This window comes from Pristiophorus japonicus, chromosome 1 (genome assembly GCF_044704955.1).
Source record: "Pristiophorus japonicus isolate sPriJap1 chromosome 1, sPriJap1.hap1, whole genome shotgun sequence".
NCBI classification, from domain to species: domain Eukaryota; kingdom Metazoa; phylum Chordata; class Chondrichthyes; family Pristiophoridae; genus Pristiophorus; species Pristiophorus japonicus.
In genome coordinates this window covers 247,262,555-247,334,643 of record NC_091977.1, presented here as the reverse complement: position 1 = coordinate 247,334,643, position 72,089 = coordinate 247,262,555, and positions in this window count along the sequence as shown.

The window sequence follows — 72,089 nt, the reverse complement described above, 5'->3', positions numbered from 1 at the left end:
TCTTTCCCCCTCCCAAGGCCTCCATCGCAGCGCAAACTACCACGCACTAAAGTTGCAGAAACTTGTGTTTTGCGCTGCAAATAATCGTGCAACGCCTTCTATACTGAGACATAAAGGCCAAAAGTTCGGCCTAAAAACGGTAGCGCAACTTAAACGTTAATTTTCACATATCGCTACCGTTTTTGCCGAAAAACACCGAAAACCAAAACTCTGGCCCATTAAGAGCAAGAGGATAACTTAAGGGCTGGATTTTCCGGTCCTTTGCGCTCCGGATTTCGCTCCATTCAGGTCTCTTGCGCCCCTTCGCGATCCTCCAGTCCGTTTTTGTGCCGGCGCTCAGCAGCACTGCCAGGAAAAGCTGCGCCGGGCGTGTAACATCTCTCGTTGCGACACCGGCAGGAATTTAGAGTTTTCCCTGAACCGCCCGCCCGGAAGTACACCCGCAATGATTGCCTGGGAAATCAGAGCGGTCCAACCATGCCGGCGGCGGTGAGGAAGGTAAAATACTCCAAAGATAAGTGCAAGTGTATGTTCTTTAAATTTTTTAGCGATTTGTGTTGTGGTGGCGTGGGCAATGTTTTGGGAAAGTCTTAGTGTTTTTTTTAAGGTTCCCCCCACCAGACCTCTCTTGGAATGCACACGGCCCGGCAGTTTAGTTCGTGAGTTTCCCATTTTTGTACCACGAAAAGTGTACAATGCCTCCCTTCGCGTTGCGCCTCCTGACATAGGGCCCAGATGCCAAAACTTACTGACCAAATCACAGACTATTCCCAGCAAGCCACTTTCTCTCCTCGCCTCCGTTTTCACACTGAAAGCATAAAAGCCTAAAATCCAGCCCAAAGAAAGAGTGGGGCCTATTAGAGACAATAAAGGTAATCTGTGTGTGGACACAAAAGATGTGGGTATGGCACTTAATGAAAACCTTGCGTCTGTTTTCACAAAAGAGAGGGGCAGAGATATTGCAATCAGGGAGGTGGAATGTGAAATATTAAATGAAATAAACATAGTGAGAGAGGAAGTATTAAGGGTTTTAGCATCTTTGAAATTGGATAAATCCCCAGGCCTGGATGAAATGTATCCCAGGCTATTAAGAGAATCAAAAGAGGAAATAGCAGAGGCTCTGACCATCATTTTCCAATCCTCTCTGGCTTCAGGTGTGGTGCCAGAGGACTGGAGGACTGCGAATGTTGTACCTTTGTTTAAAAAGAGAAAAAGGGATAGACCAAGTAATTACAGGCCAGTCAGCCTAATCTCAGTGGTGGGGAAATTATTGGAAAAAATTTTGAGGGACTGGATAAATCTTCATTTGGAAAGACAGTCAGGGACAGTGAGCATGGGTTTCTTAAGGGAAGGTCGTGTCTGACGAACTTGATTGAATTTTTAGTGGACGTAACAAGGAGAGTTGATGAAGGTAGTGCATTTGGTGGTCTTTAGCAAGGCTTTTTATAAGGTCCCACGTGGCAGACTGGTTACGAAAGTAAAAGCCCATGGGATCCAAGGCAAAGTGGCAAGTTGGATCCAAAATTGCCTCAGAGGCAGGAAGCAAAAGGTAATGATCGATGGGTATTTTTGTGACTGTAAGGATGTTTCCAGTGGGGTTCTGCAGAGCTCAGTACCAGGTCCCTTGTTTTTTGTGGTATATATTAATGATATAGGGCTAGATTTTCTATTATTTTTGCATGCGTAATGTAAGGGGTGGTTTTCAGGGGGGTCAGCTTTCCCTTCTGACCTTATATGAGTGGTTCCGAATTAATCCCACACCCTTGGTTCTAGACACTGGAATTATGAAGGGATTGTGACGGACTTGGACAGACAATCGGTTTCAAGGTAGGAAGCAGGTATGGCTTTATTGTGTCTAAAAAGAAGTAAAAGGCACACCTTTAATAACACACACAGAATATTAATACCAATACACACTGAGGAGTACAGCACATTGAATAAAATGTCAAATTACAGCCTGTGGGGAAAAGAATACAGCTTAAACTCTAAATGGGGTAAAGAGGAGAATGCAGATACATTGACACAAGTTATCCCAGCCTCCCCCCTCCCAATTCCCCTAACTAGCTAAGTTATAGTTCTGGGGGTTCAGGGGCCATGCTCACCAATCCCCTTTTGACAGTTCCAACTCCGGGGTTCGCCTTAGTTGTCCACATTTTGTAGTCTGTACCCCTTGGAAGCGTAGGACCAACTTGTAGAGTGGAAAATCTTCGGTTTTTCTTCGGTTTTGTCGGATTGGTCCCGGTTGACTGTTTGGTTGGTCGCGATGGTCTGCAACTTTCCGATGGTCGATTTGACAGCCTGTTTGCTGCCATGGTGCTGTCCTTCTGGGTTTTATAGATCCCTTTCGCCGATGTTTCGGGGTCCCACTTTTCGAGGCTGGTGTAGAACTTATGCAACGAGACTGCGAACTTAATAATGTTTCTAGGAGCACACCTAACTGCCAGAACAGGCCTTCAATTATACTAAAACAGGCTTCCTTATTTTTGCGCCAAATCAGTTCTTGGACTTTGTTTAAACTGTTCTGTCCATTGATTTTCAAATGTCTCCTTTGTCAGTGTTTTTGGTGGGCTAGTCAGCAGTAACTCGATTAGGGTGTGAAAATGTGCTATCACTGGTTTTGCATTGTTTTAGGATTGTCCAGTTTCCTGACCATCTAGTTGGGCCCATGATTTCCATTGTGCTTGATTGGGTAATTTGATTATCTCTTCGGGGGTGAATTGGTGTTGCATAGTTTCCTCAGACAGTTTGGGATCCTTAATACACAAATTTGCTTCACAGAGGTTAGCCCCACCTCCTGTATTCGGTAACTCTTTTTCACAGCCAAAATGTTGTAGAATCTTAAAATTGATATGCTCCTTCCCATAGTTGTTTTGGGGATCTCAGGCTTCTGTAATTAAGGTCCATTTTGAATTCTCTTTTCAAAGAGTCCAAACCCTGGGGGGGGTGGGGCGGGGGGGTGTCTCCATGAATGCATCCCATTTTATCCCCTGCAGGCGTCGTCTCCCCCTTTAAAACTCATTTGAGTCCCGAAGTTTTTTTCTTCCATTTTAAAAGTCCAGAAAGGAATTCTTCTCCTCTGCAGGGGAAAGGTACCAGGAATCTTTGCGAAATATTTGTACATTCTACATTCCCCGCTGTGATACCATATCACTTATGGTATCATCTTTAGGTGAGCAAAGTTCCTGACTCCCAAGAGATAACCTTCCCTGTAAATTAACTGAACTAATACCCAAAATATGCATTACACTTCTGCACCATCACCATAGATACTCACTTTTCCCTTTTCAGGTACAAACTTTTTACATTTACACCCTCCCAGCTTGGAGGGGGTTCAATCACTACAATTGCATTTCAGCACAGTTACATTTCATTTCAATTACATTATATTCACCAGCATGTAGGCAACGTACAACCACATTACAGAAGGAAGAACATCGATTAAAATTAAACAACATCGATTGGTCTCCTGAGGTTTATCCCTCACCCGCTAATGTCTGGATCCTGCCCTTGAGAACTGCTCTCAGGCTGCCTGACACACAAGACAAACTCAAAACAATCACCTAAACATTACTGCAACATTAACCTTAATTCCAAACTAAACTTAAAATGTAAGATGATGCAGTCAGCTGCCTTGAACTAAAAATTTGAGCTATGTACAACCGCCACCCGTCTCCGGGTGGCCAGGTTAATCCCTGTCAGGCCCATGCCTTGTGCGGCCTGATAGCCGCCTGGATGCTAGGGTTTCCCCGCAGCCGGTGAGCTGGAGACCCTTGTCTCTGGGACAGCTCGTTGCTACTGCTCCTGTGAGACCCTTACCGCTGGAGCCGGCTGGCTAGGAGTCCCTACTCTGAGCGGCCTCTGTACTTCTGACCTTTGGCCTTCCCTGTCGGGCTGCCCTTCTCCTCGGGTAGAATCGCTGAGGCTCTGATGCCGGTGACCACAGTATCTTTGGCCATGGTGTATGGAGGGTCCTTCGCAGGGCTTGGGTTACTGGGGGTGCATCCGAATCCCAAACGATGGGTAGGATAGCCCCTCCAGTAATGCAATTCACCACCCCTATAGGCACGGTTTCTGAGCCTGCCGCATTCCCTGTGGGACCTCCACCATCGGGGGCGGCCAACGGAGGGTCCCTGTCCTGAGGACAGTTCACCCCTCCCGGCTGCCCTCTGTGCTTGGCTGACCCTGGGTTGTACAGCTTGCACTGGTTAATGTGGAACAACTTAGTATGGCGGGGCTGCTTTATGGCATAGATCATCGGGCTTGCCTTGTCAACAATGCTGTATTGCCCCATATATGCTTCATAAACCCCGACCCGAGCATAGCTCCTCACCATGACCTGGTCCCCTTTCTCCCATTCGTGGTGTTTGCTGGGTTCCAGCAGCAATCGGTTACTCCGATGCTGTCTGCCCATGTTACTAACAGCCTGCCAGTGAATCTGTCTGCGGTCTTCAAACAGGTTCCTGACAAACCGGTCCCGGTTCACCTCTCTGAGCTGACCTTCTGTGAGCACCGGGGCTAGGACATGGGTGGGGGTCCGCATGATCCGGCCAGTCATGAGCTCGTATGGGGAATACCCGGTGCTCTTTGACTGGCTGGCTCGGATCCCCATTAGGACCAACGGTAAGACCTCCACCCACTTTTGGGGTGAGTCTCCCATTTCCTTCCGCAGCCTTTCTTTAATGGTGCGGTTTAAACACTCCACAATACCCGATGACTGTGGGTTGTGGGCAACATGCCATTTCCCCTCAATGCCAAGCACCTTAAGGATTGCCTGCATTACCTGCCCGGTGAAATGGCTTCCCTGGTCCGACTCCACATACTGTGGGAGTCCCCACCGGGAGAACACTTCCCTTACTAGAATATTAGCTGTCCCAAGTGCAGTGGCTGTTCGGCAGGGGAAGGCTTCAACCCATTTTGAGAATACATCCACCAGGATTAGGCAGTATTTGTAGCCTCCCTGGGCGGTGGGTAGGGGCCCGACGTAGTCAATTTAGATTGACTGCCATGGTCCCTCTACCCTCCTAACGTGTCCTAGGGACACCTTCCTTTTCTGGGGGTCAGGGTTGTTTGCAGCACACACCAGGCAGTTCGCACAGAACTCACGGACGTCCTCCCTGAGTCCCGGCCACCATCCTGCCACTTCCACCCGTTGCCAGGTGGTCTCAGGCCCGGGGTGTCCCGCTCCTGGACCCTCATGGGCCAGTTTTAGGAATTCCCTCTGGTGCTGCTGTGGCACGACCCATTGTCCCTCTTTAAACAGCATGCCTTCCTTAACGGTAATGGCTGCTGTGCCGAACGGACCTTCTACTCTCTCTCCTCTAGCTAGCGCATTCAGGACAGCTTTCAGGACCGGGTCCTGTACCTGAACTGTTTTTAAGTCCGGGCCAAAGCTATCCCTGTACTCTCTGCTGCCCTGTTCTTATTCTTGACCGCTGCTATGCGGCCGGTGTCATCGGGGTCCCAGAACTTTCCCGTGCGGGCAATTTCTTTGGCCAGTTTGTCAGCCTGTTGGTTTCCCTCTGCACGGGTTTCGGTTTTTGAATGGGCCTTCACCTTATGTATGTAGACCTTTCCCTCTTCCCCCACCGCTGTCATGATTTTCTCCAGCAGGGGCTTGATTGCCAGGGGTCTCCCATCAGCGGACGTGTATCCGCGACGGGACCAGATAGCCAGGTACTTCGTACATGAATTGCAGGTGAACATACTGTCCGAGCAAATCGTGTACGGGGTAGGGAATTCCTTGGGTGGGTCAGTTCAGCATGCTGGGCGCTCATGGTGCTGGGGAGCTTGATTGCCAGGGCAATGCCTGCTCTTGGGTCATAGACTCCGCACCCGGTGAGTCGTTGGCCAGCAGATACCGTGCTGGACCCGTCCACGTAGATGTCCCGGCCTGTAGGGTATAACCCCGCCCGAAGGCCAATGTTCACCTCCCATGCCCCTTCTATGGAGCACCTGTGGGCTTTCCCTGGGTAGATTAGGTTGGCTGCGAGCCTTGGCTCGCGGGGGCCTTCTACTCTGAGGACCATCTGGGAGAGGAGCAGGGTCCGGCGAGCAATGTGGGCACTGCTCACCATCCCGTCCTTAATCCTCCCATCTAGGAGCATCTGAGTAGGTGTGTGGTGGGTTAGGAGTGTTAGAGGAGACCCTCCCGTGAAGATCAAGGATCTTTTCACTGCCCAATGTGTGGCTAGGAGGTGTCTCTCACAGTTGGAGTACCCCTTCTCCACATCTATGAGGATCCTGGAGGAGTAAACCACCAGTCTCAGCTGGCCGTGCCGCTCTTGAAGCAGCACTGAGCTCAAATTGTCCCCGCTGGCTGCCACCTCCAGGAAAAACTCCTTTCCTACATCTATCGCTCCTAAGGCTGGCGCGGTCTGCAAGTCCTTCTTGAGCTGATTAAATGCTGCCTCGCAACCCTTATCCCAGTCCCACTCTATACCCTTTTGTAGGAGCCTGAGCAGAGGGGCTGCGGTGGCTGCATAATCCTCAATAAAATCTCGGTAGTACCCGGTGAGCCCTAGAAAGGATCTTACCCCTGTCATTGTGTTGGGGGCTGGTAACTCCTGTACTGCCTCCCTTCTAGCCTTGTCTATGGCCCTTTCCCCAGCGCGCACAGTCAGCCCCAGGAATTTGACTTCCTTCTGGCCGATCTGTGCCTTCTTCGGGTTTACTTTAAACCCTTCTTCTTTTAGCAGCTCCAGCAGTTCGGCCAACAGTGGGCCATGTTTCTCCCCCTGATTAGTAAACAGGAGCAGGTCATCCACATACTGCACCAACTGCTGGGGTCTGCTGAAGCCCTTTAAACAGTTCGTCATGCATTGGTGAAAAATGCTGGGGTTGTTGTGGAACCCCTGGGGCTACCACAACATAGTAGTTCCACGTGTATTGTTGGCCCTTGAAGGTAAAGGCGAACTTGTACTGGTCCTCCCATTTTAAAGGAATGTACCAGAGCCCATTTGAAATGTCCAGCACTGTGAAAGTGGTCGCGGATGCTGGAATACTCCCTATGAGGTCCGCTACGGCTGCTACAGTGGGTGCACAAGCAGGGATATTCTTATTTAGTACTCGATAGTCCACGGTGGCCCTCCATGAGTTGTCCGGTTTCTTGACCGGCCACAGTGGAGAGTTCACATGGGTAGCTATCGGTCTTAACATCCCTTGCTCTACCAGTGATCCCAGCGCCGTTGTCAGGTCTGCCTCTGCCTCCCTGGGGAAGTTATATTGCTTTTGTGGTCGGGTCATGGGGTCCCCTTCTGTACTAACTCTACCACAGTCATGTGGGTGGCGAATGCTGCAAGGTGTGCCCGTACATATGCCTGATACTCCATTGGGGTGTTAATCACCAGTAATTCCAAGTCGTAACCCTCCTTTGGTTCACGGTACACAACATTCCCTTGGCCCCTTTTTCTGGGATCACTGCCACCTCACCTTCCCTGTCTGTCTCTATGGCTCCCCATAGACAGTGGTTCCTGAGGTCCACTAGGATCTGATGGCTAATGATAAAATCAGCCCCCAGGATTTCTTTTCACTTCTGCTCCCATTTCATCAGGACACACTTCCATTTGGTTTTGAGTGTCCCTAACTGAATGGTGAGCGGGATGGAAAACGAACCAGTTTGCTCATTGTCTGTGAACCACACTAGACTGTACGGGACCCCGTTCGATAGAGGTGAGGTCGCTGGGTTATCTGCATATACAAGGGTGCTGGAAGCACCAGTATCTAGCAGGTGGTCCTTTTCACTTTCTCCACCTTCAGCGTAACACACGGTCTCTTCCAGGCATCGTACTCTAGGGAACACAGGTACACAGGCTGAGCTGGCTCTAGTCATGCATCTGGGTGGGTTGGAGCAGAGGGTTTTACCGTACCGGCTACTGCACCGGTTGTGATAGCTACTGCTCCCTGTCCGTTTATGAGTGTCTGTAGGGCGGCTACGAGTGTCTCATATGAGGCGGGTGTTCCTGCCCCGGCTTTATGGGCTGGGGCTGGAGCGGCCTTTCCCTTAGTCTCTTTCCAGGGGTTCCTCCAGTCCTTCCTCCAGTGCCCACTTTTCCCACACCCAAAACACTCGCCCCCTTTTTGGGGAGGGTTCCCACCTTACTGATGCCACTCTTTCTTGCCTTGGATGTGTTTAATCTCATGGACCCTCCCTTTAGAGGAGGGCTCATCTGTCCCTCGACCGTTCCGGTAAGCCAGGGTCAACTGTCTGACCACTGTCTCCTCGGTGGTTCTGAGATCTCTTGGATCGAACCAGACCTCGGCTTTTGCCTTTACTCCAGGTAAGCTGTTTGCCAAGAGGCTGCGGAGCCAGTGAGCCAGCTCATTAGGCTTCAGGTGGGCCCGGTCAAGAACCCCACTACAGGCCCTTTCGTAGACCGGCCACAACCTGTCGGTGAAAGCCTGTGGAGTCTCCCCATAGAGTTGCACTGTTTTCTCCACTCGGGAGAAAGGACTCCCGTCGTTCATACCCATGGCCTCTAGAACCTCCTCCTTAACCGTAGCGTACGTGTTTCGCCCCTTTCTGCTGTCTGCAGAGAGGGAATGGCACAGCTTGGTGTCTAGTGAGAAGAGCAACAGCTTAGCCTGCTCCGAATCATTGCACCCGTTAATATCCCCTATGTGTTCCACTTCCAGGAAGTGTACCGAGGGATCCCCCTGTTGGGTGAGTTTGCTTAGGTGGCCTATCATAGCCCTCAGGTTCTGAGTGTCGTGGGGGACTACGAAGTTGCTTTCTAGGGGTCCTGCTGCCCCATTGGCGCCAGGCGGGCCAAACTTCTGCTGCCGGACCGGGTGCATTGGCCCTGGTTCCGGCCCTCCTTTTATTGGCTCGCACGCTTCCTCCTGCTCCCAAACCGAGTTAAAACTCAGGGCTGCCGGTGTTGGTAATTCGCAATCCTTGCCTGCCCCGCACTCTGGCTGACACCCCTGCTGCTCCAGGCTGTTTCCGGGAGCTGCAGGCGGTGACTGAGGGGTTTCTCCTTGCTCTACCAGGTGTTCCTGGGCTAAACCCGGGTTTATCAGGCACACCATGCCTTTAGCCCGGGAAAGAGCAAGGTTCAAGGTTTGGATCTGCTGCTGGCAGGGGCCGTGGTCTCCTGCCTCAAATTCCCTGGTACTGGCTACCTTATAGGCTACCTGAATGTCTCTCACCCTCTCCCCGTACTCTTTAACTTGCTTGGCAAGGCAGGAATTCTCTTCCCGCAATGCCAGTTCGCTATTCTTGGCTTCAATAATCTGACACTGTAAAAGGTCCTGTTGGGTTTTGTGCCTTTCTTTAATGAGCTCTCTACTTTCCTTTAACTGTCCCACCTCTGTCCACAGCCTTGCCCCGATTGTGGCCCTTGCGCTGGACCTCTCTTCTGCCTGCCTCAATACTCTCTTTAATTTCTCATTCTTCTCAACTAGAAGCCGGATCTGTCGCTGAAGGCAAATTAGCCAAATGGCCTTCTCTATCGACTTTTTATAGTCCTTGCTCTCGGTCCATTGAGCTGCAGCATCTTCTGGACGCTCAGCATACAATAGTTCCTCTTAAACACATACGAGGAAATCCCTCTTCCATTTTGCTTCTTTTCCTGAAACCAGTCTCTCTCTTATCACGCTCCTTGTACCAGTGTCCCATCTGGGTCGCCATTATGTAAGGGGTGGTTTTCAGGGGTCAGCTTTCCCTTCTGACTTATATGAGCAGTTCCAAATCGCTCCCACACCCTTGGTTCTAGACACTGGAATTATGAAGGGACTGTGACAGACTTGGACAGACAATCGGTTTCAAGGTAGGAAGCAGGTATGGCTTTATTGTGTCTAAAAAGAAGTAAAAGGCACACCTTTCATAACACACACAGAAAATTAATACCAATACACACTGAGGGGTACAACACATTAAATAAAATGTCAAATTACAGCCTGTGGGGAAAAGAATACAGCTTAAACTCTAAATGGGGTAAAGAGGAGAATGCAGATACATTTACACAAGTTATCCCAGCCTCCCCCCTCCCAATTCCCCTAACTAGCTAAGTTATAGCTCTGGGGGTTCAGGGGCCATGCTCACCAATCCCCTTTTGACAGTTCCAACTCCGGGGTTCGCCTTAGTTGTCCACGTTCTGTAGTCTGTACCCCTTGGTAGCATAGGACCATCTTGTAGAGTGGAAAAATCTTCCGTTTTTCTTTGGTTTTGTCGGGTTGGTTCCAGTTGACTGTTTGGTTGGTCGCGATGGTCTGCAACTTTCCGATGGTCGATTTGACAGCCTGTTTGCTGTCGTGGTGCTGTCCTTCTAGGTTTTAGAGATCCCTTTCGCTGATGTTTCGGGGTCCCACTTTTCGAGGCTGATGTAGAATTTACGCAACGAGACTGCTAACTTAATAGTGTCTCTAGAAGCACACCTAACTGCCAGAACAGGCCTTCAATTATACTAAAACAGGCTTCCTGATCTTTGCGCCAAATCAGTTCTTGGGCTTTGTTTAAACTGTTCTGTCCATTGATTTTCAAATGTCTTCTTTGTCAATGTTTTTGGTGGGCTAGTCAGCAGTAACTCGATTAGGGTGTGATAATGTGCTATCACTGGTTTTGCATTGTTTTAGGATTGTCCAGTTTCCTGACCATCTAGTTGGGCCCATGATTTCCATTGTGCTTGATTGGGTAATTGGATTATCTCTTAGGGGGTGAATTGGTGTTGCATAGTTCCCCCCAGACAGTCTGGGATCCTTAATAGATGAATTTGCTTCACAGAGGTTAGCCCCACCTCCTGTATTCGGGAAAATTTTTGTTGTAAAATTAAACAAAATGTTGTAGAATCTTAAAATTGATATGCTCCTTCCCATAGATGTTTAGGGGATCTCAGGCTTCTGTAATTTAGGTCCATTTTTAATTCTCTTTTCAAAAAGTCCAAACACTGGTGGGGGTGGGGGTCGTCTCCATGAATGCATCCCATTTTATCCCCTGCAGGCTTTGTCTCCCCCTTTAAAACTCATTTGTGTCCCAAAGTTTTTTTCTTCCATTTTAAAAGTCCAGGAAGGGATTCTTCTCCTCGGCAGGGGAAAGGTACCAGGAATCTTTGCGAAATATTTGTATATTCTACATTCCCTGCTGTGATACCATATCACTTATGGTATCATCTTCTAGATGAGCAAAGTTCCTGACTCCCAAGAGATAACCTTCCCCGTAAATTAACAAAACTAATACCCAAATTATGCATTACACTTCTGCACCATCACCATAGATACACACTTTTCCCTTTGCAGGTACAAACTTTTAACATTTACACCCTCCCAGCTTGGACGGGGTTCAATCACTACAATTGCATTTCAGCACAGTTACATTTCATTTCAATTACATTATATTCACCAGCATGTAGGCAACGTACAACCACATTACAGAAGGAAGAACATCGATTAAAATTAAACAACATCAATTGATCTCCTGAGGTTTATCCATCACCCGCTAATGTCTGGATCCTGCCCTTGAGAACTGCTCTCAGGCTGCCTGACAGACAAGACAAACTCAAAACAATCACCTAAACATTACTGCAACATTAACCTTAATTCCAAACTAAACTTAAAATGTAAAATAGTGCAGTCAACTGCCTTAAACTAAAAATTTGAGCTATGTACAACTGGCACCCGTCTCCGGGTGGCCAGGTTAATCCCTGTCAGTTCCATACCTTGTGCGGCCTGATAGCCGCCTGGATGCTAGGGTTTCCCTGCAGCCGGTGAGCTGGAGACCCTTGTCTCTGGGACAGCTCGTTGCTACTGCTCCTGTGAGTCCCTCACCGCTGGAAGTGGCTGGCTGAGGGTCCCTACTCTGAGCGACCTCTGTACTTCTGACCTTCGGCCTTTCCTGTCGGGCTGCCCTTCTCCTCAGGTAGAATCGCTGAGGCTCAGATGACGGTGACCACGGTATCTTTGGCCGTGGTGTACGGAGGGTCCTTGTCAGGGCTTGGGTTACTGGGGGTGCGTCCGAATCCCAAACGATGGGTGGGATAGCCCCTCCAGTAGTGCAATTCACCACCTCTATCGGCATGGTTTCTGAGCCTGCCACATTCCTTGTGGGTCCTCCACCGTTGGGGGTGGCCAACGGAGGGTCCCCGTCCTGAGGATGGTTCACCCCTCCCGGCTGTCCTCTGTGCTTGGCTGACCCTGGGTTGTACAACTTGCACTGGTTAATGTGGAACCACTTAGTACGGCGGGGCAGCTTTATGGCATAGACCATCGGGCTTGCCTTGTCCACAATGCTGTATGGCCCCATATATAATGCTTCAAAAACCCCGACCCGAGCATAGTTCCTCACCATGACCTGGTCCCCTATCTCCCATTTGTGGTGTTTGCTGGGTTCTAGCAGCAATCGGTTCCCCTGATGCTGTCTGCCCATGTTACTAGCAGCCTGCCAGTGAATCTGTCTGAGGTTTTCAAACAAGTTCCTGACAAACCGGTCCCGGTTCACCTCTCTGAGCTGACTTTCTGTGAGCACCGGGGCTAAGACATGGGTGGGGCTCCGCATGATCCGGCCAGTCATGAGCTCGTATGGGGAATACCCCGTGCTCTTTGACTGGCAGGCTCGGATCCCCATTAGGACCAACGGTAAGACCTCCACCCACTTTTGGGGTGAGTCTCCCATTTCCTTCCACAGCCTTTCTTTAATGGTGCAGTTTAAATGCTCCACAATACCAGATGACTGTGGGCTGTGGGCAACGTGCTATTTCCTCTCAATGCCAAGCACCTTAAGGGTTGCCTGCATTACCTGCCCGGTGAAATGGCTTCCCTGGTCCGACTCCACATACTGTGGGAGTCCCCACCGGGAGAACACTTCCCTTACTAGAATCTTAGCTGTCCCTAGTGCGGTGGCTGTTCGGCAGGGGAAGGCTTCAACCCATTTTGAGAACACGTCCACCAGGACTAGGCAGTATTTGTAGCCTCCCTGGGCGGTGGGTAGGGGCATGATGTAGTCAATTTGGATTGACTGCCATGGTCCCTCTACCCTCCTGACGTGTCTTAGGGACACCTTCCTTTTCTGTGGGTCAGGCTTGTTCACAGCACACACCAGGCAGTTCGGACAGAACTCGGGCACGTCTTCCCTGAGTCCCAGCCACCATCCTGCCACTTCCACCCGTTGCCAGGTGGTCTCAGGCCCGGGGTGTCCCGCTCCTGGACCCTCATGGGCCAGTTTTAGGAATTCCCTCTGGTGCTGCTGTGGCACGACCCATTGTCCCTCTTTAAACAGCATGCCTTCCTTAACGGTAATGGCTGCTGTGCCATACGGACCTTCTACTCTCTCTCCTCTAGCTAGCGCATTCAGGACAGCTTTCAGGACCGGGTCCTGTGCCTGAACTGTTTTTAAGTCCGGGGCCAAAGCTATCCCTGTACTCTCTGATGCCCTGTTCTTATTCTTGACCGCTGCTATGCGGCCAGTGTCATAGGGGTCCCAGAACTTTCCCGTGCGGGCACCTTCTTTGGCCAGTTTGTCAGCCTGTTGGTCTCCCTCTGCACGGGGTTCGGTTTTGAATGGGCCTTCACCTTATGTATGTAGACCTTTCCCTCTTCCCCCACCGCTGTCATGATTTTCTCCAGCAGGGGCTGATTGCCAGGGGTCTCCCGTCAGCAGACGTGTATCCGCGACGGGACCAGATAGCCAGGTACTTCGTACATGAATTGCAGGTGAACATACTGTCCGAGCAAATCGTGTACAGGGTAGGGAATTTCTCGGGGTGGGTCACCACGTACATTACGGCGGACAGTTCAGCATGCTGGGCACTCATGGTGCTAGGGAGCTTGATTGCCAGGGCAATACCTGCTCTTGGGTCATAGACTCCGCACCCAGTGAGTCGCTCGCCAGCAGATACTGTGCTGGACCCGTCCACGTAGATGTCCCGGCCTGTAGGGTATAACCCCGCCCGAAGGCCAATGTTCACCTCCCATGCCCCTTCTATAGAGCACCTGTGGGCTTTCCCTGGGTAGATTAGGTTGGCTGCGAGCCTTAGCTCGCGGGGGCCTTCTACTCTGAGGACCATCTGGGGGAGGAGCAGGGTCCAGCGAGCAATGCGGGCACTGCTCACCATCCCGTCCTTAATCCTCCCATCTAGGAGCATCTGAGTAGGTGTGTGGTCGGTTAGGAGTGTTAGAGGAGACACTCCCGTGAAGATCAAGGATCTTTTCACTGCCCAATGTGTGGCTAGGAGGTGTCTCTCACAGTTGGAGTACCCCTTCTCCACATCTGTGAGGATCTTGGAGGAGTAAACCACCGGTCTCAGCTGGCTGTGCCGCTCTTGAAGCAGCACTGAGCTCAAATTGTCCCCGCTGGCTGCCACCTCCAGGAAAAACTCCTTTCCTACATCTATCGCTCCTAAGGCTGGCGCGATCTGGCGAGTTTTTCCTGGAGGTGGCAGCCAGTGGGGACAGTTTGAGCTCAGTGCTGCTTCAAGAGCACACGTACACCAGGACTAGGCAGTATTTGTAGCCTCCCTGGGCCGTGGGTAGGGGCCCGATGTAGTCAATTTGGATTGACTGCCATGGTCCCTCTACCCTCCTGACGTGTCCTCGGGACACCTTTCTGTTCTTGGACTGGAATATATATGAATGTAATGAGCCAACGGCACCATCTCTATGTGCGGGGGGGTGGGCGGGGGAGGCGAGAGAATGGAGTGGTCATGGACACACAAACAGAAACCACCAGCACTCTACTGCCAACGAAACACCACCCACTTCCCCAAATTGGAAATGACCCGCCAAGGGTCAACCAGATAGAGCTAAGCCCAGAGCACAGTCAATGCAGAGGCAATTTGCACTAAAGTCTTGTGGGAGAGTGATGTCATGTATTCTACAAGGTTATTGATTGTACTATTACAAGGTGTGCCACCAGAAGGCACCACAGTGGGAGACTTGTAGGTTACCTGTACAGGTGTGCCAGGCCTAGTATAAAAGGCAGGCCACCAGGTGTGATCCTCATTCTGGAGTTATCAATAAAGGGCTAAGGTCGCTACATTTCAAGTGCAACACATTGCCTCGTGGAGTCATTATCAGAGCATTTAAACACATATCAGTAGTGATCCCTTTGCGATTGATTACCTTACCTTCAGTGGCCTTGTGCGCCCTTAGGAACCATTTTAAAAATGTGTGTTCCTCACTGTCGACCCTTTCCAGGCCACTGCATGATCCCACTCTGATGTTCCAGGTCTCCATCAGAGCAGGCGCCACTGATTCACCCTGACGGACACAGACCTCCTACCCTAAGTCGGCATCGGCACAAAGAAACAAGAGTGGGCCATTCAGTCCCTTGAGCCTGTCCCGGCCATTCATTGAGATCATGGCTGACTTAAGCTAATGGAGTGGGACTCCGGGAATTTCAGGAACTGCACAATTTTAAAATCATAATGCACATGGGCCCCAGATGGAAAATGTTGTCACGCTGCAGAATAAAACAACAAAACAAAAAAAAAACTCTATACTGTGACTGCAGTGACACCGTGTAACTCGAGTCACTTAGGGAAAAAGATAATTTTTCAGCTTCATTTCTTCGTCCAGGCAAGTGCATCAAAACAGTTTGTTTTATTCTAGCTCGGGTAATGACTGCAAAGTAAAGTACCTAAGGCAGACATGAATCTTTAACAAATTGGATTATCCCTGTCAATGATAAAACCTGGAGCAAAATATGTCTGCTAATAAGTTATATCTGATTTTGTTTTCACCTCACAACGTAAAAAACCACTGACAGATTAAAACAGCTGCATCTGCCTGAAGGAAAACCAAATCAATATTTTCTCTTGACAATAAACAAAGTTGACTTGTTCACATAATTGATTATACTTTGAATTGCCTTTTAGTGAAACAATACAAGACCTGAAACTGTTATATAGTTAGCTCTTCCTGACTGCACCTCAAGCAGCTTGTGTGCTGTTGCATCCGACTGCATGTAACACAATTTAATCATAGAATCACAGAAAGTTACAGCACAGAAGGAGGCCATTCTCCCCTAAACCTTCTCTGCTCTAAGAAGAACAATCCCAACTTCATGACTCTCTCCACATAACTGGAGTCTTTCATCCCAGGTACCGTTCTTGTATACCTTTGAAAGAGCAATCTAATTTGCCCTACACCCCTGCTCGTTTACACTCAGCCCCACAATTTTCTCCCCTTCAAGTATTTATTTAATTCTCTTTTTTAAATTTACTATTGAATCTGCTTTCAGGCAGAGCATTCCAGAACATAAAAACCTGCTGTGTAAAAAATTGTTTCCTCATGTCACCTCTGGTTCCTTTGACAATCATCTTAAATCTGTATCCTCTGGTTACCGACTCATCTGCCAGTGGAAACAACTTCTCCTTTTTCACACTATAAAAACCCTTCATAATTTTGAACACCTCTATTAAATCTCCCCTTAAATCTCTGCTCTAGAGAAGGAGCACAATCCCAACTTCACGAGACTCTCCACATAACTGGAGTCCCGCATCCCGGGTCCCATTCTAGTAAATCTTTGCATCCTCTCCAAGGCCTTGACATCCTTCCGAAAGTGTGGTGCCCAGAATTGGGCACAATACTCCAGCTGTAAGCAACATTTTATAAAGGTTTAGCATAACTTCCTTGCATCTATTTATAAAGCTAAGAATCCCATATTATTCTTTAACAGCCTTATCTACCTGTCCTGCCACCTTCAAAGATTTCTGTATGTAAAGTCTCTCTGTTCCTGCTCCCCCTTTTAAACTGTACCATGTAATTGTAATTCACAATTATTTTTAGAAGCTTAAGGCAGTTTGAGTATTAGTATGCAACTGTAACATGTAAAGGAAAATGGCTATGTATATTTACCTTAAAAAGTCTAGTTTAGAGCTAAATTAAAGAATACTACTGTAATTAGAATCCGTAAAACTTTAGATATTGATTCTAGTCCTTCAGCCTTGTCTAATCTCTACCCATATACATCCAGGACTCTTCTGATACTCTCTGCCACTTTGATGATGCCAGGTTCTCTGGCCTGTCATTTCCTTTTCAACAGGGATGTACAGACTCTTGGCTGGATTTTCAGTTAATTTGTGCCTCGTTTAGTGCCCCAGCGGGGTATTAAATGTTGTTTCTGGGCGTGATGCCAAGTGCCAGGATTTAGCGCCCGGCCGGAAGATTCGGCTATTGGTTTATGACGCTGCAGAAATGTACCGCCCCACCCTCCGTTTTCAGCGTGATTATGACGTCAATCATCGTGCAAGGCTGCGCTAGCGGCCCAGGTGGAACTTTCGGCCCTAACGCCTCATTTAACGACCACCTCAGAAACACCTGAAAAAATCAGACAGTCCCAGGGTGCTGCAGGTGCTACTGACGGCATATTTAAAGAGAGGCTGGAGAATCTTATATCGCAGTTGTCAGTGACTACTACGGTTGCGCACAGAATGCTGCGTGAGGCTACAAGTTGCAAACGGCACTTTTATGTGCCATGACACTTTGTTTACAAGATCAGTGAGAGATTTCAATGGGGGCAGTACTAGTGCACCAGCTTATCATGCTGGCTGCAATTGGCAGGTGGCTTCAAGCTGGAAGAATGACTTTTGGCCATGTTGGACGACAGATTCGAAGAGGTTGCAGATGTTTGGGGAGGAGGCTTTAGCCCCCACGGGTTTACAAGGAACATCGCTCATACCTCCACATCTCTGAGGCGCAGTGCGTTCGAAGGCTGAGTTTCTGCAAAGAAGTGCTGACAGAGATATGCCAGCTCCGAAAGGCAGACCTACAGCCGACCAGCGCCAACAGGACTGTGTTGCTCATCGAGGTGAAGGTGACTATGGCGCTGGCCTTCTATGCCTCCGGCTCCTTCCAGGCAGCAGCAGGAGACATATGCTGCATCTCACAGCCACTGCACATTGCTGCATTCACCAGGTTACAAGGCCACTGCAGGCACACAGAATGGACTTCATTAAGTTCCCATGAGCAGGGACAGCCAGAATGAGAGGGCTCCAGGGTTTGGATGATTTGCGGGCTTCCCCAAGATTCAAGGTGCCATTGACTGCACATTCGTCACCCTGCGAGCAACACTACACAATGCGGAGGTCTTCAGAAACCAAAAGGGATATCACTCCCTAAGCTGGTCTGCGACCACACGCAGTGCATCTTCACAGTGAATGCCCGCTATCCAGGGAGCACACATGATGCTTTTCTCTTGCATGAGAGCAGTGGCTCATGAATGTTTCAGCAACAAAGACAAGGCCAGGGCTGGCTGATTGGGGCCAAAAGATATGGCCTGGCCACCCGGCTCATGATCCCCCCTCCTGTAAGGTTCTGCAAAACCAACCACGGAGACATGTGGCAGGGAGAATGGGAAGATGCCATGTTTAAAATGACCAACTGCAGCCAACAGCCTGTAAACCGCGGAGGATGATGGGACTCTGGCCACCCTGTACAGTAACAGTCAGTGTTGCAGGGGCACAGAACCGTAAGGGGGAAGAGTGTACATTCGGTTCTTCCAGGAAAATGGATACAAGGCAACTTTATATTTTAAAAGGACATTTCTCCAGCTTTTTATGTAAAACCCTCACAGAAGAGGCAATATGTCCAGGCAAAATCTCCCCAGTAATACACAAGGCAACACAAAGGGTGTCAGTTTGAAAAATTAAACAAAGGCCCACAGGTCTGATACAATCATATTGGCCAGCCCAGAGTGGCACCTCTGTCGAGATAGTGAACAATCATCTTCATTCACCCCATCGGCGAGCGACAGGATACAGGAGGTGTGGCTAATTTCCCATTCCAGACAGATCGATACACATCGAACTGCCATTCACACCCCATTTTATTCAAGGAAGACCCAAGACAATGGCATGCAGTTTTGGCACGAAGATGAACGGACTATAAGAAAAAACCTGCAAAAACACACAAGGAGGTTGGGGGTTGGAGGTTGGAGGTTGGAGTCAGCTTTTGCATTGTGTTGTAGAGTTGAGTTAAGAAGGAGCCAACCGAGAGGTAAATAGAAGAAACTGACTCAACATCGAGGAGGAAAACCGAACCGACCAACAACGTAAAACCCACCCCAGAGGGACCCTGAGTTGAAATTAGTGTCCCCAGAACCCCGGAGTTGATAGGATTGTGAGTATAGAACAAACCCCCTCAAAGACTCAATTTAGGATAGGAATTGGTAAGAAGGGTGGAAGTGAGAGGTGGGGTTGTGTGTGAGTGGAATGTTTCAACCTCTTATCTTCCCCTTCCCTGTTGCGAGAATTTCTCGTGTTGTTGAGTGAGATTGTGCCATTACTGCTATTTATGACCTCTTTCTATGCCCTCTATCTTGGTGTTTACTATTCTAAATAAACAACATTAGCTATTTTGCACTCCTACCCACTGTGTCTGGTGCCTCATTACTCACCCATCCTCATAAATCGCACGTACAGAACCTCAGGGGAGTGTGGATTTGAACCCACACCCCGAGCTCCCCTTACAATGGCGACCACAAAGGGATGTGCATTGAGTGAGTGAGGGTGAAGAGACAGCCAGTCTTGGTGGAGAGGAATATAAAATGGAGGGCAGGATTGTTAGGTATGTAACAGCAAGGATAAACTGCTCAAGGAAGTGGGTGCAGACGCTGCTGAGGGCTGAACGGCCTGAGGATACAGCAGCCAGGTGGACCCAGAGTAAAGATCATAAAAGATCAGTGGAAAAGGCAGTGTGGCTGATGTGCTTTCAGAAGCAAATACAGGTCTTGGACAGGCAGGTAGATGTCCTGCAGACAGAGTTAGCTGAGCAGAGAGAGGAGCTAGTCAAGACCAGCAAAGAAAGGGAAAAGCTGGATCAGGATTTAAAGTGGGAGAGGGAGAAACGAGCGAGGGATGGAGAAAGCTATCGCAACCACAGGGAGTACCTTCAGTCCCAGGTAACTGAGGGATAAGGTTACATCAGGGGACTGCAGGAGGAACTTGCCCAGGCTCAGAACCAGGGAATGTTGGGAGAGGGTAAGAGTCTCCAGCTACAAGCTGCACTTCAGGCGTGCCACAGCAGGGCAGAGGTGGATCATCGTTCCTTTCAGGAACAAATTGATCGGCTCACCCTGGCTCTGGCTGAAAATAAAGCAGCCCTTGTTCTAGCCGGAGCAAAAGCTCTGGAAGTGTCCGAGACTCGAATCCCCACCCGGCCCGACACCAAAGCTCTGGCCCTTGCTGAGGCAAAAGCCCTTGGCTGGGCTGAAAGCAAGGCATCCAGTAAAGGAGTGGTGTGCCTTATCAGCCCAGCCGAGGTGCGGAAGGGGAAGTATAGTGAAACAGGCTGTGGGGAGGAGGATAGGGAGGAAGAATCCTACAGGCCCTCTCCCACAGCCCCATTGGGGATCCCGGAGGAGAGGCAGGGTGAAATGCTGGAATCTAAACCTCCGGGACCAGCCCCAATGTGCCCCATCAGGCAGAGTAGATTCGGACCACCCGCAGTGGGTCAGGCTGAGGGTCCCCTACAGAACCAATACGTGCTTCCCCACAGTACGACCCAGCTGCGGCAGATGGTGGCCCATGTGAATAAACTTACCCGAAAAGGAGACCCCTCTGTCCACTTTATGGAAGTAGAGCAGGTAGGAGACATAAATGACTGCGATGAGGCCAATCGGAGCAAACTGTTCCTGTTCTCACTGGACCCAGCCCTGTGTCAGGATCTCTCTGCTGAGAGTAAGAGGGGTCAGCGAACAGTGGCCGCTCTCCAGGAAGATATCCTGGAGGCCATGGTGTTGAACGACGGCTGTCCGTTCGACCGGGTACAGTCTGCTGTCCAGAGACCCGGTGAGACCCCCCAGGCGTTCGCTGATCGACTGTGGCCAGTGTATGAGGAAGCCAGTGGGGGGAATTTGGACTGAACCCAGCAGGATGCACACCGACGTGGTCGCTGGCTGCGTGCACTGGTGGCAAACAGCCTACCTGAGTTGCACGCCCAGGCCAACCTGTGGCTCGATTTCAGAGACCCCCAAGCCACAGAGGAGACGGTGCTGAGCTAGCTGACCCTCTCTTTTCGCAATGGCAGAATCGGGGGGGAGAAACCCACCAAGGGGAAGGTGTGTGAGATCCTCCCCGGCTCTGATAAGAGAGAATGGAGGCAAGAAGGGAATTGGCAGGCAGGCAGAGAGGTGGTTTGCTACGGGTGCGGGAAGACAGGGCACATGAGGAGGGAATGCCGGGATCTGAGGCAGGAAAAGAGAGGTCCACAGGCCCCAACCTCAGCCCCAGTCCCCACGGCCAGAAGCCCTCCCAAGCCAGTTGTGCCCAGCCCTGCCGCCCCACTCGAGGGTCTCCTCGCGGCTCTGCAGTCACTCTTTACCCAGACTGGGAAGGTCGCAGCCGTGATCGGAGGGGAAGCCCCTCAGGCCCAGACCAACACCCCCCAATGACTAGACCCCAAGGAACCCGTGTACCTCTGCCCGGTCACCTATGATGCGTAGAGCAGACCACGTGTCATGATGGGGGTTGAGGGAGTCCGGGGGGAGTATCTGCTGGACACAGGGGCCTCGTGCACCCTGGTTCATGTAGACGACCCGACCACCTCACCCCTATCCAGTGGGATCCCCTTCTGCCTAACCAGCTTCACTGGAGAAGAACGTGAGGGCTTCTTCTCCAAACCACTGCAGATACACATAGGCACCCTCCACACTATGTGGAAGTGTGTCCTTCTGCCGTGGGAGGGAGTGGGTAAAGGCATTCTAGGGGCAGATTTCCTCAGCGGCCAGAAAATTCTGGTCGACCTGAGGAACCACTGTCTGTGGGGCACAGCTGACACCGGGGAGGGGGAAGGTACAGCATTCATCCAGGGGAAGCAGGGGAGGGGTTCCCTCTACACTGTAAAGCCGAAGGAGGGATATGACCTCGGCGCTCTGGTAGGCGGCACCCCGATGATCTATCAGGCTTTTGTGCGGGCCAACCTGGCGGCATTTGCCAGGCATAAGCACAACTGTGGACGGGTAAATGGGGTCGAGGTCAGAGTAGATGGGGACCCCATGTCTAAGCCCCAGGAGCAGTATCATTTTCCCAGGGAGGCTGAGGCAGACCTAGAGGTCACATTGGGATCTCTAGTCAGACAGGGAATGTTGAGACCAATAGCCACACATGTGAACTCTCCACTTTGGCCGGTTAGGAAAACGGACAATTCTTGGAGGGCCACAGTGGACTACCGAGTCCTCAATAAAAATATCCCTGTCTGTGCGCCCACAGTGGCAGCTGTAGCCGACCTAGTCGCAGCCATCCCCGCGTCCGCAGCCGTCTTTACGGTGCTGGACATCTCGAATGGGTTCTGGTCCATCCCGCTGTGGCGGGAGGACCAGTAAAAATTCACCTTTACATTCAAAGGACAGCAGTATACCTGGAACTGTCTTCCCCAGGGCTTCCACAACAGCCCGAGTAATTTTCATCAGTGTATGGCCAACTGCCTGAAAGAGTTCAGCAGACCCAGACAGCTAGTCCAGTATGTGGACGACCTGCTGCTATTCTCCGATTCGGAGGAAGAGCACGGTCCCCTGCTGGCAGAGCTGTTGGTACTGCTGCACGAGGAGGGTTTTTAAGTAAATCCTAAGAAAGCACAGATCGGCCAGACAGAGGTAAAATTCCTGGGGCTGACTGTGGGGGCAGGGGAGAGAGCCATTGATGAGGCTAAGAGGAGGGCAGTTCAGGAGTTACTGGCTCCGACTACAGTTACAGGGCTGAGGTCGTTCCTGGGTCTGACCGGTTACTGCAGGGACTTGATTGAGGATTACGCAGCCATTGCACCCCCCTACTCCGGCTCCTGCGCAAAGGCGTGGAGTGGGAGTGGGATGAGGACTGTGCTGCAGCGTTTACCCGACTCAAGGGAGACCTGCAGAAAGCTCCGGCCCTGGGAGCGGTAGATGAGGGCGAGGAATTTTTCCTGGAGGTAGCAGCCAGCGGGGATAACTTAAGTGCTGTGCTGATGCAACAGTGGCACGGCCAGCTGAGGCCGGTGGTCTACTCCTCTAGGGTCCTCACTGAGGTTGAGAGGGGTTACTCAAACTGTGAAAGGCATCTGCTGGCCACCCACTGGGCTGTGAAGCGGTCGCAGGTGTTTACAGGAGTGTCCCCAATCACCCTCCTCACTCATCACACCCCCACTCAGATGCTGCTGGATGGGAGAATTAAGGATGAGACAGTGAGCATTGCACGCATTGCTCGCTAGACCCTGCTGCTCTCACAGACGGATTTGAGAGTAAAAGGGATGTGTGAGCCCTGACTGGCAGCCAACATGCTGTACCCCGGGAAAGCCCACCGTTGCTCCGTTGAGGGGGTCTGGGACCGTTGACATAGGGCTCCGGGCGGGGATCCATCCCCACGGCCGGGAGATCTATGTTGATGGGTCCAGCGCGGTGGTAGCGGGGGAAAGGCTGACAGGGTGCGGGATTTATGATCCCCGGTTAGGCATTGCCAGGGCCATAAAGCTCCCAACCACCATGAGCTCCCAGCATGCTGAACTGTCGGCAGTCATGTATGTAGTCACCCACCCCGACGAATTCCCACGGCCCTATACCATCTGTTCAGATAGTATGTTCACCTGCAATGCCTGCACGGAGTACCTAGCCATCTGGTCCCGTCGCGGGTATACATCTGCAGACGGTAAGCCCCTGGCCATAAAACCCCTACTGCAGCACATCATGCAGGCAGTAGGGACCGGGGCAGACATTTGCATTCGCAAAGTAAAGGCCCATTACAAACATGAGCCCAGGGCTGCAGGGGACCAAAAGGCAGATCAACTGGCCAAAGAGGGAGCCCGAACGGGAACCAAATGGAACCCGCTCGAGGTAGGCCCCGTAGCAGCTATCCGAGGCAGACAAGGGACACAAGGGAGCACAGGGGTGACTTTGGCCCCCGACCTCCAGCAGGTACAGGCACGAGATCCCGTCCTCAAGTCCGTCATGGACAAGCTGACTGCAGGAGAAAAGGTCGAAGGACCGTAAGGAGGCAAAGGCATCCATGTTAGGGAGAAGATGTTGTTTAAAGGAGTGCAGTGGATAGTGCCCCAGCAGCACCAGAGGGAGTTCCTTCAGCTGGCCCACGCAGACCCTGGAGCTGGACACCCCGGACCGGAGGTCACCTGGCAATGGGTGGAACAGGTCGGGTGGTGGCCCCAGCTCTGTGAAGACACTTGTGAATTTTGCGCGAACTGTCTTGTCTGTGCAACCAATAATCCAGATCCCCAGAAAAGAAAGGTGTCTCTAGGACACGCAAGGAGGGTAGAGGGACCATAGCAATCGATACAAATCGATTACATAGGGTCCCTACCTGTGGCTAAGGGAGGGTACCGGTACTGCCTGGTTTTGGTGGACACTTTCACAAAGTGGGCTGAAGCCTTCCCTTGCCGAACAGCCACAGTAGCGGGGACCGCCAGGATATTGGTTAGGGAGGTGTTCTCCAGGTGGGGACTTTCACAGTACGTGGAGTCCGACCGGGGGAGCCACTTCACGGGACAGGTCATGCAGGCAACCCTTAAGGTGCTGGGGATTGAGGGGAAGTGGCACGTCGCCTACAACCCCCAGTCCTCGGGACTGGTGGAGCGTATGAATAGGACCTTGAGAGAAAAACTCAGGAAGGAGACTGGGGATTCCCCACAGAGGTTGCCCCTGGTTTTGATGGGGATCCGGGCCAGCCAGTCGAAAAGCACGGGGTATTCCCCATACGAGCTCATGACTGGAAGAGCCACGCGAACCCCCACCCATGTACTTGCCCCGGTCCTGATGGAAGCTCAGGTAATCGAGGTGAATAGGGACCGCTTTACCAAGAGTCTGTTGGAGCACCTCAGCAGATTCACTGGCAGGCGGCCACTAACATGGGGAAGCAGCATCAGACCAACCGATTGCTGCTGGAACCGAGCAAACACCACGAGTGGCAGGTGGGGAACCAGGTCATGGTCCGCAACTTTGCCAGGGTGGGAGTCTTTGAGCCACTAAACATGGGGCCTGACAGCATTGTCGACAAGGCAAGCCCCATGGTATACGCGGTCAAGATGCCCCGTTGGGTTAAATGGTTTCACATTAACCAACGTAAACTGTTTAACCCCAACAAGGCAAAACCTCGTGGGAAAGGGCAGCCCGGAGGGATAATCCTGACAGGAAGCCCAGGCCCCCAGCCCACCACTGCAGCCCCACCGATCCCACCACAAGGAGCAGTGAGTTGCTTCACAGGTACAAACTACCCACAGATTTGGGACCCACAGGAAGGGGGATTCCCACCTTACATATGGGACGAGGACTCACCCCCACCCGTTAGGAGATACGCTCGGACTCCGCAGCCAAGGGTGTCACTGTCCCGAGCAGCCTGTTTTACTTTCCCGAGAGATACTAGGGGAAAAGGGCCGCGCAGGGCAGGCAGCCAGTCACTGGACGTGACCCCGCAGCCAAGGTCTCCTGACGGGGAAGGGGTTGTACCGGAGACAGGGGCCGCCGACAGTGAGGAGCCTGTCGGGGCTAGCCGAGCCTTCGGTGTGGACAGCCCAGAGCCTGCAAGCGAGATAGTGGCGGCAGGTCTCAGCAGTGAGTGGTCCCTGGAGGAACGAGAGTCTCCTGACAGGGAAGGGGTTGTACCGGAGGAAGGGGCCACCAACAGTGAGGAACCTGTTGGGGATAGCCTAGCCTTCGGTGTGGACAGCCCAGAGCCTGCAGGAGAGACGGTGGCGGCGGGTTCCAGCAGTGAGTGTTCCCTAGAAGAACAGAGGAAACGCTGTGAGAGTATTAGCTGCGAGTGGTTTCGGGTGGAATCCTTGTACAACCCAAAGCCCCCAGAGGATATGGGAGTCCCCAGCAGTGAGGAGTCTGCCAGGGGAATTTTCGTTGCTCCCGAGGGCAGTGAGCCATCCCTGGAGGGGGTGAGGGGCTGTACCAGCCCAGTAAGCACCACCCGAAGCTCGGGGGACACCTTGGCAGGGGAGACAGAGGGGCCGCAGAGGTCGGTGCGGCCCAAGAGACCAAGGAGCGGTGGTCTCCCCTCTACATTCCCCCGCATAAAAGGAAAATCAAGGAGCGTCCCAGGGATCAGCACAGCCACCCGGGAAGGGTGTCAAGCAGGTTAAAAAGGAGAGCAGTAGGTGTGTACAGATATATATATAAAGTTTTCTCTAGTGTAGTGGGGCTCAGGTGGCCTCTACAATATAGGGAGTATAACAGTGAGGCTTTTGAGCCAATAGGATAGGGAGCCTGGACTTCTTTTTCTCTCACTTCCTCTTTTGTGGAAGGTTTGTTTGTTGTTTCAAGTGTTTATTAGTTGAAACCCCTTGACTTCCACAGTAAAATTGCGGTTTGCGGTCAGTCCGATAGGCACACACAGTTTAAACCCGTGCAGGGGTACTGTGAGGTGTAGACAGAGTGGAAAATGGGGGAGGGATGAGCCATGGGGCTCAGGGGTTTTGAACCAAATGAGGTTTTGTCTTTCAGAAGAGGAACCAGAGATGAGGAAAATCCTGCTCCTGTGCACCTACATCAGAAAGTGCATCGGCTACCGGGGAGAGACAGAAGAAGCCATTATTTTTGGATGCTCAGGGAGGGGCAGGCACCGACTGTCACCACAGGAGAAGGGACACCAGGGGTAGAGGGGACCGCAATATATACCCACAGGGGAAGGTGGCCAGGGTGGTTGGGGTCCAATTCCACTAAATACTCCAGCCATCCCGGGGTCACGTATGGGGAAGCATCAGTCTCCTGCCCCAGCATTGAGGTGACCGCATCTCGGGTTACGGTAGTGGTTGGGAAGAGGGTTCGTCTGACCTGTAAGGGACACATACTGGTGGGAAGGTGGTGGTGGCTCAGGAAGCTGAGCAAGGGCATGGGAAACCCGACAGCAGATTGGGAGAGACTGGAGAACAGCACCTACCGGACCATCACGGGCACCCAGTGGGGAGTGAGTGTGTGTTGGGATAAATGGTGAGAGGTGGAGTTAGGAGTGTATGTGTGTATGTGAGGATCAGAGAAGATATGCCCGGCAGGCATCTCCATAGCATTCTCCCGACAGTGGCGGGATGAAGGGGAGGGGATGGGATGGGACCGGAGCATGGTCGCATGCATAGTAAGCCACCCCAGCTCCATCCACGCCACCGAGTTAAGCGCACACCCCAGACAGCCCCTGCCCACAGCCCCGACAGAACTAACTGACACGGACAGATGTCCTACCACCACCCAGGGACCAGAGAACGGTTTGGTTTTGGTTCCCACGGACAAGCTGCTATATCAGGAGATCCACTACGCCGTAGCCTCCGTCATTCTGAACCTTACCGAGGTGCACCCACCTGAGTGGTGCCCAAAAGAGACAGAACGCCTCTACCAGGCTCTCCTTCGAGAAATGTTCAGGACATTCTACGAGCTCGATTTTGGCTATTTGAATAAGACTTTGCTGTACCATCTACAACCCAAAGACAACATCAAACCGAAAAGACACAGAAGAGGGACCTGAAATGATGTTTTTACTGGTTTCAACACCGGGGACAATTATGTAGCACATTTCGGATACCACATTCCATTTTTACCAGGAGCACCTGACAGATCTGTTCAAAGCAGCACAAAAATCCCAGAAACATTATTTCACCCTACAACAAAAAAAATAGTAAAATTGGGAGCCCAGATAGCTGACTTAAATTCAAGGCCCTGGTGGGATTGGGGGTTGGACGTAGAGGTCCCGGCCTGGGACCACATCCTCTCTCACACCCTGGTAGTGGCACAGCTGATCATCGTAGCCGATTTGCTGGCGATCCGCTGCCAGCTGAGGAGAAAGGGCCGTCGTTTAAAAATTGAGAAAGCTATGCGGGAGGCCAAGTCAAAGGCCAAACGAAAAGGGAGGGTTAGCAAAGTCTATGCAGTATGACGGGACTGATTGTACGAGCCGAATGTATTGCACTGTAAAGAAAAGTCTGTACCTTGTAAAAGGTCCATACCTCCCTATCTGTAATACTATGATGTGTGATACTATGTACTATTATGATTTTGGTGAAGGGTATTGGTTGAGAAGCATTTTTACATTTTCAGTATTGTATTGATTCTAAATGTATGAATACCATTGGTGTATTTTAATGTTTTATCATGGGTTTAGTTAAGATTTGGGAAAGATTGGCTCTGTGAGAGGGAAAAGATTTTGCTTCACATTTTGAAAATACCTGAGACAGAGTGTTTTAACGGGGGACTGTAAGGTTCTGCAAAACCAACCACGGAGACATGTGGCAGAGAGAATGGGAAGATGCCATGTTTAAAATGACCAACTGCAGCCAACAGCCTGTAAACTGCGGAGGATGATGGAACTCTGACCACCCTGTACAGTAACAGACAATGTTGCAGGGTCATGGAACCGGATGGGTGATGAGCCAGCTACTGTAAGGGGGAAGAGTGTACATAGAAACATAGAAAATAGGTGCAGGAGCAGGCCATTCAGCCCTTCTAGCCTGCACCGCCATTCAATGAGTTCATGGCTGAACATGAAACTTCAGTACCCCCTTCCTGCTTTCTCGCCATAACCCTTGATCCCCCGTTCAGTTCTTCCAGGAAAATGGATACAAGGCAACTTTATATTTTAAAAGGACATTTCTCCAGCTTTTCGTGTAAAACCCTCACAGAAGAGGCAACATGTCCAGGCAAAATCTCCCCAGTAATACACAAGGCAACACAAAGGGTATCAGTTTGAATAATTAAACAAAGGCCCACAGGTCTGATGCAATCATTTTGGCCAGCCCAGACAGAGTGGCACCTCTGTCGAGATAGTGAACAATCATCTTCATTCACCCCATCGGCGAGCGACAGGATACAGGAGGTGTGGCTAATCTCCCATGCCAGACAGATCGATACACATCGAACTGCCATTATTCAAGGAAAACCCAAGACAATGGCATGCAGTTTTGACACGAAGATGAACGGACTATCAGAAAAAACCTGCAAAAACACACAAGGGGGTTGGAGGTTGGAGGTTGGAGGTTGGAGTCAGCTTTTGCATTGAGTTGTAGAGTTGAGTTAAGAAGGAGCCAACCGAGTGGTAAATAGAAGAAACCGAGGCAACATCGAGGAGGAAAACCGAACCGACCAACAACGTAAAACCCACCCCAGAGGGACCCCGAGCTGAAATAAGTGCCCCCAGAACCCCGGAGTTGATAGGATTGTGAGTATGGCCCAAACCCCCTCACAGACTCAATTTAGGATAGGAATTGGTAAGAAGGGTGGAAGTGAGAGGTGGGGTTGTGTGTGAGTGGAATGTTTCAACCTCTTATCTTCCCCTTCCCTGTTGCGAGAATTTTTTGTGTTGTTGTGTGAGATTGTGCCATTACTGCTATTTATGACCTCTTCCTGTGCCCTCTATCTTTGTGTTTACTATTCCAAATAAACAACATTAGTCATTTTGTACTCTTACCCACTGTGTCTGGTGACTCATTACTCACCCATCCTCATAAATCACACATACAGAACCTCAGGGGAGTGTGGATTGGAACCCACATCCCAAGCTCCCCTTACACTCCGGAACCCTGCCACAGAATCCGAGTAGCGCGAAATGAGAGCCATGCAGCCACCCGTAACATTATCAAATAGACAATTGTTGTGCTTAAGCAGCACTTCCGATGCCAGGACCGCTCCGGAGGCAGCCTTCAATACTCCCCAGAACAAGTCTCTGAATTCATTGTCGTGTGCTGCATGCTACACAAAGTAGCCATCATGAAGGGTCAGGCATTGCCAGTGGGGATTGCAGGACCGCCTCAGGAGGAAGAGGAGGAGGACGAGGAAGGGGAGCCTGGTAAGGAACCCATTGCAGTGAGACCACAACTGCAGGGGAGGCAGCATGGTGATATGGCCGCAGCAAGAGCCTTATATCGGCAGCTCATCATTGACCAGTTTGTTTGAATGGGGAAGGTGGGGTTGCAGCGTTGACTCACTACTCTATGCCACCATGCCGGCTCATCTACACTGAATTCTGCAATGAGACACAAGGCACCAATGGCAAAGATTAAACAAACACTTCTATGAATATGAATGATCAACAATGTCGACCCCCCCAAAAAAAACAATACACTGGTTAAAGTAAAAGTAAATAAACACAAAACTGTTTTGTGCAGTAAACAAAATGTAAATAAACGGAAAACTGCTTACTGCAGCAATACAATTCAAGATAAGTCAATTGTTATCACACAACTATTTACAATTTTTACAATTCTACATACTTCCCCCCTCATCCCTTCAACCCCCTCCCACACCTGCTGCTCCTCCTCAATGAGGCCTCAGTGCCTATAGCAAGGCTGCTGGAAAGCTGCTGTGTTGGCGGGGCCAGACAATGCAGACGGCGTACGAGGACGCCCTGGACCAGCTCTTGTCCTGGAAGACCCAGCTGCAGACTTCTGCGCCTCATTATCGGTGAGAGTAGTCACTGGTGGCTGGGGATCAACCGTGTATGGTGCATGGTTGGTGAATCAGTAGTGGGAGCCAGAATGCTGTCATCCTGAGAAAGGACAGCAACTTCCATTTCCTGGGAGCCACTCACTCTCCAATGGGGCTGGACCTCAGCATCCAGAGTACGATGTGTCTCCACAACTTGCTGGTCTACTTCGGCGCCATCCGTTCACTGTTTGACAGTGGGGAATGCAGAGAGTATGGGAGCAGACATTGACCGCACCACCTGCCCAAGCTGAAGCAGAGCTTGTGCCTGCAATGCACCCGAGTCTGCGACATGATCAAGGACACGCGCCACTGCATAGTCTTCAGTTGGGTGGAGTCCGCTGATTTGGTAGTGCGCATATTGGACTTGTAGGGTGAGTACCCACTTTCTTTCGTTAGAAATAGATTTCAAAAGTCTCTTTAGTTAATGCTTCACCTGTTGGTAGTCAGGACTAGATTGTAGAGTGGAAACTTTCGAATCTTCGGTTACTTCTTTTAGGAGTTTTGTTTCGGAGTTGGTCGATCGCGGTGTTTTCGATGGTACCACGTTGGCTGTGGTCAGTTGCTGCCCGATGATGATGTCCGAGGTTCTGGGGCTGCTTTCTCTGCCATGGCGATGTTTTTCCTTCCTTCTCGATAGCAGGGCAGTGGCCCCGGTAGTGTCGTCGAGGCTGGAGAGGCTTGTTAAAACTGCTGCGGTGGTCTCTCTCTCCTCCCTTCTTGATGCTCTATAATGCTATGCACTGTCACTGCACGAGACCAGCAGCCTCTGTGTGTGGGCAATGATGGCCTCGCTGGACACCCAAGTCACACTGACAATCTGTGATGCTGCCTCTGCAACAGTCGCAGTAAGCTTGTCGATGCTCTCTGGGATCCGCCCCAATGTAGAGTTGCAAAATTCAGGGGAAAACCCCCCCAGTGTTTGGACTCATTGGAAAGGAAATTTAATTTGGAATTATCAACCAGAACGTTTGAGATCCTAAAGTGCACATGGAAGAAACTATGAGTTTTAATCGAATTTGGGATTTTACAAGGCAGATTGTGTCCGTGTGGGAAGGGCTAAGAACTAAAGGATAACTATCGTTCAAAAGAAACCAGTTTTGGGTATTGAAGTTATCTGAGGTATTGAAGCTAAACAAATAGTCTGGGGAATTGTGTAAACTCGAAAACCCTTCTCCCCATGAGACATTAACATAGCAACAATCAACCCAAAGATAGCCAGCCATCACCCTGAGCAAGAAACCAATCCAGCGCATACATAATGACAATGGCACATCCAGCCCGCATGTAGAACCCAGGCCTAGGCAGACATTGCAAATACCAAAGCTAATTTTTCCCCATCAAGAAACAAATTTAAGAGATCGACACATCTGAGACAGGTTAACATTAATGAGCCCGCCAAAATATGACAAAGAGATAGCAAGCCCACCAAAAATTAAACAAAGAATCAGGGCTGATTTGGTACAAAGATTAGAACAGCGCCCAAAGTATAACTGGGGCCCTGTTTTTAACAAAGTTTATGCATAGCATCATAGAGCATCAAGAAGGGAGGAGAGAGAGACCACCACAGCAGCTTTAACAAGCCTCTCCAGCCTCGACGACACTACCAGGGCCACACTGCCCTGGTAGCGAGAAGGAAGGAAAACATCGCCAAGGCAGAGAAAGCAGCCCCAGAACCTCGGACATCATCATCGGGCAGCAACCGACCACAGCCAACGTGGTACCATCGAAAACACCGCGATCGACCAACTCCGAAACAAAACTCCTAAAAGAAGAAAGCGAAGATTCGAAAGTTTCCACTCTACAATCTAGTCCTGACTACCAACAGGTGAAACATTAACTAAAGGGACTTTTGAAATCTATTTGTAATGAAAGAAAGTGGGTACTCATCCCACAAGTCCAATATGCGCCCTACCAAATCAGCGGACTCCACCCAACTGAAGACTATGCAGTGAGAAGTCCTCTACGATATTTGGGATATGGCAAGCAGAACCTAGAAATCGCAAACCACCGCCAACTGACAATAAAGGATTGGTGAACATTGTCCCTGTTTGCCCTGGAGTTTAACCTAGTCAGAGTTAGGCATTGGGAGGTGGGCGATGTATTATTTCTGTAACCCCCTTTGAATGTGTGATATAGTGTTCTTTATTTGAATGGTTATAAGTTTGACATTGTATTTTCTTGCCCTTAATAAAATCGAAGTTCTTTGCACCAAACCAGTTGTCTCTTGCACTTTGTCACATCCCCCAAATAAATCCAAAGTCTAGAACCCAGTAAGTGAGAGTGATTTGAACCGCTCAGAAGGTCAGAGGTGACCCTGACCCCACACACCAACCCCTATAGAATGGCGACCACGGCAGGACTTTGGTATAAGGGATGTGATGCAGAGAGTGATGTTTTGGAGGAGAGAACCAAGATGGAAGAGAGAATTTCCTCCTATGTGTACAAGAAAGTGAATGTCACTAAAGAATGGGTGCTTGGTCTATTGCACGCTGAGCGTCTGGGAGTCACTGCAGCCCAATGGACAGCAAGCAAGGACCATAAAGGATTGGTAGAAAAGACAATTTGGTTGGTCTGTCTACAGCGACAAGTCCAACTCTTAGACAAAACCGTCGAGTCACTACAGGCAGAACTATGGGAATGTGCAGAGACATCACATGAAAGGGCTATGGCAGGAGAAAGGTTATGGGGAGAACTCCGCAAGCTGAAGCATGGGAAGGCGCAGCTAATGGAAAGGTTCAAGAACAGCCAGGACTATTTTCAGTGTCAGGTTACCAAGGTTAGGAATAATGAAAAGATACTGCGCGAGGAAAAGGCTCGCCTTACCATTCAAGTAAAAGAGCAGGAGCAGAAGTTAAGAGATGTACAGGCAGCTTATAAAGTAGCTAGCACTAATAGGTATGAGTCAGGATACCACGGTCCCTGCCAGCAACAAATCAAGAGTTTAATCCATGCTCTGTCCAAGGCCGAAGGCATGGTATGCCTAATAAACCCGGGTACGGCCCGGGTAAACCTGGAAGAGAAGGAGGAGACTGTTCAACCACCACCTGTGGCGCCGGTGACTATACCGGTTCGGCAGCAGGAGGGGTGGACGAGTTGCGGGGTGGATAGGGACAGCGGACCACCACCACCTGTGGCGCCAAGGTTCAGCTCGGTTTGGCAGCAGGGAGAGGTGTGTGAGCCAGAGGAGGAAGAGCCAGAGCCGGGGCCGATGTGCCCGGTCCGGCAGCAGAAGTTTGGCCCGCCCAATGGTGCTGGGGGTCAGGGGCCCCTGGAAAGTCAATTTGTGGTTCCCTACACTACCCAACAGCTTAGGGCTATGATAAGCCACCTGGGAAAGCTTACTCCAAAGGGAGACCCCCTCGGTCCACTTTATGGAAGTGGAACAGGCAGGGGATATTAACGGGTGCGATAATGCCGCGGTAGCAAAAATGCTCCTCTCACTGGACAGCAAGCTGTACCAGTCTCTCTCTGCCGAGAGCAAAAGGGGGCAGAGCACCTGTGCTGCCATCCAGGAAGACATTCTAGAAGCCATGGGATATAATGACGGGAGTCCCTTCTCCAGAGTGGAGAAGACAGTGCAGCTCCCAGGGAAAACCCCAGGCTTTCGCAGACAGACTGTGGCCTCTATACCAGAGTGCCTGTGGTGGGGCTCTCACCCGGGATCACCTAACCCGGGACGAAAGAGCCCACTGGCTACGAAGCCTGGTGGCAAACAGTTCACCATGGATCAGAACAAAGGCTGAGCCTGGTTTGACCCGAGAGAGCCCCAGGCCACCGAGCACGGAGTGGTCAGGCAACTGACCCTAGCCTATCGGAACGGCAGGGGGACAGAAAAACACCCACCCAAGGGAAGGGTCCATGAAATCAGACCAAGTCAGGATAAGGGGGAATGGTGCCAGGAGGGGGGCAACCACTCCGATACAAAACCTACCTGTTTCAGGTGTGGAAAGAGTGGGCACTGGAGAAAGGATTGCAAGAATCCATGGAAGAGTAGCGCAGGGAAGAGTTCTCCAGTCCCTGCGCAAAAGACCGAGACCGAGAAACCAGTCTCTCCCCACACGTTTGGCACATTCATGACTGCGCTCCGTACAATGTTAGATGGCCCTGGGAGGGTAGCCACCGCCACCGGTACCAAAATCCCATCTGCCCCATCCCATCCAAAACAGTGACTAGGACAGGCACAGCTTGTTCACCTGTGTTCCCTCGAGTACGATGCGTGGGGGAGACCGACCGATCAAATAGAAGTGGAAAGGGTGAAAGGAACTTATCTGCTGGATAGCGGTACATCAAGCACCCTCGTCTATGCAGCTAACCCCACTGCCTCACCTCTGTCTAGCGGGGTCCTCTACAGCTTGGTGGGTTTCACAGGTACTGAGCAGTCTGGCTCATTCTCCGTTCCGCTCTCTATTCGTTTGGGAACACTCCACACTAAGTGGATGTGGCTTGATGAAGTGGGAACAGGAAGGGAGGGGGATCCTGGGGGCTGACTTCATTCTAGTCCACAGGATCCTAGTGGATTTAAGAAACCACTGTGTTTGGGGGGCAGTACTTACGGGACAGGAGAGTGAGGCGATGGTTATCCCACAAAAATGGGGAAAAGGGACGGTGTGCAGCATGAAGCCAAAGGAGGGTTACAGCCTTGGATCACTGGTCAGTAACACTCCGATGGAGTACCAAGAGTATGAGAGGGCAAACCTTGCAGCTTTTGCCACTCACAAACACGACTGTGGAAGGATAAACGGGGTCGAGGTTAGCATAGATGGGGACCCCATGACCCGACCGCAGAAACAGTATAACTTTCCCAGGGAAGCAGAGGTAGACATGGAAACAGCTTTGGGTTCGTTGGTTAAACAGGGGGTATTGAGACCAATAGCTACCCATGTGAACTCTTCATTGTGGCCGGTTATGAAACCGGACAACTCCTGGAGAGCCACGGTGGACTATCGAGTACTCAACCGTAACATCCCCGCCTGTGCACCCACTGTTGCTGCCGTCGCCGACCTTATTGGAAGTATCCCAGCCTCCGCAACCACCTTCACGGTGCTGGATATTTCCAACGGTTTTGATCCATCCCTTTACGAAGAGAAGACCAGTAAGGTTTGCTTTTACCTTTAAAGGACAGCAATACACTTGGAACTGTCTCCCTCAGGGCTTCCACAACAGCCCTAGCATTTTCCACCAATGTATGGCCAACTGTTTAAAGAACTTCAGCAGACCCCAGCAGTTGGTACAGTATGTGGACGACCTGCTCCTATTCACTGATGAGGGGGAGGAGCATGGCCCACTGCTGGCTGAACTGCTGGAGCTGCTGAAAGAAGAAGGGTTTAAAGTGAATCCCAAGAAGGCACAGATCGGCCAGAAGGAACTAAAATTCCTGGGACTGGCTGTGCGCGCTGGGGAAAGGGCTATTGACAAAGCTAGAAGGGAAGCAGTGCAGAAGTTACCCGCCCCAGTAACAGGAGTGAGATCTTTTCTAGGGCTAACCGGGTACTGCAGAGATTTCATTGAGGATTATGCAGCCACAGTAGCCCCTCTACTCCGACTCCTACACAAGGGAGTGGAGTGGGAATGGGACGAAGGTTGCGAGGCAGCATTTATCCAACTCAAGAAAGACCTGCAGACCGCGCCAACTCCAGGGGCTATTGATGGGGAGAAAGTGTTTTTCCTGGAGGTAGCAGCAAGTGGGGACAGTCTGAGTGCAGTACTGCTCCAAGAGCGGCACGGCCGGCTGAGCCCAGTGGTCTACTCCTCCAGGATACTCACGGACGTGGAGAAGGGATACTCTAACTGTGAGCGGCACCTCCTAGCCACTCACTGGGCTGTGAAAAGATCACTGATCTTCACAGGGGGATCCTCTATCACACTACTTACCCACCATACGCCCACCCAAATGCTCCAGAACCGGAGAATCAAGGACGGGACGGTGAGCAGTGCCCGCATTTGCTCGCTGGACCCTACTCCTCTCCCAGATGGACCTAAGGGTCAAGGGTCTCTGCGAGCCAAGGCTCGCAGCCAACATGATCTATCCAGGGACAGCCCACCGGTGTTCCGTAGAACGGGTATGGGAAGTTAACATAGGCTTTCGGGCCGGGTTACACCCCACAGGCCGAGAAATCTGTGTGGAAGGTTCAAGCACAGTACCTGCGGGTGAATGACTCATAGGCTGCGGCGTGTATGACTCAAAGGCAGGCATCGCCCTGGCGATTAAACTCCCCAGTACTATGAGTGCCCAGCATGCTGAACTGTCACCCCGAAGAATTCCCTAGCTCATACACGACTTGCTCGGACAGTATGTTCACATGCAATTCGTGTACGGAATACCTGGCTATCTGGTCCTGTCGTGGATACACATCTGCAGACGGGAGACCCCTGGCAATTAAGCCTTTACTGGAAAAGATCATGACAGCCATGGGGGAGTAAGGAAAGATTTATATACATAAAGTAAAGGCACATTCAACCACTGAACCCGTAGCGAGGGAAACCAGCAGGCTGACATGTTGGCCAAGCAAGGTGCCCACACGGGCAAGCTCTGAGAGCCGTACAACCCAGGCCCCATCGCAGCAGTCAGGGGCAGGATTGGGATGGCAGGAAGGGCAGGGTAGCATTGCCCCCGGACCTGAAGACAGTTCAGACCCAAGACACCATCCTCAAAACTGTCCTGAACATACTAGCTAAAGGGAAAAATATAGACGGCCTGTACGGCACCGCAGCGATTGCCATTAAAGAAGGCATGCTGTTCAGGGGGGAGTACTGGGTGGTAACGCAACAACACCGGAGAGAATTACTTCAGCTGATCCACGAGGGTCCAGGAGCAGGTCACCCCATATCTGAGGCCACTTGGCAACTGGTGGAACAGTCAGGGTGGTGGCTGGGACTCAGGGAAGACGTCCGCGAGTTCTGCGCCAACTGTCTGGTGTGCGCTGCCAACAACCCTGACCCCCCAGAAAAGGAAGATGTCTATGGGACATATCAGGAGGGTAGAGGGGCCCTGGCAGTCGATCCAGGTCAATTACATCAGGCCCCTACCCACTGCCCAGGGAGGCTACAAGTACTGCCTAGTATTGGTGGATGTGTTCATCAAATGGGTGGAAGCCTTCCCATGCCGAACAGCCACTGCATTAGAGACAGCTAGGATCCTGGTCAGGGAGATGTTCTCCCAATGGGGACTACCCCAGTACGTGGAGTCCGTCCAAGGGAGTCACTTCATCGGGCAGGTGATGCAGGAAACCCTTAAAGTTCTCGGCATCGAGGGGAAATGGCATGTCACCCACAACCCGCAGTCATCTGGGCATGCGGAGCATTTAAACCGCACTATAAAGGAAAGGTTACATAAGGAGATGAGGGATTCACCCAAGAAGTGGGTAGAGGTCTTGCCACTGGTCCTCACTGGGATCCAGGCCAGCCAGTCAAAGAGCACGTCATACACCCCGTACGAGTTCATGACTAGCAGAGCCATGCGAACCCCTACCCATGTATTAGCCCCGGTACTCACGGAAGGTCAGCTCAGGGAAGCGAGCTCAGTGAACACCTTAAACAGATTCACTGGCAGGCTGTGAACAACATGGGAAAACAGCATCGGAGCAACCGAATGCTGCTAGAACACCGCAAACACCACGAATGGGAGATAGGGGACCAGATCATGGTAACGAACTACACTCGAATAGGGGTTTTTGAAGCACTGTACATGGGGCCGTACCACATTGTCGACAAGGCAAGCCCCATGGTCTATGCTGTAAAGATGCCCCGCCAAACAAAGTGGTTCCACATAAACCCTGGGATAGCAGCTAAGCGTAAGGGACAGCCAGAAACAGTGAACTGTACCAAAGGCAGGGACACTCAGCCAGCAGCCCCCAACTGTGGAGATCCCACAGGGGACATGGCAGACCCACAGACTGCATCCAGAGGGGCAGTGGACTGTATTACTGGAGGAGCTATCCCCCCAATCATTTGGGACTCGGAAGCACCCCCAAGTAGTCAGAACCCTGAGAAGGACTCCCTGCACGCCACGGCTTAAGACACCGTGGTCACCAGTGCCCCAATTTAAGTGGTTCAGCCCTGGGATAGGGACCAGCAACAAAGGGGTACCTAAGATCATGGACCATCCTCTGAGTAGGGACCCCCAGCCAGTAGTCTTGGGCGACGAGGGACTCTCGGAAGAGATAGCGGTGGACCAGCCACTAATTGTGTCATGTATCTTACATTATTATATATAACTGTATCCCAACATGCTATACATGACTGTAATAAGATATGACCTGTAACCACCAGCATACCTTACCACCAGGGGTGCACTTGCAAGAGACAGGTATATAAGGACAGGTCTCAGGCAAGTGCAGCATTGCAGAGCTGTGAAATAAAGGCGCAGGTCCAGAGTGACCTTGACTTCACTACATGCCTTGTGTGAATCTGTACTGAGGGGACAGGACTTTACAGTGGCGACGAGTTACAGGATTACAGAATCCACAGAATGGCGAACAACGGATCAGATGAAAAGTACAATGCTGGAGAAAATTGGGAGGACTTTATAGAAAGGCTCCAGCAAAGCTTTGTAACCAAAGACTGCTGAGGAGATAACAAAGCAGCCAAGAGAAGAGCCCATCTCTTGACCAGCTGTGGCTCGAAAACATACGCTTTAATGAAGGATCTGCTGGCACGCAAGAAACCAGCAAGCCAGTCGTTTGAAGAATTGAGCACACTGGTAAGAGACCACCTGAATCCAGCGAGCAGCCTACACATGGCCAGACACAGGTTCTACAACTACAGATGCTGTGTGGGCCAGAGCATACCCGACTTCGTGGCGGAACTTCGGAGGTTGGCTAGTTTATGTGAGTTCTCCAATGAACTGAGGTGAGAAATGCTGAGAGACTTTTTCATTGAAGGAATAGGCCACGGAGGCATATTCCGAAAGCTCATAGAGACCAAGAACCTGACCTTAGAGGCAGCAGCACTGGTTGCACAGACATTCTTGGTAAGGGAAGAAAAAACGAGGTTGATTTACAATGCAGGTACGACAACCAACGAAATATCGGAACAAGAAGTTCACAGCACTAAACAAGCTGCTACCCCCACACACAGACAAAACCAGGAGAACAGGCTCTCGACAGCAGGCAGTGGCGCCAAAAACCATCAAGAGCCACAGGAACGACCGTTCACACCTCATCAACCCACAATGCGAGCAATCAACTACAAACTGAGAGAAGCTCAAGAGAGATCAGCCAGACGCAGCTCATTCTTTGGGAACAATAGAAGCAGTCTGTACTGGAGGTGTGGGGGTGGGCACTCGTCAAGGGGATGTCGATTTCAGCAGGCTGTTTGTAGGAACTGTGAATATACAGGGCATTTGGCCCACATGTGCAAAACAACGGCAGCTCGGCTGGTGTACGAATCGGATGGGTCGGAAAGTGGACCAGAAGACGGTGGGGGACACCTACCCGGGACACCGATGTACAGCGGGTCAACACGATCAATGGCCGCTGCTCCTACAACAGGACGCCTCCTATAATGATGAGGGTCCTACTCAACGCGATACCTGTCAACATGGAGCTGGATATGGGAGCGAGTCAATCTTTCATGGGCGCTCAACAATTTGAACAACTGTGGCCACATAAAAGAGACAGACCAAAACTCACAAGGGTTGACACCAAACTAAGGACCTATACCAAAGAAATCGTACCAGTCCTCGGCAGCGCCATGCTCTCTGTCATACACAAAGGGACAGTGAACCAACTTCCCCTGTGGATTGTCCCCGGAGACTTCCCAGCACTGCTGGGGAGAAGTTGGCTGGCAAAACTAAACTGAAAATGGGATGATGTCCATGCCATGTTATTAGAAGAACGGACCTCCTGCTCAACAGTTATAAAGCGATTTGAACATCTCTTTCAGCCAGGTGTGGGCACTTTCAAAGGGACCAAAGTCAAAATCTACATCACACAGGATGCTAGACCGGTCCATGGCAAGGCCAGAGCTGTACCCTGTGTGATGAGGGAAAAGATTGAACACAAACTAGACAGGAAGGCATTATATCACCTGTGGAATTTAGCGACTGGGCAAGTCCCAACATCCCAGTCATGAAGCCTGATGGATCCGTACGAATCTGTGGGGACTACAAATCTACCATAAACAGAGTCTCCTTACAGGACCAGTACCCGCTGCCCAGAGCGGAGGACTTATTTGCCACATTGGCTGGAGGTAAACTTTTCTCAAAACTAGACCTCACATCTGCGTATATGACGCAAGAATTGACCAAGGAATCCAAGCTACTCACCACCATCAACACACATCGAGGCCTTTTCATGTACAATCGATGCCCATTCGGCATCAGGTCGGCAGCTGCCATATTCCAGCGCAACATGGAGAGTCTGCTCAAGTCCATCCTGGGGACGCTTGTATTTCAAGACGACATACTTATCATGGGCAGGGACACCGACTCCCATCTCCGTAATTTGGAGGAAGTACTAAAGCGGTTGGATTGGGTAGGCCTATGAGTCAAGAAATCCAAGTGCCTGTTTCTCGCACCAGAGGTTGAATTTTTGGGCGGAAGGATTGCCGCTGATGGAATCCGCCCAACAGAGTCCAAAACAGAAGCAATTCGCCTGGCAATGTCTCAGAACTGCGCGCCTTTCTCGGGCTACTCAATTACTTTGGGAACTTTATGCAGAATTTAAGCACGCTGCTGGAGCCTCTCCACATGCTACTCAGGAAGGGGTGTGATTCGTTTTGGGGGGACGCCCACGAACGTGCCTTCAATAAGGCACGCAACCTTCTGTTTTCCAACAGTGTTTTGACTTTCTTTGATCCAGATAAAAAGCTAGTTCTCACATGCGATGTGTAAGCGTATGGGGTCGGGTGCATTTTGCAACATGTCAATAGTGCGGGCAAATTACAACCCATAGCTTATGCCTCCAGGTCACTTTTGCGGGCAGAGCGCGGGTACGGAATGGTAGAGAAGGAGGCGCTCGCGTGCATATACGGTGTCAAAAAGATGCACCAATACCTTTTCAGGGCCAAGTTTGCTTTAGAAACCGACCACAAGCCCCTCACGTCCCTCCTATCCGAGAGCAAGACAATAAACATCAACGCCTCGGCGCGAATTCAACGGTGGGCACTCATGCTGACGTCCTACGACTATACCATAAGGCACCGACCAGGCACAGACAACTGTGTCGACACGCTCAGCAGGCTACCCCTGGCGACAACGGAAGGGTCTGATGAACAGGATTGTGAGATAGTCATGGCAATCAATGCCTTTGAGTCCACAGGTTCGCCCATGACGGCTCGCCAAATCAGAGCCTGGACGGCCAGCGACCCCACGTTATCCTTAGTAAAAAGATGTGTCCTAACCGATGACTGGGCAGAGGCTCGCGATGCCTGCCCCGAGGAATTAAAACCCTTTCACAGGCGAATGCATGAGCTATCACTACAAGCAGACTGCCTGATGTGGGGCAGCTGAGTAGTCATGCCTCTGCGAGGCAGAGAGGCATTTGTCCGGGAGCTCCACCGCGAGCACCCGGGGATCATTCTCATGAAGGCCATAGCCAGATCCCACGTCTGGTGGCCTGGTATTGACGCGGACTTGGAGCTCTGCATCCGAAGGTGCACCATTTGTGCCCAACTCAGCAATGCCCCCAAGCCCTGGCCCTGGCCTACCAAACCGTGGTCGCGGGTGCACGTAGACTATGCGGGCCCATTCATGAGCAAAATGTTCCTCGTAGTTGTAGATGCATTTTCAAAGTGGATCGAATGCACCATTTTAAACTCGAGCACAACCTCCACCACTGTGGAGAGCCTCGCAACCATGTTTGCAACGCACGGAATCCCTGACATATTGGTCAGTGACAATGGTCCGTGCTTCACTAGCGCAGAATTCCAAGATTTTACAATTGACCATGGCATAAATCATGTCAAGACGGCACCGTTCAAGCCGGCCTCCAACGGCCAGGCGGAGAGAGCAGTGCAAATCATTAAACAAGGCCTGCTTAAAATCCAAGGTCCCACGCTGCAGGGTCGCCTGTCGCGACTGCTGCTGGCATACAGATCTTGTCCGCTCTCACTGACTGGGATCCCCCCGCACAGCTGTTGATGAAAAAGACTTTAAAAACAAGGCTCTCATTAATCCTCCCAGACATGCATGAAATCGTTGAGGCAAAGCGCCGTAAGCTGACTGAGTACCATGACAGAAATTCAAGGGGGAGATGGAATGAGATAGGGGACAAAGTGTTTGTACTAAACTATGGCAGGGGTTTCAAATGGCTTGCAGGGACAGTAATAGGCAAGGAAGGAAACAGGCTACTGGTAGTACAAATGGACAATGGCAAAACCTGCCGGAGGCATGTAGACCAAGTCAAAAGCAGATTTACCAACAACACTGCGGAACCAGAGGCAGACTACAATGTGGAACTCGCACCACACCTGGTGGACAGACAGAGGGAACAACCTGAGGAAAGGGCAATCCCAACAGACAGCCCAGGCGAGTCAACAACAATCACACCAATCGAAACAGACAGCCCAGGCGAGATACCAGCAACCACACCCAAAGAAAAACAGACACCAAGGCAAACAACTGAACCACAACTCAGACGCTCCACGCGAGAGCGTAGACCACCTGAGAGACTGAACCTATAAAGACAATAAGACCTTGGGGGAGGGTGATGTTATGTATCTTACATTATTATATATAACTGTATCATAACATGCTATACATGACTGGAATAAGATATGACCTGTAACCACCAGCATACCTTACCACCAGGGGTGCACTTGCAAGAGACAGGTATATAAGCACAGGTCTCAGGCAAGTGCAGCATTCCAGAGCTGTAAAATAAAAGGTGCAGGTCCAGAGTGACCTTGACTTCACTACATGCCTCGTGTGAATCTGTACTGAGGGGACAGGACTTTACAAATTGGGTGTCCCCAGCCGGCAGCCCTCGACCTGGTAGAACCCTTAGGGGACAAAATGAACCATGCAGCCACCCCCAAAGGGACTGTGTGCTGCAGCAGCGAAGGGGACGTTCCCCCAACAGTGTGGGACTCAGACCCACCTCTGGTCAGGACATTCTGGGTCCTGCGGTGCAGGCCAACCTGCTCCCGGCCCTGCTGGAAACCCAGAGTCCAGAGAAGAACAGGAGTTAACCTGGCCACCCGGAGATAGGTAGCAGATGTACATAATTAGGATGATAAGAATCGAGCATAGCGTAGGATTATGAGTGTAAGGTTTTTTTTGTTAGGGTCGCCACGACCAAAAGTAAACCACGTGTATGGAAGTAGTGAAACGAGTAAATAGGATAAAAGCATTTGTATAAATATGTCATGGAAGAGCTTGGACGCCAGCCGCTGCCAAATTAGTGACAGAGGCCGAGTAGTATTTGACGGAAGCACCGGTAACAGTTCTTAGGGAAAGGAAAAGACCCCAGCTTGTAGGCAGTAAAAGAGACACTACAAGAACGATAAGAATAAGATGAGACAAAAGTTGATAACAGACATCAGTTCCTATAGGAACTGGAAAAGACAGCCAGACTTAATTGTGTTCTCCGAGAAGAAATGTGCCCAATTTGGAACTCGATCACCTTTTGTCAAGCCAGAGAGCTTTTCTCAGGGCTGGACAATCTGTTTTATGTGCCTCTACAGGAAGGAGAATAACATGAGAAGGGTCCTCTTCCTGCTCACCCTGATAAGGATGAGCAGTGGTGGCCGAGGAGATGTGGAAGAATCCCTCATTTATGGGTGCTCGGAAGAGAGAGCACTGATCATGACTGCAGGGTGTGGCACCCCGGGCGTGGAAGAACTCGCCGTTTATGCCCACGAAGGGAGGTGGCCAGGGTGGCTGGGGTCTAATTCCACCCGCTACTCCAGCCAGGAACGGTTTACTTATGGGGAGGCCTCCGTTCCATACCCCAGGATACGGGTCGTTGCTGCACGGGTCTGTGTTATGGAGGGAAAACGTGTGTGTTTGACTTGCAAAGGGCAGATTCCCCTGGGTAGATTGTTGGTGGCTCAGGAAGCTGAGCAAGGATGCGTGAGACCAGGAAACTGACTGGGAAAGACTCGGTAATGACACGTACCGTACCATCATGGGGACACGGGGAGGAGTGAAGGTGTGTTGGAACAAGTGGTGGGAGTCTGAACAGGGAATTTACATCTGCATGTGGGGGTCAGAGGAGATCTGTTCCGCAGGCATATCAATCGCCTTCGCCAGACAATGGCAAGATGACGGGGAAGGGATGGGGTGGGATTCCAGCCTACATGGGTATGCGGTCCCGCACTCTCCACTCCAAATTAGCGCCACCGAACTTAGAGCACACATTAAGAAACCCCTGCCCACGACCCCGCCAATACGAACAATAATAGCAAGGTGTCCTACTACCACCAAGGGATCAAGGAACAGATTAGTATTGGTACCGACCGCAAAGGTGTTATACCAGGGGGTACACTGTGCAGTAGCTTCAGTTATCTTAAACCTTACCGAGGTGCACTTACCTGCATGGTGCCCGAAGGAAACAGAGCTGCTATACCAGGCCCTACATAGAGAAATGTTCAAGAAATTTTACGAGTTAGACTTTGGGATCGTAGATAAAGCAGATTTATACACCCTAGATGCTAGGGACACCATGGGCAAGGGGAGACATAGAAGGGGAACCTTGAACGACATTTTTACTGCATATAATACAGGGTATAATTCCAGGGATGGCTGGACTGACATATGAGGAGAGACTGGAACAACTGGGTCTTTATACACTGGAGTTTAGAAGGATGAGAGGGGATCTCATCGAAACGTATAAGATTCTGATGGGACGGCACAGGTTAGATGCGGGAAGAATGTTCCCGATGTTGGGGAAGTCCAGAACCAGGGAACACAGTCTTAGGATAAGGGGTAGGCCATTTAAGACTGAGATGAGGAGAAACTTCTTCACTCAGAGAGTTGTTAACCTGTGGAATTCCCTGCCGCAGAGAGTTGTTGATGCCAGTTCATTGGATATATTCAAGAGGGAGTTGGATATGGCCCTTATGGCTAAAGGGATCAAGAGGTATGGAGAGAAAGCAGGAAAGGGGTACTGAGGTGAATGATCAGCCATGATCTTATTGAATGGTGGTGCAGGTTTGAAGGGTCGAATAGCCTACTCCTGCACCTATTTTCTATGTTTCTATGTTTCTATGATCCTCTGTGATAAATAGCCAGGACGATATAGAACTGCAAACGCAGATAAATAGTCTGAAGAACCAACTGAGAAAGATCCTGAAAGAGGAAAACACAGTAGTGGGCTCAAAGCTGCACGAGGACCAAGCTATGATGGTCCATTTAAAAGAAATCGTGGCTGAGCTGGAAAAACATGCACAGACAGTGAATGCACTCATACGGAAGGATAGGAATGCTTCAGACCAGGCTGCACAGAACGAGGTGTGCTTGCTGTAGGGGCATGGTTGTTGAGTGAGGGCCGCAACAGCCTGGAGGATTTAAAACAAGGTTTAGTCCCCTCCTGGATCAGTGACAAGCACTTCGCAGCCCTCCATCTGTATAGTAATTCACTAAGCCGCTTCTGAAGCCTACCCTGTCCCAGTAGATTGCGGGCGTTCTAATCACACCATCATGGGGATAGTACTAAGGATGCCGGTCATGGGTGGGACAGCCCGACCCGCACCGGTATACAGGGTGGAGAACAGTGGGGTCATTCAAGGAGGTGCACACGTTCGTTTCACAGCTGTCCTACCGTGTGTCATAAATTGGGAGCACGCTATGATGGGTACTGACCTCTCCGGGTGCCGGAGCCGGGGTGCACACATAATACTGTGTCCCCAGCACTTGAACACCTATTCTAAACCACAGTGTGGGTTTAAAGCTGCTAGCGCGCAGCCTATCAACTGTACCATGGATGTAATGGCACAAGACCATGTTCCCCCACAGGTAGAATACATAGGGGATGGGACATATTGTGTCACCACCAGTGCACCCCACTACCAGCATGGACACTTCTGGTGTGCGGTCAGTGACAGCAGTTTTTGCTTTAAACCCGAGGCAGAAGTTCAAATGGCCGAGGAACGGATTGTCCCCATTCCCAAACCCTCCACTGTTCACCTCACTGTGAGAGAAAACATCACAAACCTGCAGGATTATGTTGTACATTTTAGCAATGAAACTCCCCCTCTACCCGAACATCTTACCGCTCTGCTAGAAGCTGTAGTAATCTCACAAAAACATTTCCATACTCTAGAACAGAAAACAATTGAGATAGGGAGAAAAATTCTAGAGATCACAATTCCACCTTGGTGGGACATTTTCAGGAATATAGAAGTTCCTGCTGGGATCAGAATAGCTTCCCACGTTTTGGTTGTCTCCCAACTCGTGATTATTCTTTACTTATGGTGTCTCACTTGTCAAGTGAAACGCAGAGGCCGTCAGGTCAGGCACCAAAGGGTGCTGTACACTCTCTGGCCAGACATGGGGATCGCACAGGGAGGGGTAACACCATGGGCCCAAGTTTCGGACCGTGCCTAAAACGGCGCAGTCCGGACCTGGACACCCATTTTTCGCGCCACAAAGTGCGCCTAAAAAAAATGTACCTATTCTCCAGCTCCCTGCAGGCCCTCTGGAGCTGGGTGCGGCACAGCACGAGCTGTAGGGGGCGGAGCCAGGTCCCTGCGCTGAAAACAGTGCCGGGACCTCTGCACATGCGCGCTACAGTAGGCGCGCATGTGCAGTAGCTCCAGGCGCCCAAAACTGTGTGGGAGGGACCCGAAGCACGCAGTCCCTAGCCCTGGCCGAATGGCCTCACTGGGGCTGCGTGAATAAGGCTCATCCCACCCGATCGGACCCGACCCGACCCTCGCTCTCCACCCCCCGGCGACTCGACCTCTCCTTTCCCCCCCCGCCCCCCGCGACCTGACCTCTGCTCCCCACCCCCCGACCCGACCTCCGCGCCCCCCCGCGCGACTCTTTCTCTTCCCCCCGCGACTCTCCCACCCCCCCGACCCCCGCGACTCCCCCCCCGGACCTCTGCGACTCTTCACCCCCCCCCCCGGACCTCCACGACAACCCCCCGAGACCCGACGCCACCTACCTGTAAATCAAGCCCGAAGTCTTGGGCCCGGCCGTTCAGCCTCCTTCTCTCCCTTCTCTCCCTTCTTTCCCTCCCTCCATCCTCTCTCCCTTCTCCCCCTCTCCTGCCCCCATCCCTCCCTCCCTCCATCCTCTCTCCCATCTCCCGCTCTCTCCCCCCCTCCCCCTCCTCTCCCCCTACCCCTCCTCCACCTCCCTCCTCCTCCTCTCCCCCACCCCCGTCCTCCTCTCCCCCCCACCCCCTCCTCATTTTCTAAAGTGTAGACAAGGTTTTTGCAAACGTACAAAAATCTTCACTTACTCCATTCTAAGTTAGTTTCGAGTAAGTTTTCACTGCCTAAACTTTGAAAACAGGCGTAAGTGGCCGGACACGCCCCTTTTTGAAAAAAAAATTCTGTTCCAAAGTGAAACTGTTCCAACTGACTAGAACTGGAGCAAACTAAATGCCGAGAATTCAAATTTCTAAGATACTCAATTCTAAACCAGTTGCTCCAAAAAATCAGGAGCAACTCAGGGTGAAACTTGGCCCCCATATTACCATGTTTGATTTGTTTAATTTTCACCTGCTGTAAAAACGCAGAGATCTAGTGTTGTAAGAATGTTACTTAAAAATGTTTGACTATGTAGCTTTATTTTCTGTAAAACGGGTAATGGAGGGGCGTTGGACCCCCTCTATGCTGTAACATAATTGAAATGACTGTATCCACCTGTAAGCTGCATTACATTTCAAAGGGGGATGCACGTTTAAGTTTTAGTGAGGTAAATACAGGGAAAGTTGACTCTCGGGAGATCAGGAATTATGCTCACCTAGCTTGACACTCTAGCATGTAGAGTGTCACAGGGGGGACTGTAAAGTTGCAAAATTCATGGGAACCCCCCCCCCCCCCCCCCTCCCTCCCTAGTGTTTGGACTCATTGGAAAGGAAATTTAATTTGGAACTGTCAACCAGAAAGTTTGAGATCCTAAAGTGCACATGGAAGAAACTATGAGTTTTAATCGAATTTGGGATTTTACAAGGCAGATTGGGTCCATGTGGGAAGAGCTAAGAACTAAAGGATGAATATTTTTCAAAAGAAACCAGTTTTGAGTATTGAAACTATCTGGGGTATTGAAGCTAAAACAAATAGTCTGGGGAATTGTGTAAACTCGAAAACCCTTCTCCCCATGAGACATTAACATAGCAACAATCAACCCAGAGATAGCCAGCCATCACCCTGAGCAAGAAACCAATCCAGCATATACATAATGACAATGGCACATCCAGCCTGCATGTAGAACCCAGGCCTAGGCAGACATTGCAAATACCAAAGCTAATTTTTCCCCATCAAGAAACAAATTTAAGAGATCGACACATCTGAGACAGGTTAACATTAATGAGCCCGCCAAAATATGACAAAGAAATATCAAGCCCGCCAAAAATTAAACAAAGAATCAGGGCTGATTTGGCACAAAGATTAGAACAACTCCCAAAGTTTAACTGGGGCCCTGTTTTAACAAAGTTTATTGCATAGCATTATAGAGCATCAAGAAGGGAGGAGAGAGAGAGACCACCGCAGCAGTTTTAACAAGCCTTTTCAGCCTCGACGACACTACCGGGGCCACACTGCCCTGCTATCGAGAAGGAAGGAAAAACATCGCCACGGCAGAGAAAGCAGCCCCAGAACCTCCGACATCACCATCGCGGCAGCAACCGACCACAGCCAACGTGGTACCATCGAAAACACCGCGATCGACCAATTCCGAAACAAAACTCCTAAAAGAAGTAACCGAAGATTCGAAAGTTTCCACTCTACAATCTAGTCCTGACTACCAACAGGTGAAACATTAACTAAAGAGACTTTTGAAATCTATTTCTAACAGAAGAAAGTGGATACTCACCCCATAAGTCCAATACGCACCCTACCATATCAGCGGACACCATGTAACTGAAGACTACGCAGTCAGAAGTCGTCTACGACGTTCAGGGTATGGCAAGCAGAACCTACAGAGTCCAGCGAACCCCGAAATCGCGAAACACCGCCAGCTGACAATAAAAGATTGGTGATATTGGTCCTGTTTGCCCTGGAGTTTAACTTAGTCAGAGTTAGGCATTGGGAGGTGGGAGGTGTTTTATTTCTGTAACACCCTTTGAATGTGTGATTTAGTGTTCTTTATTTGAATGATTACAAGTTTGACATTGTATTTTCTTGTCCTTAATAAAATCGAAGTTCTTTGCACCAAACCAGTTATCACTTGCACTTTGTCACATCCCCCAAATAAATCCAAAGTCTAGAACCCAGGGAATGGGAGCGATTCGAACCGCTCAGAAAGTCAAAGCTGAATCTGACCCCACACACCACCCCCGACATCAATGAATCCATAAGCTCACGGTGCAGTCCTGTGGTTTCCCTGGACATTTCCACCAAGTCCAGTTCCATGTCTGCATGCCGTTGAGCAGACCGACTTTGCCAATTCAACCTCCGGAGAGCTGGCTGCGAGATTCCCCTCTCACACTCTGTTGATGTACGCAAATTGGGCCAGGAGCCTCCAACTCATAAGAACATAAGATCATAAGAAATGGGAGCAGGAGTAGGCCACCTGGCCCCTCGAGCCTGCTTCACCATTTAATATCATGGCTGATCTGATCATGGACTCAGCTCCACTTCCCTGCCCGCTCCCCATAATCCTATATTCCCTTATCACTCAAACATCTGTCTATCTCCGGCTTAAATATATACAATGACATAGCCTCCAGCTCTCTGGGTCAGATAATTCCATAGATTTGCAACCCTCTGAATGAAGAAATTCCTCCTCATCTCAGTTTTAAATGGGTGGTCCCTTATTCTGAGACTATGTTCCCTAGTTTTAATTTCCCCATGAGTGGAAATATCCTCTCTACATCCACATTGTTTAGCCCCCTCATTATTTTATATGTTTCGATAAGCACACCTCTCATTCTTCTAAACTCCAATGTGTATAAGCCCAACCTACTCAACCTATCCTCATAAGTTAAATCCCTCATCTCCAGAATCAACCTAGTAAACCTTCTCTGAATAGCCTCCAATGCAATTGTATCCTTCCTTAAATATGGAAACCAAAACTGCATGCAATACGCTAGGTGTGGACTCATCAATACCCTGTACAGTTGTAGCAGGACTTCTCTGCTTCTATACTCTATCCCTCTTGCAATAAAGGACAACATTCCATTTGCCTTCCTGATTACTTGCTGTACCTGCATACTAGCTTTTTGTGTTTCATAGCACGAGGACTCCAGATCCCTCTGTACTGCAGCAGTTTGCAATTTTTCTCCATTTAAATTATAATTTGCTTTTCTATTATTTCTGCCAAAGTGGATAACCTCACATTTTCCCACATTATACACCATCTGCCAATTTTTTGCCCACTCACTTAACCTGCCTATATCCCTTTGCAGATTTCTTGTGTTCTCACAATTTGCTTTCCCACCCATCTTTGTATCATCAGCAAACTTGGCTACATTACACTTGGTCCCTTCATCCAAGTCATTAATATAACTTGTAAATAGTTGAGGACCCAGCACCGATCCCTGTGGCACCTCACTAGTCACTGTTTGCCAACCGGAAAATGACCCATTTTTCCTGACTCTGTTTTCTGTTAGTTAGCCAATCCTCCATCCATGCTAATATATTAGCCCAACCCCGTGAACTTTTACCTTGTGCAGTAATCTTTTATGTGGCACCTTATCGAATGCCTTCTGGAAATCTAAATACACCACAGCCACTGGTTCCCCCTTATCCAGCCTGCTCGTTACATCCTCAAAGAACGGCAGCAAATTTATCAAACACTATTTCCCTTTCATAAAACCAAGCTGACTCTGCTTGATTGAATTATGCTTTTCCAAATGTCCCACGACTGCATGAAAAACTTCACATAGTGTGTGAGAGTCATGTTAGAAGTCATAGATGTAGGATTCGCAAAATTCTGGGACCCCTTACTCAATGGACATGTGTGTCGAATTTAAAAGGAAACTGTTAGACTTTTGGAGGAGAAATGTGGACTGAAATGTCTCACTATAGGCACCTTTGGACTAAACTAGGGCCTTTTAGATAGAGTTTGGACATTTTAAATTGTATGCTGGGTCTGCATAGGGAAATGTGATCCTTATAGGGCTGCTAACCCACTCGGGAGGCAGGCTCCAGAGAGACATTAGCAGTCTAACAAAAGCCCACTTACCAGGGACACAGATACATACATATTTTAATAGTTCTTAAAACGGCTATAGAGAAAAACCCTGGCATCAGCAAAACACACAATGGCAGTATCAAGTCCTGATTACATTCGAACAGCACCATTCGAAAACCACATCAACACCTTTGGGAATCTTGTATCATGCTAATGCTCAATCAGCCCACCAAAATTCTCACAAAGGGATCACATTAGAGTTGATCAGCCCGCCAAAATCACACAAAGGCAGTCATCAAAAATCAATTGTGCACCCAAGTTTTGGTGCGAAAGTTTAAGCAGCCTCTCAGGTATAACTGGGGGCCTTGCTGGTAGTTTGGGGGTAACCTTTGGGCTGAGGAAACACTTTTGAAGAAACGTACCCGAGAACACTCTGGAAAAACACTTGGACTCTGGGCTCTTTGACTCTGGCTTTGAAAGATCTAACTTGCCAGACGAGGTTACAGCAACGCAACAAAAAGGAACTAACAAGAAGCTTCGGAGTCACTGATAAATCAACAATCGTCCAGCGCTGACTCAAGGAAAAAACTTATTTACCATCAAAAAGTCGTCTAGTGCTAATACCGAAGACACCGTAACCAGCCAAAGAATCCACAAGATTGAGGAGAGAGAAAGCCGTGTGCAACTGGTCTAAACTGTGGAGAAATCCCTTGGTGAGCATAGTCCCTGCAATTTCAGAGCCTAACTTAGTTAGAGTAGTGGTGGGAGGTGATTTTTTTTTCACTGCATAACCTCTGTACCTGTTGCGTATACATTTTCCCCCTTTTTCTGTACATTTTGTTATATGCTATTAAGTTCATTAGTGTGGTGTACTATTTTCTAAATAAAATATTTGTTCTTGCACCAAACAGTTGTCTGTCTATATCTATCACATCCACTAAATAATTCCAAACCCTAGAACCAGAGAGTGGGACGATTCGAACTGTCAAGGTCAGGAAAGGTTGACAAACCCCCCACCCCCTACATAGAGGCATACATAAATGCAAACGGTACTCACCCGGACAAGGTCATTGAACTTGTTATGATGCTATGTGGCAGTTTTGGCCACAGTGTCTGCAGCAGACACCTCCTGCGCAATATCCCTCCACAATCTCTTAAAACCTGTTGGGAGTGGTCTGGCTCCCCCAGCAAGATGGTATGAGGATCACTTCCTCTCCAGTGTGTTCACTAAGGCCTCACTCGCCTCATTACTGAAACGCCTGGAATGCTGCCTTCCCTCTTGCTCCTCCATCTCTGCAGAAGTGGTTGGAGTGGGATGGTTTATATGTGCATGTGCGCAGGAAGCTGCCGTCCCCTGCATTAAAATTTGCGACCAGGAAGTTTTCTTTTTAAATGCGCATGCGCAAAATGTCTGCCTCCTTTAACAACACAAGTTTCGACTTGGGCGCACAAAGCCTGTTGCGCAACACCTGACTTAATGCCAACTCTCCTCCAACTTACTTTTTTGCCAAAACTTGCAGTCGAATGCACAAACTATTTTCAGGCACTAACTTTAACACCCCAGCACGATAAATGCCCCGAAATCCAAAAACCCAAATTCAGCCCGAAGAATTTGATCAGAACATAGTTTTTTTGATGGGGAATGCTTCTGTCCATGGTCTGTTGGTCTTTTTTCTCTTTTCAGTACTGGTTGAATGTGTTTCCAGCATTTTGGAAGTCCTAGATTTTATCTTTTTTTTCCCCTTTAATCCATCTTTTTGCCTTACTTTTTGTGTGTTTTTTCACCATTTTAGCCAGTTATACATTCCTTTGTTCTTTCAATTGATGCGGCTCAGTGGCAGCACTCTCGTCTCTGAGTCAGAAGGTTGTGGATTCAAGTCCCCACTCCAGAGAGTTGAGCACAAAAATCTAGGCTCGCACTCCAGTGCAGTACCGAGGGAATTGCTAGAGAGTCAGAGATGCCGTCTTTCAGATGAGACATTAAACCAAGGCTCCATCTGCTCTCTCAGGTGGACATAAAATATCCCATGGCACTATTTCGAAGAAGAGCAGAAGGGTTATCACTGGTGTCGTGGCCAATATTCATCACTCAATCAACATCACTAAAACAGATTATATGGTCATTATCACATTGCTGTTTGTGGGAGCTTGCTGAGCGCAAATTGACTGCTGTGTTCTCTACATTACAACAGTGACTACACTTCAAAAATACTTTATTGGCTGTAAAGTGCTTTGGGATGTCCTGAGGTCTTGAAAGGTCAGGAAACAGTTGAGGAGGACTCTAGCGACGACTTTTCCAGTGGCTGATAGCAAGGAGATTCCTCTGTAGTTGCCCCCGTCAGACTTATCCCCTTTTTAAAGATGGTCATGATCACTGCATCTCTGAGATCTCCCGGCATGCTCTCCTCCCTCCAGATGAGAGAGATGAGGTCATGTATCCACGCCAACAGCGCCTCTCCGCCATACTTTAGCGCATCAGCAGGGATTTCATCCGCTCCTGTAGCCTTGTTGTTCTTGATCTGTCTTATAGCTTTTGCTACCTCGTGCAACGTTGGGGTTTCATGCCGTTGGGGTTTAAGAGGCTGAACTCCAGGATATAGTTGACGTATTTAATGAGGCATACGAAAGCATGGGCCTTACGCTAAGACAAATGTCCTCCACCAGCCTGTCCTCACCGCAGAGTACTGCCCTCCAGTCATCAAGATCCACGGCGCGGCCCTGGACAACGTGGACCATTTCCCATACCTCGGGAGCCTCTTATCAACAAAAGTAGACATTGACGACGAGAGTCAACACCGCTTCCAGTGCGCCAGTGCAGCCTTCGGCCGCCTGAGGAAAAGAGTGTTCGAAGACCAGGCCTTCAAATCTACCACCAAGCTCATGGTCTACAGGGCTGTAGTAATACCCGCCCTCCTATATGGCTCAGAGGCATGGACCATGTACAGTAGACACCTCAAGTCGCTGGAGAAATACCATCAACGATGAATCCGCAAGATCCTACAAATCCCCTGGGAGGACAGACACACCAACATTAGCGTCCTCGACCAGGCCAACATCCCCAGCATTGAAGCACTGACCACACTTGATTGGCTCCGCTGGGCAGGCCACATTGTCCGCATGCCAGACACGAGACTCGCAAAGTAAGCGCTCTACTCGGAACTCCTTCATGGCAAGCGAGCCAAGGGTGGACAGAGGAAACGTTACAAGGACACTCTCAAAACCTTCCTGATAAAGTGCGGCATCCCCACTGACACCTGGGAGTCCGTGGCCAAAGACCACCCTAAGTGGAGGAAGTGCATCTGGGAGGGCGCTGAGCACCTCGAGTCTCATCGCTGAGTGCATGCAGAAAACAAGCGCAGGCAGCGGAAGGAACGCGTGGCAAACCTGTCCCACCCTTCCATACCTTCAACGACTGTCTTTCCCACTGGTGGCAGGGACTGCGGCTCTCCTATTGGACTGTTCAGCCACCTAAGGACTCATTCTAAGAATGGAAGCAAGTCTTCCTTGATTCCGAGGGACTGCCTATGATGATGATGATGATGATTATGATAAATGCAAATCTTTCTTTTTTTTCAAAATTCTTTCATTGCCTTACTGAGGTGATCCTTTATATCAACCGGTTTCTGCTTTTCTATTAAGCAGTTTGTATGGCCTTCTAATAATAACTTCCTCTTTGCATCCTCAGCGTCCTATTTGAGCTTGAGCTGAGTTTGGACACCATGTCCTTCCTATCACCAAGACCGCTTACTTGCACTTCCGTAACATTGCCTGTCTCCACCCCTCCATCAGCCCATCTGTTGCTGAACCCCTCATACATGCCTTTGTTACCTCGAGATTTAACTATTCCAATGCTCTCCTGCTTGGCCTCCCAACTTGCATCCTTTGTAAACTTGAGCTCATTCAAACCTCTGCTGCCTGTATCGTAACTCACACCAATATCACCTCTGAGCTTTGCTGACCTTCATTGGTTTCCGGTCCAGCAACACCTCAATTTTAAAATTCTCATCCTTGTGTTCAAATGCCTTGGTAGTATCGCCCCTCCCTATCTCTGTAATCTCCTTCAGCCCCACTATATAAATACAAGTTGTTGTTTGTTTGTGATTGGAGTATCTCTTGACTTTCCTTTCCTCTTACAAAGTGCCTTGATTTATTTCAGCTCTGAAGATAAAGGAAATTAATTTGAATGTGTTAAGTATTTGTACACTATTTGTACACTATTTACACAGTGTAATTTGTAAGCCTAAGGAACACAGGACTCAAAAAATAAAGGCATCCCACAAAAACGGGTGATGAAACCTACATCTTACCATTTTTACATTCATTCAAAGTGGCAGGGCTAAAAATTCATGAAAGCCCGATTTGAGTCGGTGACATCTCTTGGTCGCTAACTTTAGCACCGGGCGATGTTTACCGTCTCCAACCGGGATAGTCACTATCAGCGCCCCAAGAGGGGAGTGGAGCGCTAACTGCAGTGTCCCATGCTCCTCTTAGGGCGCTAATAATGAATATCCCGGTTGGAGACGGTAAACACCGCCTGAAATCGGGCTATACTGAATCTTTGAACCACAGTGTTTTAACTCATGTGTCAACTTGTCAATGGATAATATAAAAAGTTCAGCTTTTCCACTGTGACTGGCGTTTGGCAATAAGAACAATCAGATCATTTGGAAGACAGGACTGTTGGCTTTTTGAACCAATCAGATTGGTTGCAAGGTGGATCAGATTAGTCGGAGGGTGGGAGGGACTGAGACGATCAGAATTAAATCAGTTGGAGAGCTTGGGCGATTTTTGGTGCAGTTGAAGAGGTACGTCCAATTTTTTTGGTGGCCCGACTGCGCCAAAAAAAAGTTGCAAGTTTCGCCGGAATTAGCTTTGAATTTGGCGTGGCACACATTGGCCTTTAACTCTCTGGGTGGAGCTTGAGGCCTGCGCCAAAAACTGATGTTGCCAAGGTAACGAGGGACGCTCAGAAGGGCTGAGGCTGGAAACTGAAACTGACCAAGTGTTGTGGCTGGGCTGGAAACAGAAAATGATGCTGCTGCTATCCTGGGCCGAAAGGCACCCCCGTCCCTCCGCCGGTGCCATGTCTTCATCTCGGCTAAAACAATGAGGACTTCTCTCTGCTGATTTTCTCTTCTCTGTGCCGATTTCCTTAAGTATAGGGAAGGTTTTTCAGAAGGGTGCAGTGCGCCATTTTGGAAACAAATCGTACTTGGCCAAACTCGCCTAAATGGCCAGAAGTGGTGCACCCGGCAGGTTCCGCCCCCAGAGATGTAAAAAAATCGGGAACTAAAAAAATCGGACATACCTACTTTAGAACAACGCAGAAACTTTGGCGAAACTTGCAGATTCTTTGTCTGCTCCAAAAAACACAGCGTAGGACATAAGAACGGTGCAGAATGCTGGGGACTGATCAGTCAGACCTTGCTTTCTTCCATTATTTGTTATATACATAGTTAATGCAAAATTAATCTGACAGTAAATACAGGCATGTTTATTTAACGCTTGTCCCCAAAGACATGGGTTCAATTTTCTCCAGTGATTTGTGTCGCTTTTTTGGAGTAGGTTGCTTTTTTTGGCGTAGTCAAATTTTTGGCATATTTATTTTTTCCAAACTTTCCCTCTGCGATCTGCGCTGGTGTAACGGACTTAGTTCCGATTTTTCTAGGCCAGTTTTTTTTACGCCATGTTCCCTCATGTCTGCGCCGGTTTTTTCAATTGTTCGCAGTTTGGTCAACATTTTTTTCTATTACGTTGATGTCATGTATCCTACATGGCTACTGTTGGTACTATCACAAGGTGTGCCACCAGAGGGCACAGCAGTGGGAGACTTGTAGGTTACCTGTACAGGTGTGCCTGGCCTAGTATAAAAGGCAGGTCACCAGGTGTGATCCTCACTCTGGAGTTAACAAATAAAGGACTAAGGTCACTACAGTTCAAGTAAAACACACTGCCTCGCAGAGTCATCACTAGAGCATCTAAGGACACAACAATTGGCGATGAGATTACGAACTTTCACACGAAAATGGCTACCCTTAGTACGTTACAGCAGTTCACCGATGGTGATGATTGGGATGCCTTTGTGGAGAGGCTCGAACATTTCTTCACAGCAAACGACCTGACAGGAGACGACCCGGCCACACTGACTGATAAGTGCAGAGCTATACTGCTAACTAGTTGTGGGCCCACTGTCTATGGCCTCGTCAGGGACTTGCTGGCACCAGCGAAGACAATGACCAAGATGTACAAAAAAAAAAGACCAAGATGTACAAGGAGCTCATAACCCTGATCCATGAGCAACTCAAGCCCAAGGAGAGCATCCTCACAGCCAGACACCGGTTCTATACCCACCGACGGCCCGAAGGCCAGGAAATTGTGAAATACGCCGCAGACCTCAGGAGACTGGCGGCACCATGTGATTTCGGCAACCACCTCAACGAAGCGTTGCGGGACATTTTTGTCATTGGAAATGGTCATGAGGGCCTTCTTCACAAGCTACTATCTGTGGATACCACAGTCACACTGCAAAAGGCCATCTCTGTGAGCCAGGCATTCATGACCTCGACCTGCGGCTCTCGACAGATGACTCACCCTCAGGACTCAAACCCGGCAGGTACTGTGCACAGAGTGGTGCCATTTAGAGGCTGGACTGTAGAGCGCAAACCCTCTCAGGGAACAGAGAACAGGCCCCCGAGTCCCTTAACTCAGTCCGCCGAGGGGGGCTGATCGAGTAGCACCATGCTGGCATTGCGGAGTGAATCACAGGGCTCACCAGTGCCGCTTTAAAGACTATGTATGTAAAGGCTGCAGCACAAAGGGCCACCTCCAGTGAATGTTTAAGAGAAATGTGACTCACTGTGTCGATGAAGAATCTGCAGATAGCCATGAATCCAGCGGGATTATGAATCGATAGGCAGAGAGGCAGCCCAGCCCCACGGGGAGGTACATAGCATGTTTACCTGCACCACCGAGTATTCCCCGCTGAAGATGGAAGTCAAGATAGATGGCGTTCCATCTTCATGGAAGTGGACACGGGGGCGAGCCAGTCAGTGATGAATCAGGAAGCCTTTGAGAGGCTATGGGACAATCATGCTGAACGACCCAAGTTGGTCCCGGTTCAGGCAAAGCTGTGCACCTACACCGATTACATCATCCAGTTGTTGGTAGCGCGAATGTAAAGGTACTCCGTGATAGCGCGGTTACAAGTTACCCCTGTGGATTGTTGCAGTTTGATGGACCAACACTGCTTGACAGAAGGTGGATGGAGAAGATCCATTGGAAGTAGGAAGACTTCACACTTCCAGCGATCGATGTCCTCTGTGCTCAGAGGCAAAGCAAGCCCTCATCTGAGGGTGGACCCGGCACCCGAGACCAGAACACTCAGCACAACTGCGTGGAGATGATCCAGCTGAGACGACCTGAACGCACCTTCCAGACTCCAGTGGCAGGACTCCGGAGGAAGAAAATCGGATCCAGAGATGATTTCCCAGCTTCGGAGACAGAACCCAAGGAGAAGAAGATCACCACAGTCGACATCGTGGATGGAGGAAAGATGGCATCCAAACCACGAGGTAAGGCGATGAAGAAAAAGATGGCCACAGCCAGACCATGATGTGCAGTGCTGATGGAGCAACACTTGGTACCAAACGGAGAAGAGGATTGGGGTAAAGCAAGCAAGGCTCTCTTAAAGGAGGTCTGCAACCCACCACACTTAAAGGGACAGTTCCACATACTTAAGCAATGTAATAGCAACTGTGAGTTAGAGACAAAATGTGTAATTGATCATGTAAAATGTGTAAGTGATAATCTGAATTGTGTACATGCAATCAGCGAGGAAAAGTCGCACGATCGCAATCGGACCCACAGTGTGACCATCATAAGTAATGAACAGTTGTGTGATGTAGGTTTTCAGCTGCACACAGCCAATGCAGCGGACAGACACCCATCGGGAGCATACAGGTCCAGCAAGCTACCCAATTCTGTAGCCTGCATCCCGGGGATCAGAGTTATGCACCATGGAGTGTGGCCACAAGCAGCCAACACACACGAGCAAGCGACCTCAGCAGGGCAACGACACCGGTATCAATACCCTGCCCCTGATCGGCTCCAGCTCTCAGGCACCCGATGGCACCAACTGCCACGAGCCTGAAAGAGCAAACTGTGCCAAAGCGCAGCCCCCAGACCCTATCGCCACCAAGGCCATATCCGTAAACGAAGGGTCACCCTCCACAGTTCCCCCAAAGGGGACCGGGACCAGCCAGGATTGCAAACCAAACAACGCCCAGGCAAGTGAGTCAGCAGGCCCCTGTACATTGCTAGACGACAGCTCCTCAGGGGGCAGCAGCGACCCAGGCACAAAGAAAAGACGGAGGTCACAGGAACCTTTAAACTGGCTCGATGCTAGGGACCATGGCAACAACCCCAAGAGCAGGCAACTCGAGCCAACCGGGTTCCCACTGCCAGCACTGTGCACTGCGCCGTCACCAGTCTGCAGGGACACCACCCAGCAGCTCTGGAACTAGTCTGTCCTCACGCACCGGTCTCTGCATCGATAAGGTATTTCACCAGTCTAACGTACTTGTCTCACAACAGAACCACAAATGTAATGTTTTCCTGAACTTGAATGTACATGAATGCAATGAGCCTCCGGAATAATCTATATGTGGCGGGGGACGGGGGGGTAGAATGGAGTGGTCAGGGACACACACAAACAGCAACCACCAGCACTCTACTGCACCAACCACTCACCCAAGATTGAAACGACCTGTCAAAGGTCAACCAGATAGAGCCCACATAGAGCTAAGCCCAGAGCACAGTCAATGCAGAGGCGATTTGCACTAAAGGCTCAGGGGAGAGTGATGTCATGTATCCTACATGGTGGTACTATCACAAGGTGTGCCACCAGAGGGCACTACAGTGGGAGACTTGTAGATTACTTGTACAGGTGTGTCTGGCCTAGTATAAAAGGCAGGCCACCATGTGTGATCCTCACTCTGGAGTTAACGAATAAAGGACTAAGGTCACTACAGTTCAAGTACAACACACTGCCTCGCAGAGTCATTACTAGAGCATCTAAGGACACAACAGCTAGCGTATCTGGTCACTCACAAAAAACCTTCGAGTGAGTTAAGAAAACCAGTGCACATTCACAAATCTGCGCTGAAAGATGCCATTGTTTTTAAATCGAAGATTTTGGAGGGAGTCAAGAACGCTGTCAAAATCAATAATAAAGTTCAACTTTTTTTTAACCTGTCAACGTAGAAGTGTAAATTTGTTGGATTTCACAAGTTTTCTCATTTTTTTACTCACTCACACGCCACCAGCGAATGTCTTGAAGAAGGCCTGGAGGGTTGTAGGTTTGGCCGGCAGAATCAGCCTGGCGTCCTGACACAGCGGCTCGGGGTTCGGCTACAAAACAAGCCGTGGGGAGGGGGGGGCGAAGTGAGGAGAGGAGGGAGAGATAGCCAATCTTACGGCTTGTAGCCCAGGGAGGGGGAGGGAGAGAGAGAGCCGATCTTATGGCTTGTAGCCCGGGAAGGGGAGAGAGATAGTCGATCTTACAGCTTGTAACCCGGGGAGGGAGAGAGAGAGCCAATCTTACAGCTTGTAGCCCAGGGAGGGGGAGGGGGAGGGAGAGAGAAAGTTGATCTTACGGCTTGTAGCCCAGGGAGGGGGGAGGGAGAGAGAGGTCACAAGACTCAAGGGGGTGAGGGGGGAGGGGGGGGTGCGATGATGAGAGAAGAATTCCTGAGGGCTCAGCGACAATTTTTCCACATGGACATGTTTACTGTTTGGAGCTGTTCCGTAATGTTGTGTTGTGTTAATGGAACATAGTTCAGTTTTAATATAAAATATGTTTTATTCAAAAGTTTACAATAAGTTAACTTTAATAAAATTATTCTTGTATCAAACTTCACTTTAAGATCACTCTTTAAGATCATTTAAAAACTTTAAAATCACTTATAAACATGTAAATTTACATAACTTACAAAAAACTTTTAATTTGAGAACAGTTACAACAGTAACAATAATAATAACAACAACAACAGCAGCAGCAAAGAAAGGCTGCACCCATCTCTCCTCCCCATTATTCTAAGACCGCCCGCTGCGCTTGGTCTTGCCCGCAGGCGGTGGCGCAGAGTTTCCGGGCTTGGTACAAGCTTATTCCTTCTAACATCTCAGGTACTGCGCACCTCTTGAGGGTGGGGAGCGTCAGCGTCAGGCAGCAAGTCGGAGGGCCCAGGTGGCAAGATGGAGGGCCCGGCTTTGGGCTCTTCAGAGGCTGGTGTGGGGATTGGAGTGGGAGTGACAGTTGATTCTGTCAATGGGCGCGGGGTCTGGGCGTGTTCCCTTATTGCAGCAGCTAACTCCAACATGCCATCCCTCATGCACCCTGACAGTGTCTCAACGATCTGCAACATTCCCTCCCTTATGGCCAGTGACGTGGTTTGCACTACCTCTGAGATTACCTCCCTCATGGCCACTATTCCCTCACTGATGGTCCCGGATATTGTTCCCATTTCTCGTGAGAGTGTTGTTACTTCTCCTGACAGTCCTGCTACCTCATCACTCACCCCACTGATGGTGTCCAGAAGTGATCGGGTAAGGTCAATGCTCTTTGCATTCAATGACATCAGCTGAACCACGTCTGTTACATCCTGCATCTCAGGAGTGCGCGGTTGAGCTCACCTTCCCTTCCTCCCCACAGGTGTGGCTCGCACCACACCTCTGGAACCTGCAGCCTGGGACGGTGAGGCCCTGGATGTGCGTCGCTGCACCACACCTCTGGAACCTGCAGCCTGGGACGGTGGAGCCCTGGGTGTGCCTCGCTGCACCACACCTCTGGAACCTGCAGACTGGGACGGTGAGGCCCTGGATGTGCGTCGCTGCACCACACCTCTGGAACCTGCAGCCTGGGACGGTGGGGCCCTGGGTGTGCCTCGCTGCACCACACCACTGGGACCTGCAACCTCGGAAGGTGTGAAACCATGGAATGTCCCACCAACACTCAAACTACTAGTCACGGGATGGGCTGTCACCTCCATGAGTGGCATGTTCTCCGCATTCAGTACAACAGTGGGAGCTTCATCCAGCTCCATCCCCTCCCGCTCCCCCTCACCCCATGTTCTGGGTCTGGAGGGTTGGATTGAAAGGTATTCTCTTCTTCAGGCTCATCCTCATCTGAATCTTCTTCTGCATTGTCAGGGTTGGCCTCAAGTTCTGCAAAATATAACAGAACAGTCAAATGGTTAGCAGCAGAGGAGGGGGCAGGATGGGTGACATGAGTAGGCTCACACATCGCAGGCCAGGCAGCAGGTTGATTTGAAGGGCCACGATAAATTTGCAGGACTTACCCTCTCCCTCGAGTGAGGGCCCAGCTTGTGCAGTACTGATTGTTTTGCTCCAGGCAGTACCCATCAAAGCAGCGACCCTCTCTTCCAAGGGTGTTGTGATATATTCACAGAACACAGCACAAACAGCTTCTAACATGGCAGGCAGCTCTGTCGGAAGCTTCCAGAGCATGCCTGGTTCTGTTTATTATTAACTCTGTAGTTGCAGTACACAATACGTCCACACCCACTGTCTGGAGCTACACACATTACAAGCTGACAGACATTACACTTCTCCCTCCATAATGAAGAAGTTATTATAATAAAACATCATACATAACTTGCATGTTATACACAACACAGGATATAGACTTATTTTTTTTAATATTTACATATTTAACTTAACCACTTGTTTTCTGTTTCGAAGAGGATACCTTCGCTCTCGAACAGAACCTTCCAAACATGGTGTTGACTCTAAACTCCTTTGAGGCTCATCCTGAGGAACGTTTTCCTCCACGGAATTTCCTTGATTTTTATTTGAACTCACTCTAACTTCAGGCTCTTTGTTTCCCTGACTCGGACTCAGACTTACATTCTGACTATCTCCTGGATTTGTTTCCAGTACATTGGATTTAGGATTTGCTACTGGTGTATCAAAACTATCTGATGAGTCAGAAATAATTGAATTATGCCCACCTTCAACTCCTTCCATGTCTGTAGGTAAAATATGATCAATATGAACAAACCTAACCTGTCCATTATCAAACATCTTGACCAAATATGTGCGAGTACCACATATCTTCACTACACTTCCTAGTAACCACTTTACCCATTTATGGTAATGGTTCTTCACTCTCACCTTCTGGTTTAATTTCACACTTCTCTCTTTTACTCTACCTCTATCATGATCCTCTTTCTGTCTTAATTGTGTCTCTTCAACGGACTGTGCCAAATTTGGTTTTAGCAACGAGAATCTGGTTCGTGTCTGTCATTTGAGAACAATTCTGCTGGTGCTCTACCAGTAGTTGTGTGAGGAGTATTATGATATGTAATTAGAAAATTAGACAACTTGTGATCCAATGACAACTTTCGTTTCCTTGGATTTGGAACTAACATTTGTTTTATGAGGGCACGTTTTACAATTTGTACAGTGCGCTCTGCTGCACCATTGAAGCAGGATGGTATGGTGGAACCTTGGTATGTTTCACACCATTTTTGCTCGTGAATTGTGCAAATTCTTCTCAACGAAATTGTGGTCCATTATCCAAAACAATTTCTTCAGCGAGGCCAAAAGAAGAAAATAATCTTCGTAACTTATCCAATGTTTTACTTGTTGTTCTTTTCCACACTGGAAACACCTCAACTCACTTCGAATGGCTATCAATCACAATGAACAATTGTTGTCCTTCTAACTCAGCAAAATCAATATGTAGCCTTTGCCATACCATGGGAGGCTATTTCCATGGCTGTCATGGTACTGATGGTGGTTGCTTGCTTACCGATTGACATGTCGTACACTGACTCACGATGTACTATATATCTTTATCAAGACCTGGCCACCATAAGTAACTACGTGCAAAACTCTTGGTCAAGCACATTTCCAGGTGCTGGTCATGGAAGTCTCCTAATAATTTGGACCTAAATTTCTTTGGTATAACCACTCTTGCACCCCACATGATACAATTTTTATCGACTGATAATTCATTCCTACGAATGAAGAATGGATGAATATCTTTGTCTGTTACCTGGTTTGGCCATCCATTTGCAATATAATCATACACCTTTGACATCATTGGGTCACGTTTGGTTGCTCTATCAATCTCTTCAGCTGTGACTGGCAGTTCATCAATGTATGAAAAATAAAACACTTCTTCCCTATCGGGTGTAACTTGTGATGGGGAAGACAATCTAGACATTGCATCAGCATTACTGTAATCAGCTGATCATCTGTATTCAATATCATATGTATATGCTGACAAAATCAACGCCCATCTCTGCATTCAGGCTGCTGCTACTGTTGGAACTGGGGACTTTGGATGGAGGATTGCTGTTAGGGACTTATGATCCATAATGATGGTAAACTTACTTCCATACAAGTATTTGTGAAACTTCTTGACACCAAAAATTAATGCCAAAGCTTCCCTTTCAATTTGTGCATAATTACTCTCACTGGCACTGAGAGTGCATGAAGCAAAAGCAATTGGGCTCTCCTCCCCACTACGTGATACATGAGAGATCATTGCCCCAAATCCATACAGAGAGGCATCACATGCTAGCTTTATCTCTTTAGATATGTCATAGTGAACTAACATGGTGCTCTCTACCAATTTGCTTTTACACTCCTTGAATGCTGTGTCGCTTTCTTTTGACCACTTCCAATGGACTTGTTTTTTCAATAGTTCATTCAGTAGATGTAATACTGTAGCCAAATTTGGTAGGAATTTCCCATAATAGTTCAAAAGACCCAAAAATGAATGAAGTTCAGTGACATTCTTGGGAGTGGGTGCATTTCTGATTGCATCCAGCTTTCCCATGGTTGGATGTAAACCCTCTTTGTCTACTCTGTACCCTAAGTACTCCACTGAGTTTTGAAATAACTCATACTTATGAGCAGACACTCGTTCTCTGTGCTTCTCTAGCCGTTTGAGGACTTCATTCAATATGTTATTATGAATTTGCCTATTTGGTGCTGAAATTAGTATGTCATCCAAATAACATACTACCCCTTCAATACCTTACAAAATCTGGTTCATCACCCCTTGAAATATGGCAGGGGCGGAAGACACTCCAAACAGTAGCCTATTAAATTGATATAGGCCTAGATGAGTATTTATAGTCAAACATGACTTAGACTCCTCATCTAGTTCAAGCTGTAAGTAGACATTTGTAAGATCCAGCTTTGAGAAGATCTGACCACCTGTCAGTGTTGTGAACAAATCTTCTATATTCGGCAATGTATTTGGGACATTACCCTCTAGAACCTGGTTTACGGTTACTTTATAATCACCACACAATCTTACCTTACCATCAGACTCAGGTACAACAACAATGGGTGTAGCCCAATTACATGGATCAATCTTACGAATAATGTTCTCAGTCTCTAGTCTTTTTTGTTCTTGCTCAATTTTCTCCTTGAGTGCATATGGTACGGAACGTGGCTTGTAGTAAACCGATCTAGCATCCTTCTGTACCCTGACACTCACCTTGAAGCCTTGGATTTGACTGCCCGTTTCGCAGAACACCTTCGGATACTTCTTAATAAAATCATCCGTTGATGCAAATCTCGTTTCCACACGGAAAATCTCACTCCAATCCAGCTTCAGTGATCTCAACCAATTTTTTCCTAGTAAGGCAGGCTTGTTTTCTTTCACTACTATTAGAGGCAAGTTCTGAAATTGAATCTTATATTTCACCGGTACAGTAATACGACCTAACACAGGAATTTTCTCTCCCGAGTAGCCTCGCAGCTCTATCTTGGATTTCTCCAATGGGAAATCATGTAATTTGTCGAGGTATAGCGACTCCGGTACTACACTCACGGATGCACCCGTGTCGAATTCCATTGGTATCTTGAATCCTGCAACAGCTATTTGGATTTTGATACTTTCCAAATCGCTGTCCGTTAACCTCGTTCTCCTGATGACGTGTAACTCTAACATCTCCACGTCCTGTTGTTGTTCTTCCATGCTGTTGGAGTGGATTTTCGGACATAGTAAAGCATGATGAGATACTTGACTCTTCTGCGAAGCCAACTATCTGCTTTTCCACTAAATGAACTTTGTACCAAGAAACCTATCTGCTGTCCGCTGACATGAACTCTGCAGCAACAAGTGACTCATGGCCAGGTACAGGCCACTCTTTCATAGATAGCTTTGCAAACAAATAGAATAACTAACCACAAAAGAAGATAAAGAGGAAGGGCCCCAAACACGCGCCATGCTATCAGGTTTCACTAGGACTAAAGAAGTTGTGCAACAATATGATTGGGAGAATGTAATTTTATGCGTTGCCATATGGATTGATTGGTTGTATGTAAATGAATTTAAATGATTGTATTCCGCCCTCTGTAAACTGCTTATAAGCCTGCGGCACCAGACACTCGGGGAGAAGGTGCTTCACAGGTCGCGGGATCGCGAACTCTTCTCCCAGAGCTCTGTTAGCAATAAAGTTCTCTCTCTTACTTTACCAGAGTCTATGTGAATTTATTTTCACTAACACATGCTATGTAGTCTCTGGGGATTTCTACTCATAGCCTTTAACGCTGGACTCATAGCTTTGAAAACTGGTTTACCCTTCAGTCGGCATGCCTTCGCAAGATGCCCAGTCTTTCTGCAGAAGAAAAACTCTGCCTTCACGTATGGACAACTTTGAGCAATGTATTGTCCCAGGCACCTATAGCATGACTTCGACGCTCTGTTGGAATTGCCCGTTTCTGAGACTTTTACTTTGAACCTGTAGGCGATTCACCTCGGTTGACTGAAGACCGTAATTATTATGAAATTCTGGGGAATATTGATCGGCCATGCCCATCGACCTCGCTGTCTGACAAGCAATCTTAAAAGTCAAGTCATCCGTCATCAATAACTTTCTCCTGATCGCAACATTTTTTCACAAATAAAACAATCCCGTAATGCCCGGTTTTGAAAGTTTCTGAAATTACAATGAATTGATAGCTTTTTTAATGTTACAATGTAATCACTGATACATTCATCAGCCTTTTGATTTCGTATACTGAAACAATAGCTTTCAGCAATTTCTAACGGTTTGGGGTTAAAGTGTTGCTCCAGCTTCATTAAAATCTCTTTAAGCATTGTGTCCTTTGGCGCATCAGGCACAAGCAGATTTACCAGAGTTTCAAACAATTCCGGTCCAGCTTCCGATAAGAAGATAGCTCGCTTCCGTTCCAATATCGCCTGATTCTGGACTGCATTGTCTGGAACTTCGATTAGGTTATTTGCAGTGAAATACATTTCTAGCCGATCCACATACGCTTTAAAACATTCCTGGTCGTGTCTATATTCACCCAAATGTCCCATTACACCTGCAGGTGCTGCCATTTTAATTTCTAGCTGTTCACACAGTGTGCTGTATTTTACCTCGGATGTTGTAGCTTTTTCCAAAGACAGAGAAGCTCCCAAAGTCTCTCTGTCGGCTGGCTGAATCCTTCACCAACAAAATTTCAGCTTTAAATCATCTGAAAAATCCCATCCTCATCGCCAAATGTGATATATTCACAGAACACAGTACACACAGCTTCTAACATGGCAGGCAGCTCTGTCGGAGCTTCTGGAACATGTCTGGTTCTGTTTATTATTAACTCTGTAGTTGCAGTACACAATACGTCTACATCCACAGTGTGGAGCTACAAATATTACAAGCTCACAGGCATTACAGGTGTCAGTGGATGCAGATTTGCTGGGCCTCCTACCAGTTCCAACTGTCACAGGACAGAGAGTGGAGAGCACCAGTTCCAACTGTCTCAGGACAGAGAGTGGAGAGCACCAGTTCAAACTGTCACAGGACAGAGAGTGGAGAGCACCAGTTCCCACTGTCGCAGGACAGAGAGTGGAGAGCACCAGTTCAAACTGTCACAGGACAGAGAGTGGAGAGCACCAGTTCCCACTGTCGCAGGACAGAGAGTGGAGAGCACCAGTTCAAACTGTCACAGGACAGAGAGTGGAGAGCACCAGTTCCCACTGTCGCAGGACAGAGAGTGGAGAGCACCAGTTCCAACTGTCACAGGACGAGAGAGTGGAGAGCACCAGTTCAAACTGTCGCAGGACAGAGAGTGGAGAGCACCAGTTCCAACTGTCACAGGACGAGAGAGTGGAGAGCACCAGTTCCAACTGTCACAGGACGAGAGAGTGGGGAGCACCAGTTCAAACTGTCGCAGGACAGAGAGTGGAGAGCACCAGTTCCAACTGTCACAGGAGAGAGAGTGGAGAGCACCAGTTCCAACTGTCACCGAACAGAGTGGAGAGCACCAGTTCAAACTGTCACAGGACAGAGAGTGGAGAGCACCAGTTCAAACTGTCACAGGAGTGAGAGTGGAGAGCACCAGTTCCAACTGTCACAGGACGAGAGAGTGGAGAGCACCAGTTCCAACTGTCACAGGACAGAGAGTGGAGAGCACCAGTTCCAACTGTCACAGGAGAGAGAGTGGAGAGCACCAGTTCCAACTGTCACAGGAGAGAGAGTGGAGAGCACCAGTTCCAACTGTCACAGGAGAGAGAGTGGAGAGCACCAGTTCCAACTGTCACAGGAGAGAGAGTGGAGAGCACCAGTTCCAACTGTCACAGGAGAGAGAGTGGAGAGCACCAGTTCCAACTGTCACAGGAGAGAGAGTGGAGAGCACCAGTTCCAACTGTCACCGAACAGAGTGGAGAGCACCAGTTCAAACTGTCACAGGACAGAGAGTGGAGAGCACCAGTTCCAACTGTCACAGGACAGAGAGTGGAGAGCACCAGTTCCAACTGTCACAGGAGAGAGAGTGGAGAGCACCAGTTCCAACTGTCACAGGAGAGAGAGTGGAGAGCACCAGTTCCAACTGTCACCGAACAGAGTGGAGAGCACCAGTTCAAACTGTCACAGGACAGAGAGTGGAGAGCACCAGTTCCAACTGTCACAGGACAGAGAGTGGAGAGCACCAGTTCCAACTGTCACAGGAGTGAGAGTGGAGAGCACCAGTTCCAACTGTCACAGGACGAGAGAGTGGAGAGCACCAGTTCCAACTGTCACAGGAGAGAGAGTGGAGAGCACCAGTTCCAACTGTCGCAGGAGAGTGGAGAGCACCAGTTCCAACTGTCACAGGACAGAGAGTGGAGAGCACCAGTTCAAACTGTCACAGGAGTGAGAGTGGAGAGCACCAGTTCCAACTGTCACAGGACGAGAGAGTGGAGAGCACCAGTTCCAACTGTCACAGGACGAGAGAGTGGAGAGCACCAGTTCCAACTGTCACAGGAGAGAGAGTGGAGAGCACCAGTTCCAACTGTCACAGGAGAGAGAGTGGGGAGCACCAGTTCCAACTGTCACAGGACAGAGAGCGGAGAGCACCAGTTCCAACTGTCACAGGGCAGAGAGTGGAGAGCACCAGTTCCAACTGTCACAGGACAGAGAGTGGAGAGCACCAGTTCCAACTGTCACAGGAGAGAGAGTGGAGAGCACCAGTTCCAACTGTCACAGGAGAGAGAGTGGAGAGCACCAGTTCCAACTGTCACCGAACAGAGTGGAGAGCACCAGTTCAAACTGTCACAGGACAGAGAGTGGAGAGCACCAGTTCCAACTGTCACAGGACAGAGAGTGGAGAGCACCAGTTCCAACTGTCACAGGAGAGAGAGTGGAGAGCACCAGTTCCAACTGTCACAGGACAGAGAGTGGAGAGCACCAGTTCCAACTGTCACAGGAGAGAGAGTGGAGAGCACCAGTTCCAACTGTCACAGGAGAGAGAGTGGAGAGCACCAGTTCCAACTGTCACCGAACAGAGTGGAGAGCACCAGTTCAAACTGTCACAGGACAGAGAGTGGAGAGCACCAGTTCCAACTGTCACAGGACAGAGAGTGGAGAGCACCAGTTCAAACTGTCACAGGAGTGAGAGTGGAGAGCACCAGTTCCAACTGTCACAGGACGAGAGAGTGGAGAGCACCAGTTCCAACTGTCACAGGAGAGAGAGTGGAGAGCACCAGTTCCAACTGTCGCAGGAGAGTGGAGAGCACCAGTTCCAACTGTCACAGGACAGAGAGTGGAGAGCACCAGTTCAAACTGTCACAGGAGTGAGAGTGGAGAGCACCAGTTCCAACTGTCACAGGACGAGAGAGTGGAGAGCACCAGTTCCAACTGTCACAGGACGAGAGAGTGGAGAGCACCAGTTCCAACTGTCACAGGAGAGAGAGTGGAGAGCACCAGTTCCAACTGTCACAGGAGAGAGAGTGGGGAGCACCAGTTCCAACTGTCACAGGACAGAGAGCGGAGAGCACCAGTTCCAACTGTCACAGGGCAGAGAGTGGAGAGCACCAGTTCCAACTGTCACAGGACGAGAGAGTGGAGAGCACCAGTTCCAACTGTCACAGGACTGGAGAGTGGAGAGCACCAGTTCCAACTGTCACAGGACAGAGAGTGGAGAGCACCAGTTCAAACTGTCACAGGACAGAGAGTGGAGAGCACCAGTTCAAACTGTCACAGGAGAGAGAGTGGAGAGCACCAGTTCCAACTGTCACAGGACTGGAGAGTGGAGAGCACCAGTTCCAACTGTCACAGGACGAGAGAGTGGAGAGCACCAGTTCAAACTGTCACAGGAGCATCCAGTCGTGCCCCGGTAACTGCCCCCAAAGGAAGTGGAGTGTGGGAAATTGCACTCCGCTTCCATTGAGGGGTGATAAGGCCAATTCTGCGGCGGGAGCAGGACTTCCACGCTGGGGGCTAAAATTCCCTGCCCCAGAAGGTTACCGCCCCCAAGATGGGAGCCTGTGCGGGGAGGCAGAGGGAAGTGGAGGGGAGACGGGGGGCGGGGGATGGAGGGGAGAGTGGTGGAGGTGGGGGGCGGAGAAACCCAGGGCGGGGGACAGGAGGGGCCACATTGCAGTGGAAGTCTAGGGGGGGCGAAGTATGTTGGAGGGGCGGGCCTGGGGGCTCTGTGCCTCGGTGCGGGGAGTGTTCAGAGTGGGGTGGACGGGTTGAGTGTGCAGATGGCAGTTGGTGGATGTGGTGTGGTTGGCATTGCGGGGGCGTGGCTCCGGGGTGGCCGGGGCTGGGGGGCTCGACATCCGGTGGTGTTCGGCATTTGGGAAGGATTCAGATGGGGCGGGTTGGATGCGGGGGGAGTGTTCCCGGTGTTGGGTGGGTCCGGAGCGGGAGGGGGGGGGGGGTGGGCGCGCAATCTTGGGATGGGGGGTGGGCTGTTTGGGGCTGGGATGGGGAGGAGAGACTTCTTCACTCGGGGAGTTGTTGGCCTGTGGGGTTCCCTGCCGCGGAGAGTTGTTGATGCCAGTTCATTGGATGTGTTCGGGAGGGAGTTGGATGTGGTCCTTGCAGCTGGGGGGGGTCGGGGGGTGTGGAGTGAGCATGGGGTGGGGGGGGAGGTGCTGGGGTGGGTGATCAGCCATTATCTTGTTGAATGGCGGTGCAGGCTCGAAGGGCCAAATGGCCTACTCCTGCACCTATTTTCTATGTTTCTATGTTCGAGTTCTTTCCCTTTTGTTGTGTGCCACTTTCCTCTGCAAAGATGAAAATGCAACTTTTTAGAGAGGGTGTCTTTCTGCTG